The 72,089-nt window shown below is 44.3% G+C and overlaps 1 protein-coding gene across 1 annotated transcript; it reads right to left on the bottom strand.

Annotated features, from left to right (window-relative positions):
- Positions 1 to 25,694: 25,694 nt before the first annotated feature.
- On the bottom strand, positions 25,695 to 58,271 carry CHKA (choline kinase alpha). Its single transcript, XM_077287402.1, has 12 exons — positions 57,860 to 58,271; positions 50,370 to 50,478; positions 39,124 to 39,177; positions 37,328 to 37,441; positions 36,774 to 36,907; positions 35,740 to 35,844; positions 35,304 to 35,362; positions 33,236 to 33,323; positions 32,304 to 32,412; positions 31,517 to 31,623; positions 30,547 to 30,628; positions 25,695 to 28,922 (listed from the first exon to the last, which is right to left on the bottom strand). The coding sequence occupies exons 1-12, from the start codon at positions 58,117 to 58,119 to the stop codon at positions 28,863 to 28,865; spliced, it is 1,281 nt and encodes a 426-aa protein (XP_077143517.1). The 5' UTR covers positions 58,120 to 58,271; the 3' UTR covers positions 25,695 to 28,862.
- Between the last annotated feature and the right edge of the window lie 13,818 nt (positions 58,272 to 72,089).

The raw sequence follows: 72,089 nt of genomic DNA, 5'->3' as shown, positions 1-72,089 counted from the left end.
CAAGGAAGCGACTTGTCCCTGACCGTGAACATCCACAAGCGACGCGCTGCTTTTACATTTACCAGTTTCTGAAGAGGAGGCAAAAGAGCTAGAGGCTGAGTCTGCAATGTAAGCCAAAACTTGCTGTTGCTGCTCCGCCTTTAAAAGCGGTTTTCCTACTCCCAGAAAAGAGAGCGTTCGAGGCCTTGTGTAGCCTGACGACGAAACTGGCTCCACAGCTCCAGACTTAGGTGGAATATTTTTATCCCCACGACCACCTGATGCTCCACTACCACTACCATCATTACCAGCTGACAATGAACGCCGACGACGACCTCTTGCACCAGACTTCCTCATTGTTTTAAAATCTTAACCAAAGTAACTTTATTTGTTGCTGTCAAACAACTTACACGGTGAGCTATAACTTCAGTATGATTTCAATATCCCTTAACAGGTTGGTGAGACCACAAGGAAAATCAGGCACAATGTTACACACTCTGTTTTCTGTGGCACAAAATCACAGAGATGACACACACGCAGGACTGTCACTCAAGCACTAATGTCAATATTAATCTCCCACCTAATTTATTTATTTTTTTTTCTCAGGGAGACTTTAGAAACCAAATAATATTTAAAAAAAAAAAAAAAAAAAAGGCTTTCTATGGCCCACAATTAGAGAGAGAGAGGTGGCACACCCAGGAGTCAAGACTGGCGCACAAGCTGAAAGGGCAATATTACTCTCCCACTGTTTTTTTAAGTTTTTTTTTTATTATTTTCAGGGAGACTTTAGAAACCAAATAATATTAAAAAAAACAAAAAAATAAATAGCCTTTCTATGGCCCACTGAATGAGAGAGAGAGGTGGCACACCCAGGAGTCAAGACTGGCACACAAGCTGAAAGGGCAATATTACTCTCCCACTGTTTTTTTATGTATTTTTTGTTTTTTAAGGGAGACTTTAGAAACCCAATAATATTTTAAAAAATAAATAAATAGGCTTTCTATGGCCCACTGAATGAGAGGGAGAGAGGTGGCACACCCAGGAGTCAAGACTGGCACACAAGCTGAAAGGGCAATATTACTCTCCCACTGTTTTTTTATGTATTTTTTGTTTTTTAAGGGAGACTTTACAAACCCAATAATATTTAAAAAAAAAAAAAAAAAGGCTTTCTATGGCCCACAATTAGAGAGAGAGGTGGCACACCCAGGAGTCAAGACTGGCACACAAGCTGAAAGGGCAATATTACTCTCCCACTGTTTTTTTAAGTTTTTTTTTTTTTATTTTCAGGGAGACTTTAGAAACCAAATAATATTAAAAAAACCAAAAAAATAAATAGCCTTTCTATGGCCCACTGAATGAGAGAGAGAGGTGGCACACCCAGGAGTCAAGACTGGCACACAAGCTGAAAGGGCAATATTACTCTCCCACTGTTTTTTTATGTTTTTTTTTTTTTTTCAGGGAGACTTTAGAAACCAAATAATATTAAAAAAACCAAAAAAAATAAATAGCCTTTCTATGGCCCACTGAATGAGAGAGAGAGGTGGCACACCCAGGAGTCAAGACTGGCACACAAGCTGAAAGGGCAATATTACTCTCCCACTGTTTTTTTATGTATTTTTTGTTTTTTAAGGGAGACTTTAGAAACCCAATAATATTTTAAAAAAATAATAAATAGGCTTTCTATGGCCCACTGAATGAGAGGGAGAGAGGTGGCACACCCAGGAGTCAAGACTGGCACACAAGCTGAAAGGGCAATATTACTCTCCCACTGTTTTTTTATGTATTTTTTGTTTTTTAAGGGAGACTTTAGAAACCCAATAATATTTAAAAAAAAAAAAAAAAAAAGGCTTTCTATGGCCCACAATTAGAGAGAGAGGTGGCACACCCAGGAGTCAAGACTGGCACACAAGCTGAAAGGGCAATATTACTCTCCCACTGTTTTTTTATGTTTTTTTTTTTTTCAGGGAGACTTTAGAAACCAAATAATATTAAAAAAAACAAAAAAATAAATAGCCTTTCTATGGCCCACTGAATGAGAGAGAGAGGTGGCACACCCAGGAGTCAAGACTGGCACACAAGCTGAAAGGGCAATATTACTCTCCCACTGTTTTTTTATGTATTTTTTGTTTTTTAAGGGAGACTTTAGAAACCCAATAATATTTAAAAAAAAAAATAAATAGGCTTTCTATGGCCCACTGAATGAGAGGGAGAGAGGTGGCACACCCAGGAGTCAAGACTGGCACACAAGCTGAAAGGGCAATATTACTCTCCCACTGTTTTTTTATGTTTTTTTTTTTTTTTCAGGGAGACTTTAGAAACCAAATAATATTAAAAAAAACCAAAAAAATAAATAGCCTTTCTATGGCCCACTGAATGAGAGAGAGAGGTGGCACACCCAGGAGTCAAGACTGGCACACAAGCTGAAAGGGCAATATTACTCTCCCACTGTTTTTTTTATGTATTTTTTGTTTTTTAAGGGAGACTTTAGAAACCCAATAATATTTAAAAAAAAAATAAATAGGCTTTCTATGGCCCACTGAATGAGAGGGAGAGAGGTGGCACACCCAGGAGTCAAGACTGGCACACAAGCTGAAAGGGCAATATTACTCTCCCACTGTTTTTTTATGTACCGTATTTTCCGGCGTATAAGACGACTGGGCGTATAAGACGACCCCCCAACTTTACCAGTTAAAATATAAAATCTTCTTAAAAGTCGGGGGTCTTCTTATACACCCTATGTCGTCTTATAGGGCCGGTGAATATGTGCCTTTTGGGGGGGGGGGGGAGTGATCCTGATGCCGAGGGGGCGTCTCACAGGAAAGTGAGTATCCCCCATTACCTTATCGTAGTGGTGCAGCGTGGGGGTCTCAGTGCTGGGAGTGGCGGCGGCGGCTGCTGTGCTCTGGTGCGGCGGCTGCTGTGCTCTGGTGCGGCGGCTCCTCTTCTGTGTGGGGCCTCTGTGCTGTGCGGTGGCGGTGGCGGCGGCATATCTTTATCCAGTTGGGGCTCCTCCGGCATCTCCTTAGCCCTGGAGGCCCCGCCGCAACTCCATCGGTGCAATGCAGCGGCCATTTTCCCGGAGGCAGCTCAATAGGTGCGATGCGGTGGCCTCCGGGAAAATGGCCGCTGCTCAGATTCAGATCTCGTCCCGAAATCTCGGGACACGAGATCTGAATCTGAGCAGCGGCCATTTTCCCGGAGGCCACCACATTGCACCGATGGAGTTGCGGCGGGGCCTCCAGGGCTAAGGAGATGCCGGAGGAGCCCCAACTGGATAAAGATACGCCGCTGCCGCCGCCACCTCACAGCACAGAGGCCCCACACAGAAGAGGAGCCGCCGCATCAGAACACAGCAGCCGCCGCCGCTCCCAGCACTGACACCCCCACGCTGCACCGCTAGGATAAGGTAATGGGGATTACTCACTTTCCTGTGAGACGCCCCCTCGTCATCAGGATCACTCCCCCTCCCCACCCACCATATACACCGGCGTACACGACGATTCCCGGCGTATAAGACGACCCCCGACTTTTAAGAAGATTTTCGGGGGTTAAAAAGTCGTCTTATACGCCGGAAAATACGGGTATTTTTTGTTTTTTAAGGGAGACTTTAGAAACCCAATAATATTTAAAAAAAAAAAAAAAAAAAGGCTTTCTATGGCCCACTGAATGAGAGAGAGAGGTGGCACACCCAGGAGTCAAGACTGGCACACAAGCTGAAAGGGCAATATTACTCTCCCACTGTTTTTTTTTTTTTTTTTCAGGGAGACTTTAGAAACCAAATAATAAGAAAAAAAATAAATAAATAAATAGGCTTTCTATAGCCCACTGAATGAGAGATAGCACACACAGCAGTGGCACACAAGCCCTGACTGAGGCCAATATTTTTCTACCACTGATTGATGTAGTGTTTTTGTGTTGAGGTAGAATTTAGAACACAAATCACGGAAAAAAATAAATAGGCTTTCTATGGCCCACTCAGTGAGAGATGGCACACACAGGGATGGCACTGTAGCAGAAATGCCAATCTTAATCTCCCACAAAAAAAAAAAAAAACAGGGACTGTCCTACAATTACTATCTCCCTGCAGTAATCTAAGCCAGGTATGGCAGGCAGCAATAGGAGTGGACTGATGCACAAATTAAATAAAAAGTGTGGACAAACAAAAAAGATAGCTGTGCAGAAAGGAACAAGAGGATATGTGCTTTGAAAAAAGCAGTTGGTTTGCACAGTGGCGTACACACAGCAATACAGCTATCACGGAGCCTTCTAGGGCAGCCCAATGAGCTACAGCGCTGAGGAAAAAAAAAAAAATAGCTTCCACTGTTCCTGCACACCGAAGGTGGTGTTGGACAGTGGAAATCGCTGCAGCACAAGCGGTTTGGTGGTTAGTGGACCCTGCCTAACGCTCTCCCTGCTTCTGACGAAGCGGCAGCAACCTCTCCCTAAGCTCAGATCAGCAGCAGTAAGATGGCGGTCGGCGGGAACGCCCCTTTATAGCCCCTGTGACGCCGCAGACAGCAAGCCAATCACTGCAATGCCCTTCTCTAAGATGGTGGGGACCAGGACCTATGTCATCACGCTGCCCACACTCTGCGTTCACCTTCATTGGCTGAGAAATGGCGCTTTTCGCGTCATTGAAACGCGACTTTGGCGCGAAAGTCGCGTACCGCATGGCCGACAAGCACAGGGGTCGGATCGGGTTTCATGAGATGCCGACTTAGCCAAAAGTCGGCGACTTTTGAAAATGATCGACCCGTTTCGCTCAACCCTAATACTCTGTTTTACCAGATTTGTCAAAAAGTAAGAAAAATATTGGGTAGGCCTAGTCCGCCGTTAAATTTCTTTTTGTATAGAATGTCTGAAGCAACTCTGGCTCTTTTTCTGTTACAAATAAAAGAATTAACAGAAATTTGAATTTTATTGAGAAGAGAAGCAGGAAGGGCCAGAGGCAGTGCCCTAAATACATACAAAATCTTTGGGAGAATAAATGATTTGATTATTAAAATTTTCCCCACCCATGACAAACCTGAATTCCCATAGCTAGAGAGGTCTTTAGAGATAGTCTCTAAGATATGATTCAAATTAGTTTTAATAGCTGAGTGCATGTTTCCTGTAAAGAGAATCCCTAAATAAGTGACCTTTTTATCTTCCCATACAAAGTCAGCTAAATTTTTCAAAATACTAATTATTCGGTCCCTTAAGTGAAAGTGTAACACCTTCAATTTATTCCTGTTTATTTTAAAATATGAAATCTTAAAGAATGATTCCAAAGTCTTCAATAAAGCCCTTACTGAATTTATGGGGTCTGTTAGGGTCAAAAGCAGATAATCAGCGAACAAACTGATCTTGTAATGGCGCAGAGGGGTTTTAAAGCTAGAAATGAGAGTATCATTTCTAATTTTCTCTGCTAATGGTTCGATAGCTAAAGCGAATAATAAGGGAGATAAGGGACATCCTTGCCTTGTGCCATTACTGATAGGGAAGGTTTTAGAAAGGTGGTTGTTAATGTATATTTTCGCATTTGGATTTGAGTATAAGGCAAATAAATTTAACTAAATAGCAAAGCCACTAAAGACTCACAGTCTCCAAAAATTCAATTTAAACAGCAAAAAAAGGGCAGCAACACTTACCTGCCCAGATCTTGGAACAAATGCACTACAGGGTGCAGCAAGCCCATAAAGGAAGATGTTAGCAACACAGGTGCAAAATACCAGATCAACAGCCACTCTCCACCTACCCATTCCTGGAGGGGTGACTGCCCAGTATACAATTGCACAATGAAGGCCCAAATAGGGCGTTGTTCACACAAGGGTACTGCATAGTGTCTGGTCCACAGCCTATTAGTCACGCCCCTACTTTTTCATTAGGCGGGCTGGCCAGCACACTCTCAATGCATCCCAGTGTGAACACCCGTCACGTGAGACCGAACGTGTTTGGGCTTGGCTGCACCCCAAAAAATATAGTGCAAAAAATATATACAAAAATAGTGAGGTATTGGTTGATATTTTTGCCAAAATACATAAGCTCGTAACCCACGCCAAGGTTCCCCACACTTACGAGTTCTACACTAAACTAAATAGCAAAGCCACTAAAGACTCAAAGTCTCCAAAAATTTGATTGAAAAAGCAGAAAAAAAGGGCAGCAACACTTACCTGCCCAGAACAAATGCTCTACAGCAGTGTTTCTCAACTCCAGTCCTCAAGACCCCCACAATAGGTCATGTTTTCAGGATTTCCTTAGTATTGCACAGGTGATAAAATTAGCACTTGTGCAATACTAAGGAAATCCTGAAAACTTGACCTGTTGTGGGGTCTTGAGGACCAGAGTTGAGAAACACTGCTGTACAGGGTCTTCATTGTGCAATTGTATACTGGGCCGGAATGGGTTGGTGGAGAGTGGCTGTTGATCTGGTATTTTGCCCCTGTGTTGCTAACATCTTGCTTTATGGGCTGGCTGCACCCTGTAGTGCATTTGTTCCAAGATCTGGGCAGGTAAGTGTTGCTGCCCTTTTTTCTGCTGTTTAAATATAAGGCAAATATAATTGTTAATATTGTGTTGTTAAAGCCGAATCTAGTTAGGGTGATTTTACGATGATCCCAACTAACTCTATCAAAAGCCTTTTGGGCATCAAGCGTAATATTGATGGGGATTTTGAATAGTTAATCGTGTTAATAATATTGATTAGTCTTCTAGTGCCGTCCGAAGTCTGGCGACCTTCAATAAAACCAATTTGATCGTTGTTTATCAATTTTGTCTGCCAACATTTTTGAGTATATTTTAATATCGCTATTGATAAGCGAAGTGGGCCTATAATTCTGCACTTTTTCAATTTCATCTTTAGATTTCAGAATCATGATTATCGTTGCTTCTAGCATTTCTTTTGGGAAAAACCCACAAGAAGAAGCCTGATTAAAGATTTGCTCCAGATGGGGGGATAAAATTTGTGCATAGGCTCTATAATATTCATTTACAAATCCATCTGGGCCTGGTGATTTCAGTAATTTAAATTTTTGAATCGTGTCCACAATTTCATTTGAAGTGAAAGGTAGTGTTAGGGAATTCAAATCAGAAGGGTCAATTTTTGGTGGATTTAAGTCCTTTCAAAATATCACAATATCTGTGGGGTCAGGGTGGGTAATTGTTGGATCAGAACTTTTCAGCAAAAACCAAACACGTTACGAATCTGTAAGATATAAGATATAACTGGTATACATTTTTCCTTATAAAGATGAAAGTAAAGGTGACATTACTCTTTATCTTTATGAGTTTTCCCTTCGGATAGGGACCCAAGGACGTTTAACCCTTCATTAGGGTTATTCAAAGAGATGGTTGTTCCTTTATAGAGTACAAGTAGTATCGTTGGGAAACCCCACCTGTACTGGATTCCTCTCTCTCTTAGTTTAGAAGTTACCTCTCTAAAAGATTTACGGGTATCAACTGTGGTTTTTGAAAAATCCGCAAATATCTTTATGTGGCTAAAATTCAGGAAAAAGCCCTTTTCCTTTATAAAGTTTTGAATTCCCTCCTTAGTACTAAAACAATGAATACGAAGACAACAATTATATAGTAGATAGGTCAGGCTATTTGGACGCGGGAGCGTGTGAATTCTATCTATAACTAAGTTCAAGATTAGTTAAAGAGGGTATCGCTTTTTTGAAAATTGTTTTAGCCTAGTCCGGTAAATCCGATTGTGGAACGTTCTCAGGGATTCCACGAATTTTCAAATCCTTTCTCCTACTCCTATTCTCAAGGTCGACCAGTTTGGATTTTAAGTTATTAATTTCCATTTGTATTTCCATATTTTGCTTTTCAAGAGTATCCGTCTTATTTTTCACTACCCCGATTCTTTTTTCGTTATTTTCAAGTTTCTGGGTAATTCCCTGACAGACATTGTCAAACGAGTTTTGATATCTCTCAAACCCTAATCTAATTCGTTCGTCAATAAGATTAGTTATTTTAAGTAAAAAATCCTCTTTGCTATTTGTTCTTGGATTTTCAGAAAGATCAATATAGCTTGGGGAAATAGATTTATCATCATATTGTTGTGATGACGGATAATCTCTTTTACTACGATTTATAACTGGACTATTAGGAGATGTGTCCTCTGAAAAATCATCAGATTCAGAATCGTTCTGGCGATTAGTGCTATCTTTGACATTACTATCAGGAGTTCTCCTTTTGGCAGTTGCAGAAAGATCCATGTCTTGTACAAATGCCGTGTCCAGGGATGTAGAGGGCAGCTTTTTATCTCCTATTTCTGCTTGAGACGGATTATTATTAGTTTTAATTGTTTGAGGGGACGACTTTTTCTGTGGTTGTTTCATTGTATTAGATGAGGTCTCATCCCTTTTAAGAGGTGACCTCGATTTAATCGGGCTGATTAAGCTAGGTAAATCCTCTGTTGATTTAGAAAGACTATGGCAAGAGGAATATTTGCTTCTTTGAGAAGCCTTTTTGTTATTTTTAATTTCAGTTACGTTACAAGAAGTAGGAGCAGAATCCTGCAGTCTAGCGCCTCTTTGCTCCATTTTAACTATTTTAAAGTCACGGTCAACCGATTAAAGTTGAGAGTTATACAACTACTCAAATCCGAAGTAGTAAAAGAAAATTGCAAGAAAAATCACAAGATTACCCTGTGTTAATATTGCTGCTAATATAACCGATTTATCACGAACCCCTTTAAATTTCTATTTTAAGGGCTAACAGAAATTAGCCCCAAAATTTGTTCAGTAACTTTAAATTATTAAATCGTTACATAAATCGATGGTACTCCAATTACTTTTGTTAGTATAGATCCAAAATATAAAGGAAAACGCTCAGGATACCCCGTTTTAATAATGTTGCACATATAATTGACTTGTCAGCAATCCCTTTCAATTTCAATTTTAAGGGTTAAAAGGAATAGACAACAGGTTTGGTTCAATAACAATAAAACATGAAAACATTACACAACAGTAAGTTCAAATGGTGTTCCACAAGAAGATAAGTGTAATTAAACACAATTATGACTGACGTGGGTCACAGGTTATGTCATCCAAAATGTTGTGGTAGGGTTTACCAACCTATGAGAGTCAGGGTAGTTGCCAATGTTCTTGGGTCGATGTACTGGGATTCTTCACAGGAACACTCCTGCTGCAGCATAGAACTCCAAGCCGTGCACAGTCCTCAGCTACCGGCCTCACGATCTTCAATACAGCCAGTCACAGTCTGATGATGCCAAGTCTGCTGAGATCAACAGCCACGGCGCTCACCAGTTTATGTTCCTCAGCCCTGCACACCCTGCACGGGGTCTCCTGGGCAGAAGCAGAAAGCGGTAAGAAGATACCGTATATGGAGTCACCTTAGTTCACTGAGGATCCCCGCCGGTATCACCGCTTTTGCTGTGCCGCAGATCAGTGCTCGCCGGTCGGCGTCCGCCGCTTTGCACGGGGTTTCCCACACAGAGGCAGAAAGCGGTGAGAGGAATTCCTATGCGAGGCCGCACTCTTTTACCGGAGAGCCCCGCCGGCACTGCTAGATGTCAGTGTTATCTTCTTTAACACAGGAGTCACTACTCATTGGCCGGTGTCTCCCGCTCTGCACGGGGCTTCCAATGCAGAAGCAGAGAGCGGTGGCAGTAGTCCTTATATGGAACCGCGCTTCTCCGCTGATGATTCCCGCCGGTGCCGCTCCCGCCCCACGCTAAACAGTCATGGTCCCACAGTAGTTAATATTATACCCAGGCTCCAGCTGTTTACAGATGATAGTCCAGGCTTGTTGATCAGAGGAAACCCGGAAACAAGGCCCTGCCGACTTCAATGCTCAATATCTTCGGTTCTCTTTTTCCTAGAAGCCGACTCTTGGTCTTGAAATGCTCCTTGGTTATTAGTCCTTAATTTCATATCCAAAGGAAGGCGATTCTGAACCTCCAATATCGCTTTTGAGTCAGTCACTTTTAGGGCAGTCTTTTGGGAGCTCCTGCGTCCTTACATCACCAGAGCTCAGGCCACGCCCACCAGGAGTGCACATTGGCAAACCCTTTGCTATAGAGCTTGGTCGGATCACCGGATGCAGCTTATTTCTGTGCTTCTACGTTCCTACGATGCTGCAGAGGTAAAGTTACCTCTGCTAGTTTGCAGTTTGGTCTGACCATGCTGCTGGCCAAACTGTCAGTTTTCAGAAAGATCCCTGATAGTAGGATGCCAGTAGACAGAGAAGAAGCGCTCTCCAGAAGATAAGGATAACCCTGTAATAAAAAATCCCTTTTGTGTAATATTATATTACTATAACTTAATAGTAATTTTTATCCACAGCAGTGTCTTTATGCTGCCCATGGTTAGTATACAAGAAGCAACGCCATATTCTTCTGTCTTGGTTGGGCAGGCTTTGTAGAAGCATCCTTCTTGAAGGAGCATCCACGCAAAACGCGCGTCAAGGGGTTCCAGTGGAAGGACCTATACTCTATACCAGCTATTATGGGTGAGTTGTAGCTAACCTCTGGGATATGTGGGGCTTTTGGGGGCTTGCTCTATTAGGCAGCGTTTATGGCATTTACTCATAGCTCCTCTACCTTTACCTATTATGGTTTTATGGCCCCATGTGTACCCGTTTAATTGGGATTTGCTATTCTCATCCTTAGCTATTCTACTAGTGATACTTGTTGTTCCTCCTGCTGTGCCAGCAGGTTCCCTACACTTACTCCCCTCTTTTGTTTCAAACCTTATTATTTGGCTAGCATTTTTTGTATGTATATTTGACTTAAAAACCATTTTGGTTTTTATTTTACCTTTTCTGTGTTTTCTGTACTCCATGGTGTTTTGTGTTGTCATATTGTAGGAGTATTACACTAGCTCATGTATCTTTTTGCATATATGCATGTATTTAGGGAGCAAGGCTTTCGCCTTTCTCGGCCTTGGCATTTTCTTGTGCTTATTCTGATCTTGGATTTTGTAGAAGCAGTATTTGACCTTCTGGATTTCTTCTCTAGTGCGCTCCCTGTAAGTGCACACATAACACAAGATTGTCCAATTCTTCCCATTTATTACAGAGAAAGAAGCCATTGTGCGAGAATGAACAGAAGTCAAAGGCCTTCTGCCTGTCAGTACACAGTAAACAAGAAAAACTTTTCTTACATCTCGTAAGTAGTAGTACATTACAGAATGCGCTAAGATTGCATCCATTGCTTGGTCATTAGTTACGCACTGATGCTTCCTGGCATAAATACCAATAAATGGAATAATAATACATTTTCCTTCATTTGGCATGCTTCATTCCAACATTTCACAGATTTTGGAAGAAATCTGTAAAACATAGCCTTCATGATCTAAAGGGGGAAACTCCACCTTAATTCAGTAGCTGAGGACTAGCAGGTCCATGATATCCATTGTGTAGAGAGTTTGCTGAGGGCAGAGCTATAAGGGGTGTAAAGATAGCGGTCACACATGGCCTTGGTGCCTGGGGGAGACCCCTGTGCCACCAAAGACACTAGTATTATAAATGGCACATGGTAGGTGCTGGGCCTTGCTACAAATAATACACTGAGGCCTAAAGTCGCACCTCCAACTTCTGAAGCCCTTGCTGGATGTTTCCCCTTCAATGTTCTACGCACTTCTTTTGTTTTTTGTTTTTTTTAGACGCAATCAACCATCCCAAACAGGACAAATGTGATCTATATCTTAGCGTCTTGGGGAAAAAAAAACAGTAGTGCCCTAAAACACAACTATCATCTAGGGTATAATGCTTATAGCATCACGTTTGAGTCACAAGAACTCTTGGTGGCTTTCATCTTTGTGAAATTACGTCATTTCACTTGACACCAACCACAAAACTAAGCAAAAGTGGTACCGCATCGTGTGCTGTTCCGTGTAAGTTATGCTCTTTAGTTTCTATACTGTATGTTGTTTCCATGCTGTGTATATCTGCTCTTATATTTTACTCTGCTGTCACCTAATGGGCTTTTTCCATATGGCAGCTTGTTATTAATTAATTCTTGTGGGCATGTCTTCCACTTCCGGGTCAGGGGTCACATCTTCTCTTCCTCTGGCAGCCATTTCATTTTTAGTTACTTGCTGTTGTGAGAGGACATGCTTGTACCGGGCTTAGGAAGGCATCTGTCTTTGTACCTCTTGCTGATCACTCTTGCAGCCATACTTGGTGCTTCATCTTGCTATACCTTGTCTACACCTGCATTTCTGGAAAAAGTACTGTATTACCAATTATACGCTGTTTGTCCAGATTACCAAATAAACAACAAATTAGATGCTGTCCTTCACTTCTTTTTTTCCAAATAAACAAGTCTGGATTGCGCAATCCCTGGTGTGCATCATCTCTCCGGATGCTGAACAGCATTGGTCCTGTCTGCCCTGCATCGAGGAAACTGAAGGTACGAATCTCTCACAACCCCTATTAATCAACCACACCTTCATTCACCTCATGTGGGGACAGAACACATCGGATAACTTATCTCTGCCGTAGAACTTCTTTTAGCAAAATTGTTTGTTTCCCTTTAAGCCCTCAATTTTCAAGAATAGTAAAAACAAAAATTACTATAAAAAATAAATAAATTTAAAGATATTGTATAAAATACTTCATGGCATAAAAATAAATCAATATCTACAACAGAAGAGGTCACAACTTTAGAATACATTAAAATTCACTGCATCTTCTTACGTTTCCTCTTTGTATTCTCCCACGTCACTATCTTTTGTGTTTCCTCCTATTCCCAAGTGACAAGGTAATCAATGTCCACATTACTGCAGCTGGAGGAGATAAGCAGGGGTGGGGCTTGATAAGATCAGGGGTGTGGCTTCCTAAAGCATGAGCCCAGGAAATGTGTAATAATGGCAGCCTTGGAAAAAGATTTAGCTCCATAACTTATGCTGTAAAACATCAACAAACATATATTTGCCATTTTGCTCCTTCCATTTCTCAAGTAACTAATAGCTGCGTTCTCTACAGTCATTAGAATTATCATTAGATATTTGATTTATTGTATTTCTAGAGAGGTGCAACTTTCGGGCAAGTTGAGTTATGTTTTTCTGATCCACCTTATCACACTATAGAAAAAATCCGACCACTCTGAAAAAGACAAAAAAAAAAATCTGTAAATAATTAAAACAAAAACAAAGTTTTTTATTTTAGTACATGCAAATTCTCTTCAAACCCAAATGTAAAAAAAAAAAAATGTCGGGATGCTGTGTAAAATGTAAAGAAGACAAGAATGCAATGATTTGAAAATCTATGGCCAAATTCTATTCACAACAGAACATAGAACACAGATCAGAAGTTGAATGTTTGACATTCAAAAAAATAACCGATTTAGAACTTATGGCAGCAAGTGTTGAGCGATACCGTCCGATACTTGAAAGTATCGGTATCGGAAAGTATCGGCCGATACCGGCAAAGTATCGGATCCAATCCGATACCGATACCCGATACCAATACAAGTCAATGGGACTCAAGTATCGGACGGTATTCCTGATGGTTCCCAGGGTCTGAAGGAGAGGAAACTCTCCTTCAGGCCCTGGGAACCATATTAATGTGTAAAATAAAGAATTAAAATAAAAAATATCGCTATACTCACCTGTCCGACGCAGCCGGGACCTCAGCGAGGGAACCGGCAGCGTTGTTTGTTTAAAATTCGCGCTTTTACTTGGTTACGTGAAGTCCCGGCTTGTGATTGGTCAGGGCGGCCATGTTGCCGGGACGCGGACCAATCACAGCAAGCCGTGACGAAATTACGTCACGGCTTGCTGTGATTGGTCCGCGTCCCGGCAACATGGCCGCCATTAACCAATCACAAGCCGTGACGTCACGGGAGGCTGGACATGCGCGTATTTTGAAAAGCGCGCGTGTCCAGCCTCCAGTGACGTCCCGGCAACATGGCCGCCATTAACCAATCACAAGCCGTGACGTCACGGGAGGCTGGACATGCGCGTATTTTGAAAAGCGCGCGTGTCCAGCCTCCAGTGACGTCCCGGCAACATGGCCGCCATTAACCAATCACAAGCCGTGACGTCACGGGAGGCTGGACATGCGCGTATTTTGAAAAGCGCGCGTGTCCAGCCTCCAGTGACGTCCCGGCTTGTGATTGGTTAATGGCGGCCATGTTGCCGGGACGTCACTGGAGGCTGGACACGCGCGCTTTTCAAAATACGCGCATGTCCAGCCTCCCGTGACGTCACGGCTTGTGATTGGTTAATGGCGGCCATGTTGCCGGGACGTCACTGGAGGCTGGACACGCGCGCTTTTCAAAATACGCGCATGTCCAGCCTCCCGTGACGTCCCGGCTTGTGATTGGTTAATGGCGGCCATGTTGCCGGGACGTCACTGGAGGCTGGACACGCGCGCTTTTCAAAATACGCGCATGTCCAGCCTCCCGTGACGTCACGGCTTGTGATTGGTTAATGGCGGCCATGTTGCCGGGACGTCACTGGAGGCTGGACACGCGCGCTTTTCAAAATACGCGCATGTCCAGCCTCCCGTGACGTCACGGCTTGTGATTGGTTAATGGCGGCCATGTTGCCGGGACGTCACTGGAGGCTGGACACGCGCGCTTTTCAAAATACGCGCATGTCCAGCCTCCCGTGACGTCACGGCTTGTGATTGGTTAATGGCGGCCATGTTGCCGGGACGCGGACCAATCACAGCAAGCCGTGACGTAATTTCGTCACGGCTTGCTGTGATTGGTCCGCGTCCCGGCAACATGGCCGCCCTGACCAATCACAAGCCGGGACTTCACGTAACCAAGTAAAAGCGCGAAATTTAAACAAACAACGCTGCCGCTTCCCTCGCTGAGGTCCCGGCTGCGTCGGACAGGTGAGTATAGCGATATTTTTTATTTGAATTCTCTTTTTTACACATTATTACATTAATGTTGTTGCGATACCCGATACCCGATATCACAAAAATATCGGATCTCGGTATCGGAAATTCCGATACAGCAAGTATCGGCCGATACCCGATACTTGCAGTATCGGAATGCTCAACACTAGCAGCAACACATCTTAACGCCTTAATGCCCGTAGCTTTTTTGGTTTTGCATTTTTGTTTTTCGCTCCCCTCCTTCCCACAGCCATAACTTTTTTATTTTTCCGTCAATATGGCCATTTGAGGGCTCCTTTTTTGTGGGACGAGTTGTAATTTTGAACGACACTATTGGTATTACCATGTTGTGTACTAGAAAACGGGAAATAAATTCCAAGTGCGGTGAAATTGCAAAAAAAAAAAAAAAGTGCAATCCAACATATTTTTGTTTGGCTTTTTTGCTAGGTTCACTAAATGCTAAAACTGACCTGCCATTATTATTCTCCAGGTCATTATGAGTTAATAGACACCAACCAAACATGTGTAGGTTCTTTTTTATCAAAGTGGTAAAAAAATTTTCCAAACTTTAATAAAAAAAAAAAAAATTACGCAATTTTCCATTACCCGTAGCGACTCCATATTTCGTGATCTGGGGTTGGGGTGAGGGCTTATTTTTTGCGCTCCAAGCTGAGGTTTTTAATTATACTATTTTGGTGAAGATCCGTTCTTTTGATCGCCTGTTATTGCATTTTAATGCAATGTCGCGGCGACCAAAAAAAAGTAATTCTGGCGTTTTGACTTTTTTTCTCGCTACGCCGTTTAACGATCAGGTTAATCCTTTTTTTATTGATAGATCGGGCAATTCTGAACACGGCGATACAAAATATGTGCAGGTTTGATTTTTTTTATTGTTTTATTTTGAATGGGGCGAAAGGGGGGTGATTTAAACTTTAACATTTTTTTTCATTTTTTTCATATTTTAAAAACTTTTTTTTTAATTTTGGCATGCTTCAATAGCCTTCATGGGAGGCCAGAAGCTGCCACAACTTGATTGCCTCTGCTACTTAGAGGCGATGCTCAGATTACCCCTATGTAGTCGAATTTTCAACATTGCTGAGCGCCAACCACAAGGTGGCGCTCATAGCAATCTGGCATCAACAACCATAGAGGTCTGCAGGTGACCTCTGGTTATGTCGATGCAGCAATGACCCCGTATCAGCAAATAATGCGCATACTGCTACTACAGACAGAAAAGGGAAACACTGCCGGGCTTTTGAGTCCCCTAACGATTCACGGAGTGATGAAACGCATTGGAATGCACAGGGAAAGTATAGGGCTGTTTATGTTTAGGGCTGTTGAGGGTTAGATGTGTACTGCCCTTCTAAGGGTGGGAGTCTTGGGATTCAGGTTATGCTTGGCAGGCATGGTACTAAGGAACGTGCCTGTGACTGCGGAGTCCCTATGTGTAAGCTGGAAGGAGAATCTGGGCAGTGCTCAATTCCCACTCCTCCCCAGGTGACGCAGTAATCTGGGACGCCCAGCTGACCAAAGGGAAGAGTGGGGAAGGGGCAACAGGCCACACCCACAAGGGTTAAATTCAGGTGCCCGGGGTCAGTACCTTCCTCTTTCTCCCCAGCTGACCCCTAGCAGGACCGTAGTAGATGGCGGTCACCCCCTTTATCCATCAACATCGGAAGCAGGTTACCATCTACATCCCCCAGGGCCTCCAGCCATACGAGGGCCGGAGTTACACCATCTGCGGTAATCGCTCGGCCTCGGGTACACGACAAGCCTCTGATGTCATGTGCTCCATCCTCGGCCTGCAAGTCCTCTCTACGGCCTGCGTCTGACAGCAGTAAGTGTTTTAAACTCAGCGAGCACCACGCCATACACAACATAGGAGAGAGTGAACTAGCATCTACGATCATTAGGACAACACCTCAATCAGCCAGCCTTCATAAAGACGCATTTTTCTGCGGAATTAGCCCTCTAAGTGTACACGTAGACTTAGAGACAAAACAGAAAATATGGGATAACGATTACGTGGACATATGGTGGCTATTATCAGCAGACCAACGGACCGTAGATAAGGAAAGGAGGACAGGCGAACGGCTATACGATAGAAATAGACCAAAAATCGCACAAACGATGAACAATTGGCTTCAGGCCATTGCAGTCATAGGCTGCGTTATGGGCCAAAACATCCAGAACGCTGTTCTTAAAACTATTTATCTACCAGGACCTAGTCTATAGTTCATAAAAGTCCCACGGCAGTTCAGCATGGAGGCGGTACGAGGAAGAGTTCCGCAGGCGGCTGGCCATGGAACCCGATCTAGGCTGGGGCGTAAAAGCGACGGATGTATGGTTACGACTCATGCTATCCCAAAATCAGCCCCCCTTTTCCTCAATGGCCACTGATTAACCAGCTGCTGAAGGCCAAAATTCAGTGGTCGTACGGAGACCAGGGGCCTGCTTGCTGTTTAAAGGATACTGCTGCTTCCATGGGTCCTGTAAATAGAAGCACAACTGCTCAGCCTGCAGAGGTGGACACCCAGCAGCAAGGTGTACCCACCAAGTAAACAGCACCTACCAGGCATAACCCCGGTGAACGTTACCGCAATTGGCCCTTGGCTAAGCCTTTACCCCAATAAAGAAGAGGCACAACAGCTTCAAATCCGGCTTTTTTAGCGCCTTCTAATTTAGTTGAACTCCAACAACGGCAAATAATCTAAAATGGGCACGTGAATTCCCTGAGATTTTCAGTAAAAAAAATAAATAAAAAAAAAAAAAAATCAGAAGTGGTAGAACTAGGCAGGATGGCGGTCCATTTACATCTTTGCCATTCAGAAATTTCAGAATTTCACAGTTAGGCATTGTTCTAAAAAGAGAAAAGAGTACCTGGAAAATATCGACTAATACACCACCTATCATACCTTAAAGGCGATTCGGTTAACGACGCAATACCCCCAGAGGAAGCATCCGTAACATACGCTTCATTTGACAGTGCAGTCGAACTCATACGCACAGCTGGGCTCTGTGCCATGCTGGCAACTATTTGATCGCTTTTTATGCAATTGTTTTGAGGCAAGGTGAGAAAAACAGCTATTCTGGGAGTCTATTAATACAGAATTCATCGAGCAGGATAAACAGCACAGTGGTTTTATACTTCAAGTCTCTATGGACGTGGCTATACCTTATTTTATATTTTGTTATTTTTACAGGAATAAAGAACCTAATAATAAAGGGTGATTTAGGAGACTTTCTCTAATGTAGCTTTTTTGGGGGGCTTTTTATTTAGTCTCCCTGTGGTTCTTGAACATTTACTCATTTGATTGCTGGTATAACACCCTCCAACACCTCTGTATTGAGTGCACAATGGCGTCACATTCAGCCTCAGACCCTGCTGATAGCATCCTCCTCATACATTCTCATATGTTAGGGTACTTTCACACTAGCGTTTTTTGCAATACGTCGCAATGCGTCGTTTTGGCGAAAAAACGCATCCTGCAAAAGTGTTTGCAGGATGCGTTTTTCCCCATTGACTAACATTAGCGATGCATTTGCGACGCATTGACACACGTCGCAACAGTCGTGCGACGGTTGCATCGTGTTGTGGCGGACCGTCGGCTGCAAAAAACGTTCCATGTAACGTTTTTTGCTGCGTCGTATCTGCCCCCTCCTCCCCGGACCTCACAATGGGGCAGCGGATGCGCTGAAAATCTGCATCCGCTGCACCCGTTGTGCGGCGCAAACGCTAGCGTCGGTACGTCGGCCCGACGCACTGCGACGGGCCGAGTACGACGCTAGTGTGAAAGTAGCCTAAGGCACTGAACCACTAGCACTTTCTATTGACATATTCTATCTGCTACTGCTGTTTCCGCCCCTTTACCACATGTGACATTCACTGTTTTCTACCCGACCCTTGCTTCAATAATGACTTTTATTTCTATATATGCCATTGTATGTTTAAGATATTCTTTTGAGTTATGCTATGGGTCCCTTTCTGAAGATAATACCGCCATATAGATCACACAATACCGCCATACACTTCTCACACAATACCGCCATATACATCACACAATACCGTCAGATCACACAATACCGCCATATAGATAACACAATACTGTCATAGTTCTCACAATACCACCATATGCTTCTCACATAATACCATAGACATCACACAGTGCCGCCATATAGATCTCACATAATACCATCATAGTTCACATATCGCCAAACATCACACTTAATACTGCCATATACTTCTCACATACCACTATGTAGATCACACAATACCGCCATATAGATCACCCATAATGCTGCCATATACATCACACTACCGCCATATACTTCTCACATACCATCATATAGATCACCCATAAAGCCACCATATAGATCTCACATAATGCCGCCATATACTTCTCACATACCGCCATACAGTATAGATCACATACCGTCATATAGATCACACATACCGTCATATAGATCACACAATTCCGTCATATAGATCACACAATTCCGTCATATAGATCACACATAATACCGTCAAAAAGATCACACAATACCGTCATAAAGATCACACAATACCGTCATAAAGATCACACAATACCGTCATAAAGATCACACAATACCGTCATATAGATCACACAATACCGTCATATAGATCACACAATACCGTCATATAGATCACCCATAATGCCGCCATAAAGATCTCACATAATGCCGCCATATACTTTACATAATACTGCCATATAGATCACACATACCACCAAAAAGATTACACAATATCGTCATATAGATCACACACACACACACACACAATACCACCTTGTAGATCACACATAAAACCACCATAAAATTATCACATAATAGTGCCACATAGATCACACATGATCCCACAATATAGTTCTCATAATACCGTCATATAGTTTTTACATCATTCCACAATACTGAGCAAACATAATACCACCATATAGATCACATATAATACTGTCATATAGATCACACAATGACATAATACAGATCACACAATACTTGGCGGCATCATGTGTGATCTATATGGCAGCACTATGTAATAAATATATATGGCGGCATAATGTGTGGTCTTTATGGGAGTATTATGTGATAAGCCGGATTACTCACCGGTAATGCTCTTTTAGTGAGTCCATGACAGCACCCCACTGGAGAGAGAGGGATCCGCCCCGCAGGAACAGGAAACCTATTGAGAAATAAAAGGGGGCGGTCCGCCTCTCCTCCTCAGTTTTGATTTCAGAGTACCCGGAGGACCGCCAGTATTAGGCAAATATCATTCATTTCATTTTTCAAACTTATTTGCTTATGATTAAAAGGATTTTACTCAATAATATGTATTATATTAATCTAGGGAGGGATGTAAGAGGGTGCTGTCGTGGACTCACTAAAAGAGCATTACCGGTGAGTAATCCGGCTTTTTACTCTTCGCCACGACAGCACCCCACTGGAGATCTTTCAGAGACCATCACCTAGGGAGGGGACCACCGTGCTGAGGACAGTCCTGCCAAAGTCTAGGTCAGAAGTTGACGATAGGTCTAGCCTATAGTGGTTATAGAATGTAGAAGGATTTGACCAAGTTGCCGCCTTACATATAGTTTCAATCGGGACGTCTCCCCTCTCTGCCCAGGAGGATGCCATCGCTCTGGTAGAGTGTGCTGTTATGCCTTCCGGAGGGTTTTCTTTCCTCGCGGAATAAGCCAGTCTGATAGACTCTCTGATCCACCGGGATAAGGTGCTTTTTGTTACTCCATGACCCTTCTTGTGACCCTGGAAGGAAATAAACAGAGCCCTACTCTGTCGCCAGCTGCTGGTCCTTTCAATGTATTCTAACACTACTCTTTTAACGTCTAGAGTGTGATATTTCTGTTCTTCAGGAGTGGAGGGATTACTGAAGAAAGTGGGCAAGATTATTTCTTGTGATCTATGGAATTTTTTTGCTACTTTGGGAAGGTAGGAAGGGTCTGGTTTAAGAATTAACTTATCCTGAAAAGTCAACAAAAAAGGTGGATCTATAGAGAGTGCTTGGATGTCACTTATTCTCCTAGCTGAAGTCAGTGCTACCAAGAGGGCCGTTTTTAGTGATAGACATTTAATGGGTATTGAGTCTATTGGCTCGAAAGGAGAGGCAGTTAGAGCTTGTAAAACTAAATTTAAATCCCAGGGTGGAATCCTAGGTATGTTAACTGGATTTATTCTCTCGCAGGCTGTAATAAATCTGGATACCCATCTATCCCCCGCAATGTTATGGCCATAGAGGGCTCCTAATGCTGAAACATGAACTTTTAAGGTGTTTACAGTTAACCCTAGTTCTCTCCCTTTTTGAAGAAATTCCAGGATAGAATGTATCGGAATTTCTGATATGTTGGTAGATGTATGGAATTGTAAAAATTTCTTCCATACTCTCGTATAAATTTTCGTGGTGGAAGGTTTTCTGCTTTGGAGAAGTGTATCAATCAAACCCCCCGAGAATCCTCTCGATCTTAGCATCTGCCTCTCAAATTCCAGGCCGTCAGGTGGAGATTGTCCACCTGAGGGTGGAAAAACGGACCCTGGAAGAGAAGGTTGGGTGTTGAGGGGAGGACCCAAGGATCTGAGACCGACATGGTCTGTAGCCATGAGAACTATGGTCTCTTGGGCCAGAATGGAGCTATCAGAATAATTCTCGCTCCTTCTTCTCTGATTTTGCGTATGACTTGAGGTAGCAATATGATCGGAGGAAACGCGTACGCCAGACTGAACTACCAAGGGGCTTGGAGCGCGTCCAGAATGTCCGGATGATCCGCTGGAGATAAGGAGGCAAATCTCCGGACTTTTCTGTTTCTTCTTGTGGCGAAGAGATCTATCTGAGGACGGCCCCAAAGAGATATTATGTCCAGAAAAATTTGCTGGTTTAGGCACCACTCTCCTTGTCTCAAGGTGTGTCGACTTAAAAAGTCCGCCTGCTGATTGTTTGCTCCTCTTATGTGCAGTGCAGTAAGGGATGTTAGGTGACTTTCTGCTAGATTCAAGATTTCTGTAGCAGAAGACATCAGAGTCTCTGATCGCGTGCCTCCTTGCTTGTTTAGATACACCGTGGTGGTGTTGTCGGACAGGACTCTGACGTCTTTCCCCCGAAGCTGTGGAAGGAAATGATATAAGGCGTATTTTACAGCATTTCGTTCTTTAACATTAGAGGAGCTGCAGCTTTCCTCCATGTTCTATGACCCTTGACAATAATCATTCTCCATATGAGCGCCCCATCCATGAGGACTGGCGTCAGTGGTTATGGTATGAGATGGCATTATTACCCATGGAACCCCACTCATCAAATGGTTTGAGTCTAGCCACCACTCTAAGGAAGATAAAACCTCCTGAGATAAGGTTATTTTTGCATTTAGGTGACCACATAACCATCTATCCTCTTGTAAAATTTGATGTTGTAGCATTCGAGTATGGTGTTGAGCCCATCTCACTGCAGGTATTCAAGAGATAAGAGACCCTAATAACGACATAGCTTGTCTTAGGGATATCCGTGGATTATTTATTGCGGCTAGGACTTTGTGTCTGATCAGTAGAATCTTTACCTGTGGCAGGAGACACTTGAGATATGGAGTCTAAATGGAACCCCAAGAATGCCTGACGGGAAAGCGGAGTGAGTCTGGATTTGTCGGTATTGATTATCCAGCCCAGGTCCTGTAGAGAGGAAATTGCGTGAGCTAAACGATCAGTGCATTGAGTAACTGAATTTCCTATTACCAAAAAGTCATCCAGATAGGGCACAATCAAGGTTTCCTTCTGGCGAAGGTAGGCCATCACCTCTAGCATAATCTTGGTGAAGATCCTCGGCGCTGTTGAGAGGCCGAAGGGCAAGGCCACATATTGGAAATGACGAACCTCGTTGTTGATTTTTACTGCCACCCTGAGGAATTTTTGGTACCTGTCATGAATAGGGAGATGATAGTAAGCATCCTTTAGATCAATGCCCCCCCATCATACAGTTTGGGAAGAGGAGCTTTATGGTGGACCTAATGGATTCCATTTTAAATGTATAGTTTTCAATAAATGAATTGAGTTTTTTAAGGTTTATGATTGTCCTGAAAGAACCGTCGGGCTTAGAAATTAGGAATAGGGGAGAGTAGAATCCTCTACCCTCCTGCCCCACCGGAACTTGGACTAAGACCCGTTTTGATAATAGAGTTTGAATTTCAAGCTCTAGCGCCTGTTGCTGTATAGGCGAGCTGAGGGATGTTATAATATAAGACTCGTGGGGAACACGAGAGAATTTTAGTTTAATTCCATCTCGGATGATATTTAAAACCCACGAGCTAGATGTTATTTTTTTCCCATTGAGTGGCGAAAAACTTCAGTCTGCCCCCAACTGGTATATTCTCAGTATTTGTTGTCTTTTGGGGGGTTTGGTCTTCTAAACATGGTACCTCTCTGCTTGTCGTCCTTAGCGGTCCATGTTGTAGACCTATCCGTTTGCCTTCTTTTGCCAAACGGTCTCCTTTTAAAGGCTCTCCTATAAAAGGGAATAGAAGAGTCAGGAAAAGCTTTTTTCCTGTCTTTTGCTTTTTTTAGTAGGTCGTCTAGAGTTTTGCCAAAGAGGAACTCACCCTCACATGGGATGGCGCATATCTTAGATTTTGATTGCGCATCGCCTTTCCAGCTTTTCATCCACAATGCACGCCTTGCGTTGTTTACCAGACCTGCAGATCTTGCCGCTAACCGAAGGGAGTCCGCGGATGCGTCTGCCATAAAGGCTGCTGCGCCTCGTATCAAGGGGATAGCTGCCCGTAATTTTTCTCTTGAGATCTTATTCTCAATTTGTTGGTCCAATTGATCGATCCATATGAGCATCGATCTGGCTGTGCAAGTGCTTGCTACTGCCGGCTTAAATATTCCTGTAGTCGCCTCCCAGGATCTTTTTAGGGAGGACTCGGCTTTGCGATCCAGAGGGTCAGAGAAGTCCCGCATCTTCTACAGGTAAGGTTGACTGCTTCGAGGTAGAGGCTACGGCAGCGTCAACCTTAGGGACTTTAATCCATGTAAGAAGCTCCTCGTCACTAAACGGATATTTTTGTTTTGACGCTGAGGGTAGGAAGCTTCTCTGATCCTGCTTTTCCGACTCCCTTTTTATTAATGCTTTTACTGCTGGTATGACCGGAAAATATCTCCTTTTTCTCTGCCAAACCCGCAAACATTATGTCTTGCGTGGTTTGTGCTCCTTTTGTCTCCTCACACCCCATAGTGTCTCGTATTGATTTCACTAAGTTGTCCACACTTTCCCCCGGGAAACAAGAACGTCCCTCAATTTCAGACGATGATGATGATGGTGGGGAATCGTCTGAACATACAGCCTGGTCACTATCTGAATCAGACGAGGGTGTTGGTATTGTGGGTTTGGTTTTATGAGGTTTATCTTGGGACATAGCCCTCAACTCCTCCCTGATAATGGTCCGTAACGGACATTGCCGCTCCTTGTGTGGTTTCAGTTATGCAATCCTTGCAGAGTTTTTTGGGGTATGAGTCGGGTAGGGGCTGGCTACATAAGGCGCATTCCCTATGTTTTGTTTTTTGTCGCTTTTTAACCTGACCCGTGGTGCGCTGACGAGAGAAGGAGGAAGAGAGAGAGAGGGGAGATAGCATTAGCTTAATAGGTAGAGTTTAGTCACACTCACCCAGTGAAGCTGATAATACCGGATCAGAAGCCCGAGATCCTGTCCTGGATCTATCCACCGAGCCGCTCTTGTGACCGGTGTCTGAAGATCCTTTGCTGGGACGATCCTTGGCGGGGGGTACTTGGTCTCCTGTTACAGGGTCCATGGCACCTGGGGATGACATCTTGCATCGCCAAATAATGGTGCTCGTTTGATTTATATAGGGCGTTTTGAGCGTCCTCTTTTTTTTTTTTTTTTTCTACTTTTGCGGCATTGCGCATGCGCGAAGACCACGCCTCCCCCGCCGCTGGCCGCAGCCTGGATGCTCCGGAAGTCCAAAGCTATACTTCCGGGTAAATCATTGGTGGTGGTGGTCGGCGCATGCGCAGTCCGGGATTTTCCTCGCACTTACTTCCGGAACGCTGCCTCACCTGACCAGCGAGGATTCCGGCGCTTGCTTCCGCCACCCATTTTGGAAATGATGCCCGGCGGCCTCACCCGGACCAGGTCATCATCCGGGCTTCTTAGACCGAGGAGGGAGCCGTCAAACGGATCTCCCCCGACGCTGCCTCTGGACTGCAGCCCCTGCCGTTCTTAAAGATACCGCACAGGCGGCGTGCATGCCCAGGTATTTCTCTTCATAGTAATCCTGTCGTTCCCACAGGAACAGGAAACCTAAACTGAGGAGGAGACGCGGACCGCCCCCTTTTATTTCTCAATAGGTTTCCTGTTCCTGCGGGGCGGATCCCTCTCACTCCAGTGGGGTGCTGTCGTGGCGAAGAGTAAAAAATATATATGGCGGCATTATATGTGATCCATATGGCATTGTGCTGGTCTAGGGAGATCACAGATGTATGGTGGAAGGAGCAGGGTGACAGGAGCACAGTATTTCAGGAGAGCAGTGTACTGGTCTATGGGGGGGGAGTGTGCTCACACTCACAGGTAGTTAGCCTTTACTGGCTATTAAAATGGGGAACAAAAAAAAAAAAAAAAAAAATCCCTATAATTAATAGCCAGCAAATTCTATGCAGACAGCTGCGGGCTGACATTAATAGCCTAGGAAGGGGCCATGGATATTGCCCCCCCCCCCCCCCCAAGTTTAAAAACATCAGCTCTCAGCCGCCTATTAGATGCGCCTTTTCTGGCGCTTGCCTACACGCTCCTGAACAAGTGTTGAACTCCGAGGAGGGTTTGTAGACAGAATTTTGGAATAGAATACGCAATTATCTTGTTTGTTTATGAAAAAATAAAATTAACCCAAGATTTGTTAGCCATCAATATATTTTTAATATAAAAATACAGCTTTTACATTTCATGAACAATAAAAAGTGCGTTTCTTTACATTACACATACAGTGAATACCTAAAAATGAAACCTTTCTGCGTATCAGGAATTTTGTATATTGACAGTAGATAAAACATAGTCTGAGGCTCGTTTACACTGGCACCATGGCCATAGTCTCCATCACAGAGGAGGAAGGACGGAACATTTACCGTTCTCCAGTAGTGATGAGCGAACGTGCTCGAAAGATATGTTTGAGTCCCAGTATGTCTCACAGCTGTTTGACAGCCACAACACATGCAGGGATTGCCTGTTTATTAGGCTGTCGATCAGCGGCGAGTTATGCTGCCGTGGTGACAAACATTTTTTTGAGCTAGCCGAAGATAGTTTGGACTCGAGCATGCTCAGATAACACCTTATGTTTGCTCATCACTATTCTCCAGCTTAAGGAAGAAAAAAAACAAAAAAAACCACCCGGAGAATATGGACATGGATACATGTGTGTGAACAAACTCCAAAAAGAAACTTGGTACAGATTGTTTTAGTGAGTCACAGTATAATAATTCACATTAATGAAGGCGGCAAACATCACATACCTGCAGCACAAATACATGACGTCCGGTACACCTACCAGACCGAGCCAGCAGTGAAATGACTGCACGTTCCCGGCACAACAGCCCACGTCGCCCAACACCATGTTAGTGGGTAGACCAGGTATAATAATAACTGGCAGTTATAAGAGGTGGCAAAATTTATCCCTATGGCACGAGTGGAGTGATCAATTTAGCACATGATGAAATGTAGGTTCTTACTTTCGCCAACTCTTCATTGGCTTACTTTAATTTCCAACCTGGCGATGATAAATTTGGCACTCCTCTTTTTCTTGAGACTTTGGAAAACTTTTCTTTTTGGTGCAAATTCATACATTTGTCCAAAAATGTACTTGCAACGAAAAGAAGGCATCACTTTTGCCAAATTTCTGGCAAAACAGTAGCAAATGTGGGCTAATGTTTGGTCATTAGCTTTATGCAGAACTTAAAAGGAATCCGTTTTTACTATTTAAACTGAGAGCAGCATGATTTAGGGACCGAGACCCTGATTCCAGCAATGTGTCACTTACTGGGCTGCTTGCCGTCACTGCAGATTTAGTAGAGCTTCACTTGCTGAGCTCCGTATAACTCCGCCCACACCACCGATTGGCAGAAAGCTGCCAATCAGTGGTGGAGGTGTGGTTACAGTGAGCAGGAGGAGGACCAAGAGGCACGAGACACCTAGTCCTGTAGTGATAAACTCCCGCTGATAAAACACTGATTTTATTGAAACTGGAATCTGCTCTCCGATTACATAGCAAAAACCCGCTGACAGGTTCCCTTTAAAATCCCCGTGTACGGATCGGATTTTTATACTCCTAAGAAAACAAAGGAAGTTACACACATTGTTAAATTCAATTTACTACCTTAATATCAATACACAGTATTTCTGTAATTAGCTGCATCATTACAACCCCAGAGAGAGGTTCATTAAAAGAACTGACACTTAAAGAATCAAATAATTTACAGATTAAATTTAAACTTCACAGTTTATAGATAAAAAAACCCCAAAAACCTGACACTGTCTAACCATGTAATACTGACCGACATCAAGTCCTCCATTCATAATCATGCCCTGCCGAGTGCACGACCTGAGGCAGTGATGGTAGTAGGGGGCTGCATCCTGATATTTGGACTAGCTCGGACATCAAATCATTTATCTTCAGTTGCTCTTCCTTCTTTCAGCCTAAATTACTATATTAAAAAAGAAAAGCAAACCGACGGTAGACAGCTTGCCCGAATGTACACTTACAGGAGACTGAATAATTTTCTGATCTTACGTCATTATATTTTTGGGGGAAGAGGAACAAACGCAGCGATTCTGCCATTTCAATTCCCCCCCCCCATTTTGTCAGTTTACAGTATGAGAAAGATTTTATTAGTCCGGGCAACTTTACCTTTCTGGTTAGTCTTGAAAAGCCTATACCGTACACTAATACTACTCACTGTAAAATGAACCACATAAATGCTGCTGTCACAATCGGCCATGGCATCTAAGGGAGTGCGCACACAGCCTTTATGCAGAGTTTTTGGTGCAGAAACGCCATAGATTTTGATGGATTTCTGCTCCAAAAATTGCATGTGCACAATCCCCAAGTAGTAAAACTGTTGCGATCACATCTAGCTGTGTTTTACAGCCAGCAACCGGCGTGTGAGGTGGACGCTCTCCTGTTAGGTAATCCCTGCATGTGTTGCTGCTGTCTAACAGCCACAAGACATGCAGCCACGGGGACTCGAACATATTATTCGAGCACACTGAAGACTCGGTAAGCACCCGAGCATGCCCAGATAACACCTTATCCCAGCATGTTCACTCACTACTTGCAAGCCATCTGACTGCCCAATCTTCTGCACATAGCAGAATCTATTAAATGGAGCCCCCCGCAGCAGGAATGTGTGCGAGATACCCTACTAAAATGTAAAAAAAAAAAAAGTCATGATCAAGTTAATACAAGATATTTTAAACATTTACATTCACAATTTTAAAGCAGACTGAACACTTGTTCCACCATCATGAATTTCATGATAAAATTGCATTACGGTAAAAAAAAAAAAATTCCATTCAATTGTCAGCACAAGAGGCTGCTACAATGTAAACCGCAGGTCTCAGGACTCCGGCCTCACATCTTGGAGAACAGTCGGAGGAGAACTTCTTCGGGCAACATCTCTTCCTCCAGACTTCCCTCTTACACATCAATGTTGGGAATAATTTCTTAAGTAAAAAATAAGGAGGGCATGTCGAAATCCACCATGGCCAATCCTCCTTTCCGTGCAGTCTGGAAACACCCATACTAATTCTATAGAAGCTGGAACTGCCAACTTTGATGTGATTTTCAGACATTTCCCCCAATGTGATGAATTGATAGATTTCGTTCATGAAGATTAGACGGCCGCTCGATTGTTGCGCGATCCAGAAAATCTTCTCAAAATTATAGGTTTGGGAGACTAAAGTAAACGCCTGGCGCAGGATGGTTAGGAGAACATGGTATTATTAAAAAAAAGAGAACAAAGTACTAAAGCTGGGTGATTGTCCCATCTTCGTCTCATCTGGTCCCAGTTTTCACAGTCCTAATTTCTTCTTGTGGAGGAAATAGGCATCGAACCGCGCCATGGCATATTCCTTCACAAAAAACACACACAAAAAAAAAAAGTGTGAGAACAATGCATCGCTAATTTTATTATAATTATTATAATAAAATACATTTTCTAAAATAAATTATTTATTTTTAATTTTAGCATATGAATCCAGATCTATGGCCAAGATAAGATTTGGAGAAAATGAATGTTAGACTTTTAACGCCAATCCTTACGTTAAAACATTTTAAAAAGTCGATAGAGCTCCGGTGCGACTGTGCGTTTCCACGATCAGTATTTGAGATTAGGTTACTTGTGTTTTTATTGCATTGTTTATTTTGCAGTTTGTCTTTTTTTGTTATGCGTTTTTCCCAGGGCTGTGGTGTCAGAGTCGGAGCCCATTTTGGTGGAGTCGGAGGTTTGGCTTATGACTCCACAGCCCTGGTTTTTCCTACTCCCCATTCTGTTACAGACTATTGGTGTTTGGCCTCCCAAACCATGACCCCAGTGTAGACAAATCCTCTACAATGACTGCACCCGGACAAGTCCATTATTTTTACAAGTAGTAACTAGTGATGAGCAAACGTGCTGGGATACAGTCATCTGAGCATACTCTTGTACTAACAGTCTTCCGCGTACCCGTAAATTTTGTTCGAGTCCTCGCGGCTGCTTGTCTCTCGGCTGTCTAACAGCTACAACACATTCAGCCATGGGGACTGGAACATAATATACAAGCACGTGGAAGACACTGTTAGTACCTGGAGCATGCTCGCTCACTCATCACTAGTAGTAACCCATCATCCTCCGAAGGTTTATCCTACACTGATTACATAAGGAAAACTACACAACCCTTGTCGTTGCAGATAATGGCAAGCAAAGATATTTACTCAGCAAACATAACCTAGATCCATATTAATAGAGTATGGCGTAATGTGGGAGTACTGTTAAAATAACCTTCTCATTGATCTTTTTTCCTTGTTTTTGTTATTCTAATGCAAACTGCCCTTTTTACGCAATAGTGGCCAAATAATTAAAACAGTGATTTAAGGAAGCCGTCCAGCAGTTATTTTTCCATCGCTGACCTGACTGTCTCACTTTTGTAGGTCGAATGTACTTATCTCACCGACGTTCTGTCTCCATCATGATTGCCATATTTCATTGTTCTATGCTCGGCTATTAATTAATCTCATCATGCATCAACACTAAAGAGGAGATAGTTCCGGGCGGATCATGGTTCCAAAGCCTGCGTTAGCATCCCTTGTGGTCCACCTCCCACCCACTGACACCCTAGGTGCATCTTCCAATTTGTAGGAGCCAAGGACATCAGCAAGTAGGAGGTCCAGGGTCTTGCAAGTCGATTCACTAGATAAGCTAATAGCTTCTGTTAAAGACTAAAACATGAACACCTATATTTTAACTTCTATCACAAAAGCGGTGTAATCATTATCAGTACTTGTGATAGAAGTTTCTCGGCTTTTCCCAGTGGAGAACTTATGCAGTAGATTCTTTACAGTTTTTATTATCCTGAGATGGAGGACCCCTCTTCAGAGATCAATTCCCGGGAAGGGGAGTTATGTCAGGATGCAGCTGTCAATCACATTAAACACGACAGTAACGTTCATACAGTGGCCCGCTATATTACCATGCCCAATTCCAAAAATGATACTCACCATGTACCCAAATTCAATAGCAGAGATTTTTGCTTGAATAATAGACCAGAGACCCCAGAAGAAATGGGATGCAAGGGCAAACCTACAAAAAGACATTAACAGGGAATAAGAGGTATCATTCTATAGATCTGTATATGCCGTGTACACCCCGACAGAACATACTGCATTGGATTACTATGTGCGGGTATTCATGTGTAGGCAGAGGAGTCCTGCTAGGATTATACTGGATGCTCCTTTTCTTTAGAGGGGTTAAACCATAAATGTAATTTACCTTCTGATCACTACTCGGACCCCGACCAACCCCAAAAATGGGTTCAGTAGTGCCCTATTTGATTGAAGCAATGGTCCCGCATGCACATCACCATTCCATTCAGTCTACGGGACTGGCAGAGATCGCCAAGTATGGTGGTCCACTACTTTCAGCAATCCCATAGATGAAGCAGTCATGAGCGTGCAGCACCATCGCTCCAATCAAATGGGGCACTCAAGACCCCGTCTGCGGGACAGGTGATGACTCATTTTTTGCCCCTATAACACAGATTTTCCATGTGATAAATTACAGACCGACTATCCCAGAGATCTATTAAACCTGAAAGCGGCCACGACGCCCCTCGCTCTGGATGCAATGTTGACACATTACATAGGGAGCCCATTACGTTCAAAAGGGAACACATTTTTGCTGATTTTTCAGAGCAGAAACAATTTTTGAATTTTTTTCGAAAAATTGGGTGTGAACATGAGCCAAATACTCTGCTCGCAACATGGTTGCGCTGCCAAAAAAGTGTCAAAACTTGCTACAGCTGATAGCTGGAGGTACCAAAATAACCAAATTGCCCCAGGTTTGTGGGGCATCATTGGTACAAAAAACAACAAAATGTATTTATCCAGAATGAAAAACCCCTTTGAAGCGCTTAACCCACAGGATTTTACCAACTTTACAATTATTAAATGCACGTCAGGACAGCCTCACCTGTTGATCTCTATTAACATTTCGTTCTCCACTTTACTTCGCTCTTCATTGCTCAGGTTTTCAAAGCCGGGCTGAAACTCCGCTATGTAACTACATATAAAGTGAAGCTGGAAAACAAACAAGACAGATACAAGTCAACAGTCAGGATTCAGCTTCTCCTGATCAGACTGCTGCATCCTGGAGAAGTTAGGACACAGCACGACACAATTGGGCTACACTGCGGCCGATCTCCAAAGGTGACATCCAGAATTATTAAAGCAGCTTCGTACAATGAGTTGGAAAACACAAAATAACTAAGAAATTGCAAAGTCTGAGATAAAGGGAACCCACCACCCGTTTCATGCTGCCTAAACCATGGGGATCTTTTCCTTTGTAGTGTTCCCGTGTTTCAGAGAAAATATAGTTTACATATCCAGACAGGGACCATAACTGGAGATGTGACTAGTCTGGGGCCGCCCTCCTCTAGTTGATTGACAGGTCTCCCCCGTGTGTATGGAAGGAGTAACCTGGAGGAAGAAGTAGTCTATTGGGGCAACGCAAGGTTTATTTATGGTCTCTGCCTGGATCTTCAAACTGTTGGTGCGTTTCACAGAACCAACCCTGGCTGTAATCAGGCAGCAGGCTCAGATGTGCGCCGCCCATGGTTTTGGCAGCATCAATACATTGACTGGTTTCTTTTAACTATCAGAGGGAACCAGATTCTGCCTCCAATAATTATGGAACTGGAGAAGAAGAAAAAAACCCTTTAAAGTCAGTTAAACAGAAGCAAAAGCCATAAAACACCTACCTGCTGTTTCTTTGTGGGATACTTTGAGAAATTGGCTTTGAAGAATGGGAATTTCTCGTGGGTGTAATCGTACATCCATTCGCAAAAATGATTTCCGATGTCAAACCCCCTGAATGAATAGAAATAAGTTTAAAAAAATAAATAAATAAATAAAAAATAAAGCACAGATCAGATCTGCCACTAGGGTCATATCAATAAATCTAAAGCTCGGGGCTATGAACAGTAATAAAAGCGCTATGGCTGACAGCCGTGCAGAGCTGTAATCTGATCACCGCCGCCTGCGTCATCGCAGATCTTTGACACTAAGCAGCTTAAAGCCGAGTGCAGCTCCGACGTCATGGAAGAACTCAGTGCAGCAGAGCGACATCTAAACCCCAAACATACGGAGACTAATCGCCGTCCCGTCATGTCCCGCATCATTTACCCCAAAACCCCGGCGGCTCTGGTTAATTATCACAAGACCTCACGCTGTGAATACGGGAGCGCCGTTACGTCATACGGTTATTAACTCCTTCCCGACCAGGCCTGAAAGCCAAAATTATGTCCAATCATTTTCTTTTTTGCCCCTTTCAGCAGCCGCAACCTTTCATTAATTTGCTGACGTGACTATTAGCTTTGTTTTATCAATAAACAATAGGTCTTGTAGTAGAGCATTTCAGAGGGCTTGATAACAATTATTTTTTAAATTTAGGAGTGGAAAACCCCTTTACAACTTCTCTACTTTATATTGAAGAGTCAGAGTTTTTCATCAGTCCACAACATCAATGACTTTGTAATACTTGTACATTAGCAGTAGATCTATGGCGCAGAACAAAGTCAATCTACCACGACACCTTCTGGTAGTTACTGGGAAATATCGCAAGACGTCTTTTTTGCTTATTTTCTTTTCAGAGATGTGCGATTTTCTTTAGTAAATAAATATGTTCACATACCTGTAATTGTAACTGCTGTACTCAAAATCTATCAGCATCAGTTTCTGCTTTTCACAGTTCTCCCTTCCATCCAGCAATAGGACGTTTCCTGAAAATACAAGGAAAAACACACTGAAAAAAAAGTGTACCGAGGGACTGGTGGGCCGGAATAAGCGTCATTACACCATAACCCACAGCCCACTCATCTGCCTCCATAGTCCTGGCCACCACATGTAGGCAAATATTCCGATAGGAATTCTTTACCGTACAAGCAGAGCCAGACTAGGGATTCTTTACTGTACGAGCAGAGCCAGACTAGGGATTCTTTACCGTACAAGCAGAGCCAGACTAGGGATTCTTTACCGTACAAGCAGAGCCAGACTAGGGATTCTTTACCGTACAAGCAGAGCCAGGCTAGGGATTCTTTACTGTACAAGCAGAGCCAGGCTAGGGATTCTTTACTGTACAAGCAGAGCCAGACTAGGGATTCTTTACTGTACGAGCAGAGCCAGACTAGGGATTCTTTACCGTACAAGCAGAGCCAGACTAGGGATTCTTTACCGTACAAGCAGAGCCAGACTAGGGATTCTTTACCGTACAAGCAGAGCCAGACTAGGGATTCTTTACCGTACAAGCAGAGCCAGGCTAGGGATTCTTTACTGTACAAGCAGAGCCAGACTAGGGATTCTTTACCGTACAAGCAGAGCCAGACTAGGGATTCATTACCGTACAAGCAGAGCCAGACTAGGGATTCTTTACCGTACAAGCAGTAAGACTATTCTTTACTGTATGAGCAGTAATGGAACGCTCTGTTACATGATATTGTACTGGTCAATCCCTTAATGTTTAGACAGTGCCTGGATACCTTTTTTGATCGATATAATATCACAGCTTATGGGTTCTAGATTTTGTGATGCGGCGTTGATCCAGGGAACTAATTTGATTACCATATGTGGATTTGGGAAGGAATTTTTCCTCCAATATGAGGCAACTAGCATCTGCCACTAGATCAAGAGGAAAGTATGTTTAGTTATAATCACAGATGCAGATTTACTGTACAAGCTGCGAGACCCTTGATTCTTTACTGTACAAGCAGCAAGACCACAGAACTCTGCTACATGATGTGATAGTTCACAAAAAAAAAAAAAAAAAAAAATCAAGGATGGTCTGGATGCCTTTCTTGACAAATATATACAGGTTATGGTGAGTAGTAACCAGGATGGGAACCCAATGAATTACTGATCGCTGTGTGTAGAGTCGAGAAGGAATTTTTCACCCCATATGGGTAATTAGCATCTGCCTCGGTTTTTTTTTTTCCACTTCCTCTGGATCAACATGTTAGGGTATAGGTTTTATGCTATAGACTTGGTAGGTCACCCTTAAAACTATGATACCATGACAAGCATATGGGGGCCCCCCAGCTCTTTGGCATGTCAGTGGCTTTCTCTCCTTCCACTGAGATAAACATGCAAGCACAGCCAAGCTGAACAGGTATATTTGGGGTGGGGTGGGGGGAGTGTATGTGTATGGGGGGGGGAGTACGTGTATTGTCCAGATCTAGATTTCTCCATCTGTGGCTTTTACACTTGCCGTGTGTTTTGCGGGCCTTTTTGCTGTAATTTTCACGGTCTGCCGCAAAAAATTTCTCGGATCGCCGTTTTTCTGGTTTGGAATAGGTCCCATCTCGTGTCTCTGCAGCCTCCAGAGTGATAAACAGGAAGTACATTGAGTTTCATAATAAAACTATGGCGTTCCGCAAATACGGTCTTCGCGGTGTACCGCAAAATCAACACACTGGACAAGCTCCCATTTTTGCAGCTCCATTCATTTTCAATGGGGGCCGTATCCGTAGGCTGTGAAAAATATTGAGCAGGCTCGATATTTTTTCATGGCGGTAAATACGGCCCTTACGGCCTACGACACTGACGAATTTTTACGGCCCCATAGAAATCTATTGGGGGCTGCAAAAACGGGCCGATAAAACACGGCAAGTGTAAAAGAAGCCTAAAGCAGCAGAATCTGCATCTAATCAGCCCTGAATCCAGCTGAGAACTGAACGCAGAAGCAGAGATCCCACCGGCCGTCTTACCTTCCTGACAGTCGTTGTGACAAAATACAACAGGAGAAGGAGTCGCTTCCAGCAAAGCCCTGGAGAAGGGTAGAAAAAGACAATCTTGATTAACCTAGCATGCATTCACTTAAAGCTGCTGATTTTCCTTAAAGGTAACCTGTTGATGGTCTCTGTTCTGCAGGATCCTGCAGGAGGAGCGGGTCAGACAGATTTGTATTTTGTTGCAAAAGTTTCCAGAAAACTTGTATTTTATTTTTGAAGTCCCTTGTGGTTGTATAAGAGTCCAGTGGGCGGTCCTATTCAGGGATTGACAGTCTTCCCTGTACTGTGCCAAATAACTGTCAATCACTAGTAGGAACGCCCACTGGACCACTACATATAAACAGAGATCTCATTGAATAAAATACAAGATTTACTGAGTCCTTTCACTAACATTTACTTATGAAGAAAATACCTAAGACTAGCCATTTCTTTAGGAAGATTGTAGCTTAAAAACTTGTTCAGCTTCTTGGCATGGGATTCTCTCGTGAACTTAATCTTCAGGACCTGCTTCAAGTACCTAAAAGGGGAAAAATAAAAGTAAGAATATTTCTGCAGTACCCTAAACTAATGTCGTAGGCTTTGATCTTATAGTAAGCTCCAAGAACAACATTCAGTACAAGAACCTACTTCTAGATGAACATGCCCTGCAGCTGTCCCTCGACCTTCCCCCACCACAACACAAAATGCATTGACGAGCCCAGGAGAACGCTTACAGAATGACAATGACATCTGTTTCCTTGTGACGAATTTTAGGGGCTCTTCTGCCACCAGGAAAGTGCTGATTTAGTAGCAAACCTACATTTTTTCCCAACGCAGCCTAGAATAAGTAACTAAAGTCTATTTACACTTTCCAGAGAAGGGCTGAGAAGAAATTAATCTTCACCTTGGCTGATTGAGCACAGAGGACTGAGGCCACAGAAAGATCTTGTGCTCAGCCAGTAGAGGAGAAGATTTATTTCTTATGTCACAGCCCATCTCCAGTGTGTGTTTATGACACAGCTGCTCTGTCAGTTGAGACACAGGACTCGGGAGCAGCGTTTCTTCGGACTGCAGACCAGGGGCTATTCTAATATATTCTTTGAGAACCCCTGTAATGAGATTGTTCTGTACGCATAGGATAGTTTGTAAGTAAGCTATAGCTTAAACTCGTTGACTTTAGTCTAACATGTTGATCCAGAGGAAGGCAAACCCCATGGGGAAGACACTAACTGCTCCATATTAGAGGAAAAATTCCTTACCGACTCCACAAATGGCAATCAGACTAGTTCCCGTTCTTAACAGCTCCACCGAAAATACTACTTTTAATGCCAGCATGAAAGATTCAGCAATAAGCAAGCGCTTCGCTAGTTTATCAGGCCATCGCAGGCATTTTTACACAAGTTGATAATCGGCAAATTAGTTCTTCCAGACGCTCATTCCCAAAAAATTAAACGGGCTTTAACTTACTTCTCCATTGTTCCAAAAAGCCACTTGGGTTCCTTATTGAATGGCATGCTCATGCCGTGAAAACGAGCCATCTTCTCCGCTATCTCAGCAGATATATCAGGAAAACTCAACTCTTCAGTCTCTAGCTTTCGACTCTAAAAATCATAAAGTCAACAGGATTATTCTTTTTTTCCTCCTCATGCAACTAGGAAATGGAGAATACATTGCTTTAGGGGGAGTAATCAGGGTCCAAGTTATGGGTCAGATTTCAGGTCTTAAAAGGATTTATACAATGTTTTTAAAGAAAGAAAAAACAATGTGATCGTGATGGACAATGGAGATGACTAATTATACTTTACTTGTGTAGATTTCTAGTCTCCTGACTCTGAATAAGACAAGGAGGTGTGATCCAAAAGGAAATCATCTGACTGTATGGAAAGCAGAAACTGGGGCCAAGGAGCAGAAGTCTGGCATGTGATAAGCGAGTCACTGACAGGCAGCAGTGACAATTATCACATCCAGAATTACACATCATCACAAGCCAAAGAAGAACACGACCTCCTCACTGCACTCACCGGAATGAATTGCTCCAGTCGCCCCTGTGGAAAGATTCCAAACAATCTGGGGCCGAGAGACCTTTCTGCCAGGATGGCAAACATCACACTCTCCATTACCATGGCTGCAGCATCCTGATCGAAAAAAAATAAAATAATAAAATATAAGTTATAAAAAATATACTGTAATTGAAATATAATCTATTTTAATACAAATATAAAGTAATATAAAATATTATGTAATTAAAATCTAATATAATTAAATACAATTATAGGACCAGTCCTTTCAAAAAGGGTCAAATGGGTTATTGGACACCGCTGTTCAAGGTAGTCAATGTTGAAAGGAATCAGTGACCACCTAATCTGAGAGCAGCGTAATGTAAAGGCAGAGACCCAGATTCCAGCTGTCACTAGTCTGTTTGCTGTAGCTTTGATAAAAATCACTTTCATCAGCAGGAAATCATTAGAGGACTAGGCGACTCGTGCCATGTAGTCCTCCTTTGTGTAACCCCGCCCCCCATACTGATTGGAAGCTTCCTGCCTATGCATAGTGTAAACAGAAAGCTGCTAATCAGTAGTGTGGGCGGAGTTATACAGGGCTCAGAATTTACAGAACTGCCTAGATCTGCAGCAGATAAATTAGGGATTTGATCAAAACTGCAGCAAGCAGCCCAGTAAGTGATACATCACTGGACTCAGGGTCTCTGTCACTACATTATGCTGCTCTCAGATTGGAGAGAAAAAACCTGGTGACAGATTCCCTTTAAGTTACGGTAATCAACAGAAGCAGATTAATGATAGGAACTTGAGTGTAGAGAGAGAGTCCAAAGAAAAGTCCTCCCATACACAGAATCGTCGACTGAACCTACAGGTATCAGTCTAATATGTATGGGTGGCCCCCCTCCCCAAACAGATGTCAGATAAATAAGGATCCAGCATGTACGATTTCAGTACGATATATATATATATTTTTTTTACTTTTCAACATTTTAGTACTTTAGCAGCCCAAATATATATTTATATATTTTATGGAAAAAAACAAAACAAGTATTAGCCTTATTGTGTGAGACAGCGTATGTTTCCGTCGATAGAGCTGTATACAGGATTTTCTATTTTTTATGGACAGGTTATGGTTTTAGTGGCCATTTCTTGTGGGTGGCCAAGTAGCGTCTATAGATAATTGGATTACTTTTATAAGTGCGTATTAAGCATCTCGACTTGCAGTGATTTTCCAGTGTCGACACTTCATCACATACAACTTTTTTTTTAAAAAAAGCTACACCCGAACTATGACCTCTTCATAAGAAGTAAACAGAGCGGCAAGACGTGAGCTCGCATGTATACATTGTGCTAATGCGTCGGGCTGCTCACGCTTCATAAGGCAGGAAAGCCTGTAGGAAGGCATAAAACTAGAATATCACACCATGTCTGCTGTAGTGAACTATGAAATAAAGCGCCATTCACACCCGGATCGGTCCAGTCATTCGGAGCTGGAGTCCGTCAAGGAATGGATCAGGTATTAGGCTCCAATGACTGAGCAGAAAACCAAACGTGGAAAGGATGTGATCACCTCTTGCTCCTGCTTTGAAATTAACCCAATAACCAAACTAGCTGACCCGCCCCCAAAAAGAAAAAACTAATCTAATTTTTTCATTTGTTCGTATAACATAAGATAAGAAAAATTTGATTATGGTAAGAAAAATATGCAAATAACTAAAGTTTGCTCTTCGTATTATTTTGGGGCATACCCCATCCAAAAAGTCCTATGGCGCTGCGATGGTCAGTGTCTCTGAAGATCGTTCATTGCAAAAACTCACCTGGAAGAAATTCTCCCTTTGGGTCTCCTGATTCTCCCCTTTGTTACAAGACATCTGTTAAAGTACAATGAAGTCATTTAACGAACAAGAAATGGCAAGTAACTCGTCAATGCAAACAGGGCAGCGAGCGCAAAGTGTGTGTCTAAATATACGCCAATTTCAATTGTCAAACTACTATATCGACAAGTCTTCCTGGAAGTCTCCCCCAAAGTGAGCCCCCGCACAAAAGAGTGCAGCCTGTAACCTGCCCTACAGTATAAAAGTCAGCCATAACGGTAAAACTGACAAATTTTAATAAAGTGACGTCCCATGTGAAATCCAGAGACACCAATCCCAACATATATTATTGCTCTTTACATTTACATATACTGCTTTGTAGAAATTGAAAGGGAGACCAATCATGTTGAAGATAGTCTGATCTGCAGGCGGCATGTTATAGAGCAGGGGGAGCGGATCAGATTGAGAGACAAGTTTCAGTAACACTTGTATTTTATTCATTAAAATCCCCGGTGTTTGTATGCATAGGAGTCCAGCGGGCAGTCCTACTACTGATTGATAGTCAATCTCTGAGTAGGACCGCCCACTGGACTCCTTTTATTCATTGACATCTCTATTTGTAAGCTTACGAGTCCAGTGGGCGGTCCTACTCGTGACTGTCAATCATAAGTAGGGCCGCCCAATGGATTCATTCATTGACATACCTGTGAGTTCAGTGGGTGGTCCTACTCAGTGATTGTCAATTAGTAGGACCGCCCTCTTGACTCATGCTTACAAACAAGGACTTTAAAATACAAGTTACACTGAATATTTTCCCACAAACCTACAGTATATATCAATGTGCTCAGCTTCTCCTCTATACCGTGCTGTCCACTGATTGGACTCATGACTGGTTCCCTTTAATCTTTAAGAAGCTACTACAGTCAGCTGTCAGACATGACCAAACATACCTTTTTGTACAATATTCCTGTAGGGAAACACATGAAGGTAAAGGGTAACGGGCAACAGAGAGAACAACATTTCTTATACTGAACCCAGGAAGAAATGGCTAAAACCAACTCTAGGCATCAGATCAGAAAGCAGGCTCTTGGTGGTGTCCATCTCATACAGGAAGGAATAGTAAGGGAGATTAATATGGCAAAATTGGCAAAACTATTAATTCTGTTGGTGACTGAGCACAAGTCCTTGATCTTGGCTCAAACTGTAAAGTAACACTGGTTCAGGAGGGATAAATGGAGAACCAGATCACATTAATGGGAAATTGAGGAGTAAAGGCCATGGTAGGAGTGTGGGTCAACTCTTGGGTCATTCTAGGCAAAATAGATATTATGAGGACGGACCAGCTAGAAACCTGGTTTCTAAGCCTAGTTGGTATTTTATGGAGGCTTGTGCAGAACCAAAAATTAACTAAGCCAGGCTTGAATGGAGGCAGTCCTAACTCACTTCTTAGGGCTCCTTCGGACATCCATAAGGATCGGTCCGATGTCCGATCGCAATGCTTGGCCTGGACGGGCGTCTCCCGATCTGGAGCGTGAAGTTCAGGGTTGGGAGACATGGGCACTCCACATGCATTGGGATCAGAGTTCAGACCGATTATCAAGGTTGTTTGAAGGAGCCTGTAATTATTATTTTTTTTTTTAGGTCTTTCAAAGGTGGCCTGGTACTTATAGATATCAGGGATCCATGCAAGAGGATTATATATCAAAAGTCATTCTCCTGAACATGATAGATACTTTCTTGATTCTACGATGAAACTTCTCCAAAACACCACCGCTTTAGCAGTTTTGTTTAGTTTTCAATCTTTTCAAGGACTATTTTTGAAAAAGGAATCTGTCGCTAGGTTTATGCTGCCCGACATGGTTTTCGTCGTGTATCCAAATAGTGTAAATGCACTTTGAGTAATAATCAAAGGAGGACGCCGATAACCCAGCTAACGAGCAAGACGTCTGTTCGGCGGGTGAAAAAACATTGTTCTTGGTAGCACGTTGTCCTGCGTGTACACGACACGTGCTGCCGAGAACAGCAGTATGCTACGCACACAATACGATTGATTAATCATTCTGTGCACATCGGAAGTGAGGGGCCGGCCTGTCTGAACACTATTAAATGACCACCGATGGGCTCGCTGGTAGCCAATCGGCATTTGCCTAATAGGAGAGTTCGACCAGAAGAAATTACTGGGTCATAAAATCTCATTTTATTAGCCAAAAATTGGAGGCCCGGCATTGGTATTTAAGAGCACCTAATAAAACAAAGGGAATAGGCCATCAAGAGGCCAGTGGAGCCTGGAGCCCACCCAATATCAAGGGTGTGGGTGAACAAGCACACAATGGAAGAGACTCCAATTGTCACAGTTGTGGAATCGTGAGATACCGCCCTGACTCCTACTGTACTAAGACTCCCGACTCCGGAATTCAACTCCTTCATAAGTGGCCAGCAAAATTTAATTTACTGGAGTAAAATGATATCACTGGATCTCCGATTTTTGATAAATAGGGGCCTTAGATTGATCGAATGTAAAACATTTAGATTATGAAAAATGGAAAACTTTTCTAAATTTCTATCAAAGTTAATTATATGGTCAAAAAATAAATCTATATTCTATAATAATTTTAAGTTGAAGTCATGTCTGAGGAATAGAACTCCTCAGCCCTGCCCACTGCACCAGATGAAGGATTCTATGGCAGCGAAACCACATCATAAACCTGTTGACAGGTTCCTGTAAAAGCTGTTCGGAGGTGTTTCACCGTACTATAAAGTTTAGGATCGTATTTACCTTTTTGGTCACTTAGTAGGACTATATTTTTTTTATTTAATATTTTTTTCCTTTTTTTATTTTTTCAGATATCTATTACCACACATACCCATCATACAAGTTAAGGAATAGGACCTTTTTTTCAGTTGTGAGTTTGCACAAAAAAAAAAAGAAAACTTAAGTCCTGGATTAAAATTTGTAAAAAAATTAAATAAAAATCCAATTTAGGAGCCATTAACAGAATTGCCTGGTTAGTTCATTTTGGCCTCGAAGCACAGCTAGACCATAAAGCATATATAGAGAAACCATCTGATGCATGCATAATATAGCATTGCTTGGGAAATTTAAAAAAAGCTTAAAACATAATGTTCCGACTCTGAGGTTGCATACTATACCGTGGATCGTGTCTGTCACCTGGAAACCAGAGTGTGCAAGGCACGATGGCATGGGTACGCCTGCAGCAAAGAACACATGCACATACAACTAAAGAGGTATAACACCCTGCCCCAGCAATGATTAGTCTCCACCCGCAAAACCCACCCAACAAACACCTGGAAATAATGCCAGAAAACAAGGCTACACGTGGTCATTTTACAATTTTTATTTTTTTTCATTACACTGGCATTTAAAAATGCTAAATATATTGTGCCAATTTAGAACTTTAATAGAAAATTAGTATAATAAAGATACTATAATAATAATTTCCAAAACCTCAACTTAAACTGGAACCTAAATGGTGTTCAACATTTTATACCAAGCAATAAAAATTCTGATAGATCTGTATAAAAAAATATATATATTTTCATACTATCAAGAGTAAAGTTGAGCATTACCAGCCACTACAGTTTTCACCGTCCGATCTAGTCCGTAGCCTTTATACCCAGTTCCTTGTGTGAAAGAAAAATAGATATTTGCCCGGCATCTCAAATAGAAAAGGACATTATCATCCTTTTTTTATCACTAGTTGGCTGCCATACTTTTGTCAGAGAACAGGACGGCCATTTTTTTTTTTTTTTAATGGTGTTGATAGCCAAGAAGTATCGTTTCTCCTTGCGGAGATGGACATGCTAAGCATGGTGTTGAAAATAGTAAAACTTGTTAGGTAGACATTAAGCCAACAAACAAATAATTGAATGTGCATGGTTTACCAAAACAATTCGATATTCACCCAAATTATATGGCAAAAGAAACTTCAGCTTTAATTAAAATTAAAAAACAAAAAAACAAACACATATGGGCAGAGCATAGGATCGTGTTTTCAATGCTCTCGAATATTTACTCTAAAACTTGTATATCGAGTCGGCACGATGCATAATTCACCGAAGCATGACATCTGTGAAAATCAGCTGAATGCAGCGGCTAGAAAACACGAGAACTTTAATTTGAACTTTTTGAAATTCAAAATTTAAAAATATTCATCATAAGGTTTTGGAAAAAAAACAGTAACCTGATCTAGATCAGCATATCCTAACCGGTAGCTTGTGAGCAGCAGGAGACTTAAGCCGCTGGAGTTCAGTTCCCCAGATGTTGGCGGTTACATAAATCATTTGTATATGTATAGACACATTGTTAGGAACTAAGGACAACGTGGTCCTTGTCTGTTTAAATAAAGGACAGGCGCTTAATGCCTTCCCCCTCAGACGTTGGTTTAAATAAAGGACAGGCGCTTAATGCCTTCCCCCTCAGACGTTGGTTTAAATAAAGGACAGGCGCTTAATGCCTTCCCCCTCAGACATTGGTTTAAACAAAGGACAGGCGCTTAATGCCTTCCCCCTCAGACATTGGTTTAAATAAAGGACAGGCGCTTAATGCCTTCCCCCTCAGACATTGGTTTAAACAAAGGACAGGCGCTTAATGCCTTCCCCCTCAGACATTGGTTTAAACAAAGGACAGGCACTTAATGCCTTCCCCCTCAGATGTTGTATTTCCAAGCGGTTCAGTGTCCTCTCCTCCCACCTATTTGCTTTCCATAGCTCTACTCCTGTGCAGACAAAACTGTCAATCAAGAAAGAAAGGCAGAGACAAATGCGTAATTAGTAGGTGAATGTTGCACCAGAACAGCACAAAATGACTGTTCAAACCATTCACAGGGGCTAACAGACTCCCTTACAAAATATATCCAGGTGATCAGTCTTATTCTTGAGGAATCTGCCAATTATATGGTTTTGACTAATAGTTTTTTTTTCTTCTTTAAAGGGGTTGTCTGGTGGATATTAAAAAATAAAAATTTAAGAGATCAGACTGGTTAAAGTAAAAAATAAATAAATAAAGGCAGGGTCCTCTCCCTCTTTTATACATGAATATAACTTTTTTTTTTTTTTTATAAGTACAGCACCCTAGCATTATTGGTGCTATAATATATAAAAAAAATATTAACATTTTTATAATTTTTTTCTAATTATACTACAAAAAATTACATAAATACATTATATAAAATTATATTATAAAACAAACTAATTATTTTTTATAATAAAAATGCCTGCTCAGCCAATCAGTGGCCTCAGCCAAACGGGCGGTAATGCCTGCTCAGCCAGTGGTTGAGGCGGGTCATTGCTGTGACCTGTGATTGACCGAGAATGACCTGAGCAGCAAGTAGTATTACCTTATATCCTCTGAGAACTTTTAAAAATGGATTTTATTCACAGGTTAATATCTTTAAAAAAGTAGAGCGGTTCAACAACTGTCTCAATCTAGAAAAAGTTGGGAACGTCTGATCTAGATCATGACCAACCTTGGGTCACCCATCTAATGAATCATCGTTGGACATGTAGCCACCATTCACCTTCGTTGCACCAGCTTTTACAGCATGAATGACTCGTCCTCACGTTCTCTTAATGGCAGGGCAAACTTCAAAGTCAATTTCCGAGAACCCGCAAAGTCAATGACAGATTAGTGGGCAGGCATTCATTTCTACGACTGTCCCTGGGCGTGTTACTGAAGGGAATTATTCAAGTGCAGACGGCAGATTAATCCCAATACGAATTTTACTGACAGTATCAAAGTCCGGGCCACACGGCTCTCTTGGTTTGGACTTTGATTGTGACCGACTGGGAACCCAGCGGTAAATAGAGAAGCCGCCAATGTCAATAACCTTAAAAGCTTCTCACATCAAAAACAGACAGATTGACTCTAATGGGTTTACAAAGCCAAATGTGATTAATGAATCATTTATAAACCCAAGTCTAAATATTGCAGAATGTAATTGACTCATTTACTGACAATACACACCATTAATAGATTGCACAACTATGTACCCGCTAGGAGATAAAGGGCGGATGGATGATTCATGGGCATTTATAAACTCATCCACGTGTTCTTTGGTGGAACATCATCCTCCTCTATTGTAAAATAAAATTTCTTAAACTTACCAGTAAGAAACAAAGTCTTAGCAAAGGAGGGGTGTATGTAAAGGGGCATTTACCTCTAAACCATGTGGCATGACCAATTTACGGTCTCCAGCCATTTCTTCAGAATTAAAACTCCAACCATCAGCTGGAAACAATCTGAAAAGCAGACAATGATCACCTCTGCCAACGATTGCTAATCAAAAGATCGTCTGCCCATATGACAAAGGCAAATGCAGCTTTTTTTTGGTATTTAAGGGACCCTGGCATGAGATTCACTAGGCAGACGGAATCCAAGGTTTAGGTTTTATGCTGAACCATTAGTGTTTCAGAAAAAAAAACAAAAAAACAACATTTTGATAATGGGATTCAGATGACTAGTCCAAGAGGCTTCTCCCCACCCACTCTTCTAGAGTGACAGGTCTCTCCATAGGCATGTGCACACACAAAAACCTGCTCATCTAAAGGAGCATTGCAGGAAGAAGCCGCCCAAAAGTTTTGACTAGCCACGTTTCAGAGTAAAACCTAGAGCTCGTCTTCGGTTCAGCAAGATCCTCTCGTCAGGTTTCCTTTTAACTTCAACCTTCTAGAAATGTAGGAGGCCTCAGGATACAGAAAGCCTCTGATATGTCGTATGAGACCCCCTCACAATCTGCTAGAATTCGGCTGTCTAAAAGTGATCTGCGCGCGTTGGGGCAACATAGCTTGGATTAGTGGGGTTCTAACGCTGAACGCTAAAGAGACGCTGCAACCATTAAAGTAGAGTGCTAGCTGTTGGTCTTCGTGAGCTCTTTTTTTAGGCAGCCATTTCATACAATGGCCATCCATGCAAATTCTGCAGAAAGCAGAAGTGGCGCCATCAGAAGAACGAGACTCTTTACTACACCACTGCCCTTTTGTTATAGAGCTTGGCAGGGATTAGAGGCCCACTGAGCTTTGATCAAGCCACCAATGTCTAAATCCCTTTAATTAACCCTAGAATGCATACCTGGGGCCTCGCAGGCCTGCCAGGTTACTTGTTTTCTATTTTCTGTAAAAGTACTTTAGTTAGAATTTTGAAAATCTAGGTAATCCTCAGGTATATAGTTGTTAGTAATTTCCAGTTATTCATATATTTTTATGTTACAGACATTTCGGTATAACAACCTTTTTTTGGGACTACCCCATATTCACGCACCTGGGGCCTTTTAGGCCTGTACTAGGTTTACATGTGATACTCAGTCTTTTTGTCTGTATTGTTGCTGGGGAAGAACTTTTAGGACTCTGCTATTGCTGGGAAGAGTGTGGATTCTGCATTCCCTTTTTTCCAATATCCTTGATGTGTCAGCCCTCAATAGCTACATTGTTTATTGTCAAACTAATCCAGAATTCCATGCCAACAGGAAAGACAAGAGATGTCTATTTTTGACAGAACTTTGTTATGAACTTTTGATGCCTACTATGATGGAGAGAAGCAGCATGATATGCTTATCAAGGCAAATTACGGAGGCAATGATCCGATGTGGAATACGCTTTCTGGAACATCCAGAGCAAAGAGAAAAAAAAGAAAGCGCTGCTATATTTGTCCAGCAAAGAAGGAAAGAAAATCGGAGCGTTTCTGTTCTACTTGCGGACAAAATGTATGCAGGAAACATTCAGCCGAAAAAATAATATGCGAGAATTGTCGGGGGAATATGTAAAGTTACAAATAAATATTCCTGCACCAAGTTTGCTACAACCAAAAAATGTTTTCATAAAACAATTGCATATAGAATGCCTATATTTGGCGTGCCCGTTTACTTACTTTTTTTTGTTGTTTTAGGCACATAATTATGTTTTGAAATATACACTTAGGCTGTGTTCCCAGTAGCGCTGGGGTTCGCCAGAAGGGGATCCATAATGGATCTGACCTCCTGGTAACTCCAGGATTCCGCCAGCCTTAGCTGGGGTCACCAGGAGGTCAGATCCATTACGGATCCCCTCCTGGCAGACCCCAGCGCTAGTTGGAATGCATCCTTACCTTGCAATTGTAAAATAAATTTTGAAAAGTATTTTTATTTGAGTTATTCCGTGTTATTTGCACACAGGCCTAAAAGGCCCCAGGTGCGTGAATATGGGGTAGTCCCAAAAAAAGGTTGTTATACCGAAATGCCTATAACATAAAAATATATGAACAACTGGAAATTACTAACAACTATATACCTGAGGAATACCTAGAGTTTCAAAATTCTAACTAAAGTAATTTTACAGAAAATAGAAAACAAGTAACCTGGCAGGCCTGCAAGGCCCCAGGTATGCGTCCGCCAGCCTTAGCTGGGGTCACCAGGAGGTCAGATCCATTACGGAATCCCGTCCTGGCGGACCCCTGCGCTAGTTGGAATGCATCCTTAGGGTATGTGCACACGTCAGAAAAAAACGGAAATTTTCTGCAAGAAATTTGCATTTTTTTTAGCATTTTGCAAGCGTAATTAGCTTGCAGAATGCTAAAGTTTTCCAAGCGATCTGTAGCATCGCTTGGAAAACTGATTGACAGGTTGGTCACACTTGTCAAACATAGTGTTTGACAAGTGTGACCAACTTTTTACTATAGATGCTGCCTATGCAGCATCAATAGTAAAAGATAGAATGTTTAAAAATAATAAAAAAAAATAAAAAAAAAGGTTATACTCACCTGCAGACAGCCGATCTCCTCAGCGGCGTCCGTTCCTATAGATGGTGTGTGTGCAGTACCTTCGATGACATCATCGATGTCATCGCAGGTCCTTCACACATACCATCTATAGGAACGGAAGCGGCAGCATGCACCGCTGAGAGGCGGGAAGACTCCGGGGGCCATCGAAGGTGAGTATATGACTATATTTTAATTCTTTTTTTTTTTTACCAATTATATGGTGCCCAGTCCGTGGAGGAGAGTCTCCTCTCCTCCACCCTGGGTACCAACCGCACATGATCTGCTTACTTCCCGCATGGTGGGCACAGCCCCGTGCGGAAAGTAAGTAGATCAATGCACTCCTAGGTGTGCGGAATCCCCGCAATTCTGCAAATTTAATGAACATGTTGCTTTCTTTTCCGCGGTGCGATTTTTTCGCGGAAAAAAATGCAACATTTGCACAAGAAATGCGGAATACACTGAAAATAATGGGAGGCATATGTAAGCGTTTTTTTCGCGTTTTTTTAGCGAAAAAAACGCGAAAAATACTGAACGTGTGCACATGGCCTTACTTTGCAATAAACTTTGAAAAGTATTTTTATTTGAGTTATTCCATGATAATTGTAAACAGGCCTAAAAGGCCCCAGGTGCGTGAATGTGTAGATTTCTATGGGTATGCGTTCTAGGGTTAATTGATTGCCTAAAGGGCCAAGGCTTTTCCCATTCCCTTTGTTTTACATGAAGACTAATTTCCAAACATTCTTGTTTACTGATAAGTGTTGAGCAACCCTGGATGGTCCAGTGGGATGGAGTAGTGGATGGTTGGTGGATGGCCACCATGTCCCAACAAGGCTGCAACAGCAAGGAGGTGGAGGAGTCATATTTTGGGCCGGAATCATGGAGAAACAGCTGGTAGGGCCATTTAAGGATCTCGAAGGTGTGAAAATGACCTCTGCAAAGTATATAGAGTTTCTGACTGACAACTTTCCTCCATGGTATAAAAAGCAGAAATGTGCCTTCAGGAGCAAAATCATCTTCATGCTGACAATGCCCCATCTCATGCTGCAAAGAATACCTCTGAGTCATTGGCTGCTATGGGCATAAAAGGAGATAAACTCATGGTGTGGCCACCATCTTCCCCTGACCTCAACCCTATAGAGAAACTAGGGGTGACGGCTTATGCACGGTCCAGCGTGTACCACCCTCCCAACCATGGGTAAGAAGTTATGAAATTGACCACTGCTGCTCTTGCACTATTGCACTCGCACTTTATTCCTGGTACTGTAGTAACTATATAGGGACAAGAGCGGGCAGATGTCTAGATATTCGGGTTATACACCCGGTCTGTGACCTTTGTGAAATCTGTGTATGTGGTTTATTGGCAGGGTGAGGTTCAAGTTAAACAATAATAGACTAAATTCCTCACCAGTCTACAAGGGTGTTGTATGTGCATTGCCTGTGCATTTGGCCTTTTTTGTTCTTTTCCCCAGAAAGTACTGTTGTCCAATATTTCTACTATATAATGGGTTTCTTTGAGCCCAATTTATGCATTTTGTATATGTGTGAACTTAATAAAGGTTATATTTTGATTAAATCTAAAAAGGTTGTCACACTAGAATTATGCTTTGAGTATGGAGCTCCTTTTTCTCATGTAGGTTATATAGAGAACCTTTGGAGTATCAAACAAAAGATCTATGAGGGTGGGAGGCAGTTCACATCAAAACAGCAGCTCTGGGAGGCTATTCTGACTTCATGCAAAGAAATACAAGCAGAAACTCTCCAAAAACTCACAAGTTCAATGGATGAAAATTGTGAAGGTCACATCAAAGAAGGGTCCTATGTTAACATGTAACTTGGCCTGTTAGGATGTTTTGGCGTTAAATAGCTTTTTTGTTCAGTGAATGTGACCTCCTAATGCTGCAAATTCCACAAATGAGCATTTTCAGTTCTTTAAAACATATCAAATGTTTAGAAAGTCTACTGTGCCTAATAATTTGGAACAGTGCATTTTAAGTTTTTATTCATTTTGGAGATTATACTGTTGTCATTGGGAGGTTTATTCAATAAAATTCGATGTATAATCTAATGGGTGATTACTTTCATTAGACTGACTGTCATTTGCACCAACCATTTAGGAAAATCAGAGAAAAATGTCATTTGCATAATAATTTGGAACATAGTGTAGCTGGAAGTGCGTGACTTGCCAAGTGTAGGGATCATGCTGCATTGGATAAGGCATTGCCTATCCGGGGGGGGGGGGCAGAATTGGGGTCTGGATTTGCAGCACTGATGAACATAGCTTTGTCGGCTAATGAGAGATTTCTGGTAAAACGAGGTGCAATAATAAGATTACCGTTTGGTATGAAGACTGATCCTGCGCATAAGTATGTAGGAGTCGGAAAGAACACAAGTTGCAAATGTTTCACGTTTGCTCAATGTCCGTCTGGTGATGTTGGCAAAATAGACACCAATAGGATCAATTCACGACAAAATACACAACTTATCTGACGAGCTCACCCACCTGCAAGATGGCGCCGTATAACCGCAGAAGAACACTCCGGGGCTCATTGTCCACACAGATCACATCTTCCGGCAATGAGCAATGAAACAGCATGTTACTGAGGCCACCGCTAAAATGAAAAGGGGGCAATCTGGTTACACAAGGGTGTCGAATAATGACTTCCACTAAAGTTACTCGTACACATCTTTGTTCAACCAACCACTATTCATCCAATCCCTTATTCAGTCTATTTCGCCGAATGCTCATGTGTTGTCAGAGGGTAAAGTGGAGAACATAAGTGTGGAGGGTACAACATTCCAGGTCCTTCAAGAGGTCTCCATACCCATAAAACAGTCGGCCAGTTCCACCAATATTGGCACAATCAGCTGTACTTTGTCCAGTATGCGAGGGAGCCCTTAAAGGTGGTTGATCGGTCAGATATCGACGACATCTCATTCTCCGCTGCTGGATACTGCAGATCAGTGTCTTGTCAACAGCAGCTTATCTTCAGTCTCCAGCAGCGGCTGCAACCAAATAAATGAAGCTGCGAATAATAATATTAGCAAATACCTCCAATTAAAAATAATTTTTCTGATTAGCCATCTTTCCTCATGTGCAAGCATTGCAGGACCTTAGGTATCCATGGTAAAGACCGCTGATCTACTGCCAGTTAGCTGTATCTAGTGGTTGTAACCATGGATTCCTAAGGTCCTGCAATGTCTGCACCTAGCAAATCAGAAAAACTATACAACTTTTCTAATTCAGTATTTGCTATTATACCTATTATCTTTGGACAGAATCTTTGTTCTGCTATAAAAGTTCTATGAATAAACACAAGCAGATTAATGCTCATCTGTGCTTGAAGTAAATGGTGTAAAGACTTTAGATACCTATGAAAACGGCAAATGTCACCAAGGTCATAGCTACAAGAGTGACCTTGACCATTGAGAAGAATCAAACTACTGCTCACATCAATAAGTGACACGTGTGAACACTGACGTAACTTGGGAAAAGCTTTGAATCAAGCATTGTTGTCAAAACACCAAGCTGGCCCAGGAGCTGTGTAATTGCAGCCGTGTACATGTTTTACTTGGAAACACTGGAAGCAATTTAGAGAAAACACACTTTATAAAGCTGAACAAGGACTTTGTGCCCCAAAGGCCAGACCCTGCTGGATTCTTCCCACATCATATATAAGATTAATATACAGGCAAAGAGCGTTAAAATGCTGCCTGCCTTACTGGAAGAGCGGCTACAGGGAGAAAACTCATTTCTATCCTCCATGAAGTCGCTCGTTTCCATCATTGGGGTGTTGCAGGAACGGTTAGTGGCATCAGAGCAAGGTCTTCAGCGCAAGGGCTATACAACCTCAATTTCTACCTGTAGTGGCTGATTTAGTAATTAAACGTCTATTTATCTGCTAATTAAATCCATATCTGCAGGTAAAAAGCATTTTTGGCACCTGATCCCAGTAAAACCCAAGTAAAAAAAAAAAAAAAAAAAAAGGGAGCGGGTCCAGTTCCTATAGGGCGTTCTCATCCAGGGTTGAGACTACCATTTTATCCATTATTGTTCCTTGTCACAAATTGTTACATGTCCGTATGCTTTGCATTCAGGTCTAACCTGGGCGATATCTGAAATAACTGGAATGACTTGCTCCTGGAGACTTGTTACATACACTAGCCCTCTCCGATGAGTGCATGTTACAATACAGACCCCGAGTCAATAAGGCAGGGGAGATCTTCCTGTGCAAACACTGGGCCGGTGCCAGGATAGTAACTAAGTAATCAGCTCACCACGTGGGATTACTGAGAATTAGGACTCCTGACCTGTACAACTAGGGTGACTGTGACCCGGTCACCGGGATCTTTTGTAGCGTTGACCCTGAGTGTTTAGCAGTGGCCGAAATAAATCTGATTGTAAACACTAGTCAATGGTGGCTTTCACTAGCCAATCAATTCATGCTCTGTAAACGCAGTCTCCTGGAGCACAACTGAGGAGGACTCGACTCGCACCACAGGTCGGCTCTGCCCCCAACATTGAATGCAAACCGTGTTTGCTGAACATGTAATGTGTAACGTCCAGGGCCGGGCGACAAGGTCACTTCTGAAATCCTAAAGGAGAACTACATCGGGCAACTGCAAAAGGAAAGTTAGAAGAGGAACTCCAATAAAGGGAATTTTTTGCCCCCACGAGGAAATTAGGAACTGGTGCCTAGAAAGTGACGAATGGGACTTTCTGCAGCAGCGAGGCGGCCAAGGCTGTCACGGGCAGCTGAAGCAGTGAAAAATGGACAGCACACGGACCAATGTAATCAATGAGGAAGGGCAGACGAGGGATTTTTTTTTTTTTCACTGACCGATTCTGCAGGTTTACAAAAAACTACCGTACATTGCCGATATTGATGGATTCTGGTGAGTATGGAATCTATTGTTCGGGGGCATATTGATTCAGCACGTCCCATATCAGACTGACGACCGCTCTGTCTTCCGGAGATAAGCCACAGGCCGAGAATGTCTGAGGGCCACTCCCTGTAGAAAACAGGAGACCTAGACCAAGTGAGCACTCCTGTGTATGGTAGAGCCGGCCGAGATGGCTACTGGCCAAAATATAATAATTTTACTGATGGCCATCCAACATGTATTGGCAGGCTTTAGAGGGATTGTTCGGGACCAACATGGATAGCCTAACCTTAAGGTACCGTCACACTCAGCGACGCTGCGGCGATATAGACAACGAGCCGACCTAAACTAGATCGCTGGAGCGTCACTGTTTAGGTCGCTGTAGAGACGTCAAACACAGCAGCTCCAGAACGATGCAGGAGCGATCCAGTGACGTAACGGCGACTCACTTCTCGTTCTCGCTGGTTGTTAGCTCCATGTCAAACAGCCGGAGTGTACCGACTGGCTAGAAGGAGACGCTGCGACGCCCCTTATGCTCGTTGCTGGCGTCGTTGCTTTTGATGTCAAACATGACGATACACGCCGACCTGGCGACTAAATAAAGTTCTGGACTTCTAGCTCTGACCAGCGATGGCACAGCGGGAATCCAGATCGCTGCTGCGTGTCAAACAACGAGATCACTATCCAGGACGCTGCAACGTCACGGATTGTTGTCGTTCTCTTTGCAAAGTTGCCGAGTGTGACGGTACCTTTAGGATAGGTCATCAATGTCTGATCGGTGGGGGGTACGACACCCAAAGAGAATGAGTGGAGCGGAGAAGTGTGTTCAGTCACCACTTCAGACAGCAATATGCAGAGTCCCTACCTCAGGAGGATCCCGGAGGTCGGACCCCCAAACCTCACCAAGTTGTCTCCCATGCTACGGATAGGTGATGAAAAGATGATTCTCATCCCTACAAGTTATCCCTACAGATATTGGCAAAAACCCTCATCCGTCCTATGACTGGTACACGGCAGCAGACAGACCCCATTTACCATAATGGGATCTGTTTGCTTTCAGACTGGGAGACTAATGTTACCAGCTCACTGACCGTGCAACGGAGCCTCTGACAAGTGATCCTTGCTGTGCAGCCGACGCATCTGCAGGAGCCCTGTGATCTTCATGATCTAGATATGTGGCTGATCCCCCTCCATAGGACTGGCAGGTTTATAGCACAGTGATAATAGTAATGGTTCATTCAGTGGTTGGGAGCACAGATCAGGCGAAGTTTACACAGACTCCGAAAACAGCACAAAAAAAAATATAAAAAAGTGCAATTAGTCCCCAAGTTAACATTCCACCAGTCAGTGATTCCGGTCAGGTTATCTAAATCCTCTGTTGGGAGATAACTAGTGACAAGTTATCAAGACCGTGATTGAATCACCATAACCTTTGCTGCATAATAATAATAATAATAATTTTTATTTATATAGCGCCAACATATTCCGCAGCGCTTTACAACTTATAGAGGGGACTTGTACAGACAATAGACATTACAGCATAACAGAAATCACAGTTCAAAACAGATACCAGGAGGAATGAGGGCCCTGCTCGCAAGCTTACAAACTATGAGGAAAAGGGGAGACACGAGAGGTGGATGGTAACAATTGCTTTAGTTATGTGGACCAGCCATAGTGTAAGGCTCGGGTGTTCATGTAAAGCTGCATGAACCAGTTAACTGCCTAAGTATGTAGCAGTACAGACACAGAGGCTATTAACTGCATAAAGTGTATGAGAACACGATGCAAGGAACCTGATTATGTGTTTTGTTTTTTTTTTTCTATTTTTAATAGGCAACACAGGGATAGTTAGGTTAATGCGTTGAGGCGGTAGGCTAGTCTGAACAAATGCGTTTTTAGGGCACGCCTAAAACTGTGGGGATTGGGGATTAATCGTATTAACCTAGGTAGTGCATTCCAAAGAATCGGCGCAGCATGTGTAAAGTCTTGGAGACGGGAGTGGGAGGTTCTGATTATTGAGGATGCTAACCGGAGGTCATTGGTGGAGCGGAGGGCACGGGTAGGGTGGTAGACTGAGACCAGAGAGGAGATGTAGGGTGGTGCTGAGCCATGGAGTGCTTTGTGGATGAGGGTAGTAGTTTTGTACTGGATTCTGGAGCGGATGGGTAGCCAGTGTAATGACTGGCACAAGGTAGAGGCATCGGTGTAACGGTTGGTGAGGAATATGATCCTGGCAGCAGCATTCAGGACAGATTGGAGCGGGGAGAGTTTGGTAAGAGGGAGGCCGATTAGTAGAGAGTTACAATAGTCCAGACGGGAATGAATAAGAGAAACAGTAAGAGTTTTTGCAGAGTCGAAAGTAAGAAAAGGGCGAATTCTAGAACCTGTATCGTTGGACTCAACGCCAAAACTCTGCCCGTGAGCTGCACATTTACCATGTAAGGTCTCCATGACAGCACATTCCAGGTGCATTTAAACCAGTGGTGTCACAACCTGCCGGGCCGCACAGGATGACCGGACCCGCACAGGACGACCGGACCCACCAGGCCGCACAGGACAATGGCCTAATTGGCCTGTCTAAATATACCCCAAACCTCAGGTTGTGCACTGCAGAGCTTATCCTGCAAGTCTCAAAAATTGACTTCCTATTAACTCTTAATTGCCAGGCAGCTAAAACTCAGCCCACGGATCTGACAAATGTCCTATAGAAATTTAGCTATTAAGATAAAAGGCGAGCGTCAATGCGGACTGTTACTCCAATGTCTGATATTGTCAGTATAAGCCCCCTCTGAATTGTACAGTGCTGCTGAATATGTTGGTGCTATAAAAATAAAATTCTTCTTCACGTATCCCACTAAGGGTGAGAACTTGGTACTTTTCCATTACCTGGACACAGACATTAACAGCAGTCGCATTCAGATAGTGGAAAAGTACCGAAACTGCAACAATCCACCAGATAATAGTCTGCGTCACCGTCTGGATGTATCAGCGAGAGCGAAGCACCAGTCATCGGAATCCGGGAACTGTGATATATCGGCCATTAACCCTTTACATGAACACTGGAGCAGAACTAATAGCAAAAGCATCCAATGCTACAGGACCACCTAGAAGGCCGGACACAGAGCCGACGGCCATCACCGCAGCGATCCCTCGGCCGACACCTCCTGTGCCATCTATGAGAGCCACTGATGACGTTGCCCGACTGCTCATCTCCGGGAGAGCAATGATCGGCAGCTTGAAATCAGACCTGACACTCCCCACCATCAGTCGGCCGGCGTCCCCATACACAAAGAACCATCAGCCAAACCCGGTGATATCAGCAGGGTCAGCTGACATCAGTCTAATGTGTACAGGGACCAACAACTCGGTGCACACAATGTATTATTGCATTCAAAAACCGCATCTGGAAACAATACTTTTTATAGGAACTTTGTTTTTTCCAAACAGAGGACGAGTGGCACACGGCATCTCCGGAGGGGGCAGCGCCACAGTGGACAGCAACAGGTCTCCGGAGGGGGGCAGCGCTACACGGGCCAGCCACAGGTCTCCGGAGGGGGGGCAGCGCCACAGTGGACAGCCACAGGTCTCCGGAGGGGGGGCAGCGCTACATGGGCCAGCCACAGGTCTCCGGAGGGGGGGCAGCGCCACAGTGGACAGCCACAGGTCTCCGGAGGGGGGCAGCGCTACACGGGCCAGCCACAGGTCTCCGGAGGGGGGCAGCGCCACAGTGGACAGCCACAGGTCTCCGGAGGGGGGGCAGCGCTACACGGGCCAGCCGCAGTCTCCGGAGGGGGGCAGCCCCACAGTGGACAGCAACAGGTCTCCGGAGGGGGGGGGCAGCGCTACATGGGCCAGCCACAGGTCTCCGGAGGGGGGGCAGCGCCACAGTGGACAGCAACAGGTCTCCGGAGGGGGGGGGCAGCTCTACATGGGCCAGCCGCAGTCTCCGGAGGGGGGGCAGCGCCACAGTGGACAGCAACAGGTCTCTGGAGGGGGGGCAGCGCTACATGGGCCAGCCACAGGTCTCCGGAGGGGGGGCAGCGCCACAGTGGACAGCCGCAGTCTCCGGAGGGGGGGCAGCGCCACAGTGGACAGCAACAAGTCTCCGGAGGGGGGCAGCGCCACAGTGGACAGCAACAGGTCTCCGGAGGGGGGCAGCGCCACAGTGGACAGCCGCAGTCTCCGGAGGGGGGCAGCGCCACAGTGGACAGCCGCAGTCTCCGGAGGGGGGCAGCGCCACAGTGGACAGCCGCAGTCTCCGGAGGGGGGCAGCGCCACAGTGGACAGCCGCAGTCTCCGGAGGGGGGCAGCGCCACAGTGGACAGCAACAGGTCTCCGGAGGGGGGGGGCAGCGCTACACGGGCCAGCCACAGGTCTCCGGAGGGGGGGGCAGCGCCACAGTGGACAGCCACAGTCTCCGGAGGGGGCAGCGCCACAGTGGACAGCCGCAGTCTCCGGAGGGGGCAGCGCCACAGTGGACAGCCGCAGTCTCCGGAGGGGGCAGCGCCACAGTGGACAGCCGCAGTCTCCGGAGGGGGCAGCGCCACAGTGGACAGCCACAGGTCTCCGGAGGTGGGCAGCGCCACAGTGGACAGCCACAGGTCTCCGGAGGTGGGCAGCGCCACAGTGGACAGCCACAGGTCTCCGGAGGTGGGCAGTGCCACAGTGGACAGCCACAGGTCTCCGGAGGTGGGCAGCGCCACAGTGGACAGCCGCAGTCTCCGGAGGGGGCAGCGCCACAGTGGACAGCCACAGGTCTCCGGAGGTGGGCAGCGCCACAGTGGACAGCCACAGGTCTCCGGAGGTGGGCAGTGCCACAGTGGACAGCCACAGGTCTCCGGAGGGGGCAGCGCCACAGTGGACAGCCGCAGTCTCCGGAGGGGGCAGCGCCACAGTGGACAGCCGCAGTCTCCGGAGGGGGCAGTGCCACAGTGGACAGCCGCAGTCTCCGGAGGGGGCAGAGCCACAGTGGACAGCCGCAGTCTCCGGAGGGGGCAGTGCCACAGTGGACAGCCGCAGTCTCCGGAGGGGGCAGCCCTACACGGGGCAGTCAGTCGCAGTCTCCGCCGGGGGGCAGTAGTGTCCGCCGCCGGTCTCCGCGCCACCCACCGTATAACGCTGATCTGGAAGCGCTCCTCCTCCAGACGCCTCCACGCCCCGGGCAGGAACTCCTTGCACCAGCGGTAAGCCTTGCACCTGGTGCGGGGCTCGGGCTCGTCCTCCTTGGCCCGGCAGTTCTCGTCCTTGTCTCTGGTTTCCGCCACCACGGTCTCCGCCAGCCTCTGGTTTGTCACCAGCCCCCCGGCCGAGCTGAGCAATAGCCCCAGAGAGCTCGGCAGCTCCTCCGCGCAGGAGAATTTCGTCTTCATCCTGGTAGAAATATAAGAACAATACACAAATGTCCCCGAGAGACTGATAGAGAAGTGAGCGATAACGGCAGAGTGTGCACGGGCTCGGTCACGGTACAAAACGCTTTATAACGTGAACAACGGCACGGTCCTCTCTAGTATTCTATCAGTCACTCTGCGGACGGCTCCCTTATATAGACTCTGAGCGTGACGTCACAAAGCCGCCTCACTGGGCTCCTCCCACCATCGCGAGCTCGTGGTTGCCCTGGTGACACGTGTGGCCGCCGCAGGTATTACACCCCGAGACTTTTCAGTCGCAGCTGCAGTTTCTATGGTTACAGACACAAGTCTGCCCAGAAGCTGTGAGGCTACAGCCCAGACATCAGGGACCGGCACAGAAGCCTATTCAGTCAGTGCCACCACAGGAATAATGGGGTCCCTTACAGGGAACTTGTCAGGGTCCCTGACCTCTGCTATACGCACGACCCACCCCGGCCTGGTGATTCGTCTAAATAAATACAAGTTATCGACAAAAGTGGACAGGAGGGTCCCTAACCCCCCCCGCCCCCCGAAAGGACCAGATTTACTAGCAAAAGTCGAGTCTAAATTTCTGGGTTGTGGGGTCCCCACCTGCAGAGCGCGACCCCACATGCAGAACATGACCCCAATATGCAGAGATACTCCAGATACAGAGCGGTACCCCAACATGCAGAGTGATACCCCACATGCAGAGCTGGACCCCAAAATGCAGAGTGGGACCCCAACATGCGGAGCGGGACCCCCACGTGCAGAGTGATACCCCACATGCAGAGCTGGACCCCAAAATGCAGAGTGGGACCCCAACATGCAGAGCGGGACCCCCACGTGCAGAGTGATACCCCACATGCAGAGCTGGACCCCAAAATGCAGAGTGGGACCCCAACATGCAGAGCGGGACCCCCACGTGCAGAGTGATACCCCACATGCAGAGCTGGACCCCAAAATGCAGAGTGGGACCCCAACATGCAGAGCGGGACCCCCACGTGCAGAGTGATACCCCACATGGAGAGCTGGACCCAAACATGCAGAGCGGGACCCCCACATGAAGAGTGATACCCCACATGCATAGCGGGACCCCACATGCAGAGCTGGACCCCAACATGCAGAGCGGGACCCAAAACATGCAGAGCGATACCCCACATGCAGAGCGGGACCCCACATGCAGAGCTGGACCCCACATGCAGAGCGGGACCCCAACATGCACAGCAGGATCCTAACATGCAGAGTGATACCCCACATGCAGAGCTGGACCCCAAAATGCAGAGTGGGACCCCAACATGCAGAGCGGGACCCCCACGTGCAGAGTGATACCCCACATGGAGAGCTGGACCCAAACATGCAGAGCGGGACCCCCACATGAAGAGTGATACCCCACATGCATAGCGGGACCCCACATGCAGAGCTGGACCCCAACATGCAGAGCGGGACCCAAAACATGCAGAGTGATACCCCACATGCAGAGCGGGACCCCACATGCAGAGCTGGACCCCACATGCAGAGCGGGACCCCAACATGCACAGCAGGATCCTAACATGCAGAGTGATACCCCACATGCAGAGCCGGACCCCAACATGCAGAGCGGGACCCCACATGCAGAGCCGGACCCCACATGCAGAGCCGGACCCCACAACCCTCTGCCGCCGCTTTCACAGTGAAAGAGCCAGATCTTGCTCTTTCGTTGCAAAAGGGCCCTGGAGGGTTGTGGGGTCCGGCTCTGCATGTTGGGGTCCCGGTCTGCATGTGGGGTCTGGCTCTGCATGTGGGGTCCCGCTCTGCATGTGGGGTCTGGCTCTGCATGTGGGGTCTGGCTCTGCATGTGGGGTCCGGCTCTGCATGTGGGGTCTGGCTCTGCATGTGGGGTCCCGCTCTGCATGTGGCGTCCGGCTCTGCATGTGGGGTCCCGCTCTGCACGTAGGGACCCTACATCCCAGAAGTTCGGACGCAACCTTCGCTAGTAAATCGGATCCTCTCGAGTGTGTGTGGCGGGGGGGTGGGGGTTGGGTCAGGGATAAAAAAGGGTGGTCCAGATAAATAAAGTTATCACCTACCTGATGATTGGTAGTTTGCCCACCGCTGGAGCCCGCACTGGTCAGGGGCACATTTATCCCCTGCAGGTTGGGGCTGCAGTGCACATGCTCCCCCGCCGCTCCAGTCATCCTGTGAGGCGCTGCCGGAGGAGCATGTGCACTGCAGCCCCAACCTGCAGGGGATAAATGTGCCCCATTATTCCAATCAGTCCCAGTGGTCGGACCCCCACCGATCAACTAGTAATCATCTTTCCTGTGCTAATACCTCATTTCGACGATCCCTTTAAGCTCATCCTTTAATTTTTAGTTGTCCCATGAGAGAAAGGGAACAGAACAAAACACCATTTGCCGGAATTACATTTTTGTAAAATGAGGGCACCATGGTGGGAACCAAGTTTGCTCATCACTGTGAAGATTAAATTTAAAGGGGTTATCCCATCTCCCAAAGTATTTGCCATAAATGTCTGATACGTGCACAGGCCCCAAATACTCGGTGTCTGGAGTGGAGCGTGAGCTGTGTGTGCCCGCTCCGGGGGCCAGCAGTAGGATCAGGGTCTTTCGGGCACAGATATGCCATAAATGTATGAGATGGAAATACTCCTTAGAAAGGGAAAATTGATTTTTACATATATTAAAGGGGATGTCCACGACTGATCAACGCTTCTGATCAACGCTTCATACTTGCCTCCCGCTCCGGCGCCGTTCCTGCAGTGTTGGTGCTGTGTCTTCCGGCGGTCACATGACATCCCCTTAGTTTTCACGGTGTGTGCACATTACATACAGACACCTTAGGCTACGGTCACACTGGGCGTTTTTTCTGTGTTTTTTTTTTCTGCAGCAAAACGTGAGTGCTTGACCGGAAAGAAGCTGCGGCAGGTTTTGGTGCGTTTATTGCGACGGTTTTGCTGTGTTTTTTTCATGTGTCTTCTCCATTCAATTCAATGGGTGAAAAAAGCTGAAAAAAAACGCTGAAAAAAGTGACGTGCTCCATGTCCAAGAAACCAAGCAAAGCACAAAATACTGATGACAAAATATAAAAACAATGTGTGCGCGTGAGATTTCTGAAATCTCAGAGACATAGCTGGTACTGTAAAATGCAGCTGAAAATTAGCATAAAAAAAACGGCCAATGTGAACTTAGTCTTAGTGAAGATGTGGATCGGGCACGTCTGATTTCAGACTGTCCATCACTTTGTTCTCCCAGAGATAAGGCAGAGACGTCTGTCTGCAGCGTTCTCGTAGACAAACACACAAGCGCTCCTGGGTACGGGAGAGATGGCTGCCAGCTGAAACATCATCCTGCCGGCTGCTCGCTTATGTGTATGGGGGCTTTGCTGACAGTTATGATCCATGGACTCAGGAGAAAGGGGAAGCATCTGGTGCGTTATCGGCGACCCTCCCCCACCAGTCCACCTGTCCGGACTGTCACATCGGCTGTGCTCACATACTGATAATTCTGCTTCATGTCACCTGTCTTATCTATTGCCTTCTTTCTGAGCTGTGTTGTATATAAATATGTGATTCTTCAGAATTCCTTTTAGTCTATGCCTGATGAAGAGACCTGAGTAGTCTCGAAAGCTTGCAATTTGTTACCATCTTTTCAGTTAGCCATTAAAAGGCATCAACCACTGAGGACTCTCAATTCTAAATATTCTGTATACTGAGTGTAATCCTCAGTATCTGTATTATTCTCTATATATACACTACACAGTACCACTCATCCCTGCATCGGCTCCAGGTTTTCGAGGGCCCCGGGCAAAAGAATCTCGGTGCTTCCCTTTAACACATATCACGATTCATGATGCACAGATACAGCAAAGAAATATAGCTGTAGTACAATGCCAAAGATTTCACTTCTTACACCATGAGTGTTATCTATTGTAAATTTACAATAGCTCAGAAACCGGCGAATCCTCGCCGCACATAGTGCGTGACCTGCTCCATAGAAAATAATCAGCCACATATTTTGCTCCATGCAGTATAATAAGCCCCATATATTGCTTCATACAGTATAATGTGCCCCATATATTGCTTCATATAGTATAATGAGCCCCATATATTGCTTCATACAGTATATTGAGCCCAATATATTGCTCCATACAGTATAATGAGCCCCATATATTGCTTCATACAGTATAATGAACCCCTTAAATTGCTCCATACAGAATAGTGGATCTCATATAATGCTCCATACAGAATAATGGACTCCATATAATGCTCTATACAGATTAATGGGCCCCAGAAAATGTTCCATATAGAATAATGGGCCTCGTATAATGCTCTATACAGTATAATGGGCCCCAAATATTGCTCCATACAGAATGGACCCCATGTATTGCTCCATATAGAATGGGCCCCAAAGACTGCATCATATATAATAATGGGCCCCGTATATTGCTCCATACAAAATGGGCCCCATATAATGCTCCATACATAAAAAAAATCACTCCCCTCTCCTTGCTGGCCGCAGGTCCTGTCTCCTCTGTGACTTCTGCCTATCTGCACTGCTCAGGACAGAGGGTGTGCTGTAGTGACATCATCACGCCCTCTGTCTTGAGATGTCACAAGACGTGGAAGAGACCGAACCGGTGTTCACCGGGGAATGAGGAAAGGTAAGTATTGCGGATAGTTTAAAGCATGGGGGGATCCATAGCGCGCCGGTGTCCCCGATGGCGAGTGAGCACCCCATCCTATTTGCTCAGGGCCCCGACACTTGCCCGGGTACCCCGGGTGGTGACGCCAGCCCTGACTCTTCCTGTCCTGTATAGCGTGTGTAATTCTGAGTATCCACTCTTATCAGGTACGGACTGGGGCTGAAATTCAGCCTTGGCATTTGAAATCACACAGGCCCATGTTGTCCCCGTCCCCATGAACCAGATGGGGATATATTACTAATATTACCCTGGATGGAGGAAAGGAAGATTTTCTACAAGACCAATATTTCTAATGATTCCCTTGGCCTGCTGGGATAAGTGATGGAGTCAGCGACTTTGTGCTCTGTCACAACTCTTAACAGTATGGGTGTCTTGAGAACACTGATTCTGTTAACAACTTAGCAGACAAAGCAGCCCATGACCAGACAGGCCCTTATGGCATTTGCCAGAATTGCCAGATGGCCAGTCCGGCCCTGACTCTTATTTATGTCTTACGGGGTGTTATCTTTATCTTGGGTGGGGGGGTTAGGGGGCGTAGCAAATATCCCCCCAAAATTGGGGCCATCTGTTTTGGTCCAGTTGGCCAGAAAATATTGAACCGTAGGTTGGCATCCCTGAATGTATCTGTACATGTACATACTGTGTAGGTACACACAGATACATAAGCACAAATTTACACAGAGATATCCGGTACATAAGCATATATACATACACGTAGATAAACACCTACAGATACACGTGGTGTACAAATTACACACAGACATTATTACTGATGACTATCAGTCTCACCCTCCACAGCAGGAATTTCGACACAGACTACTAGTGTAAAATCAAAGTCCAAGAACTGACCATGCCACGCATCTGTAACCTTCCTAAGCCTGCCAAAAATCTGAAGCTTAAAAAACGCTTAGAAACAGCCAAAAATCGGACTTTATTGCTGTATTCAATGGAATCTCCTGATTTCGAAGAAATGCTGACGTCATGTTGCAGCTGCCCATACACATTTTGGCAGCATCAGCCATGATATAAATCAGGGGTCTCAAACTCGGCTGGGTTTATTGTCCGCACATAGTAAAATTGAATTTGGGGGGCCGCATTCTTTGCAAGGCAAAGTGACTTATTTAGTGATACCGTTTTTTTATACACCTTTTGATCTTTTTTTGCGTGTTTATTTTATTTTTTTTAATTGGCATTCAACACATGGCACAGTTTTATAGTTTGGTTCGTTATGGATGTGGTGATAACAAATTTACACCTTTTTTTGGTTATTTAAGTTCATATAGTGGCTTGCAAAAGTATTCACCCCTCCTTGGCATTTTTTTGTGTTTTACTAAAGGTACCGTCACACTAAGCGACGCTGCAGCGATATCGACAACGATGCCGATCGCTGCAGCGTCGCTGTGTGGTCGCTGGAGAGCTGTCACACAGACAGCTCTCCAGCGACCAACGATGCCGAAGTCCCCGGGTAACCAGGGTAAACATCGGGTTACTAAGCGCAGGGCCGCGCTTAGTAACCCGATGTTTACCCTGGTTACCATTGTAAATGTAAAAAAAAAACAGTACATACTCACCTTCTGATGTCCGTCAGGTCCCTGGCCGTCTGCTTCCCGCACTGACTGTGAGCTCCGGCCGGCCGTAAAGCACAGCACAGCGGTGACGTCACCGCTGTGCTCTGCTTTTACTTTACGGCCCGCCGGCGCTCACAGTCAGTGCGGGAAGCAGACGGCCAGGGACCTGACGGACATCAGAAGGTGAGTATGTACTGTTTTTTTTTTACATTTACAATGGTAACCAGGGTAAATATCGGGTTACTAAGCGCGGCCCTGCGCTTAGTAACCCGATATTTACCCTGGTTACCATTGTAAAACATTGCTGGCATCGTTGCTTTTGCTGTCAAACACGACGATACACGCCGATCTGACGACCAAATAAAGCTCTGGACTTTCAGCAACGACCAGAGATATCACAGCAGGATCCAGATCGCTGCTGCGTGTCAAACACAACGATATCGCTATCCAGGACGCTGCAACGTCACGAATCGCTATCGTTATCGTTGCAAAGTCGTTTAGTGTGAAGGTACCTTAACTCTCAACCTGGAATTTCACAGGTTTTTTTTTAGCGTTTGCAACAGTTCATGTAAAGAATACGCCTACAACTGTGAGCATTTGGTTTTCTATTTATTGTGAAGCAAACAAATAGGACAAAATGAATGAAAACTTCAGTGTGCATAACTATTCCCCCCCACCTAAAGTCAGTACTTTGTAGAACCTCCTCTTGCAGCAAGTACAGCTGCCAGTCGCTTTGGATACGTCTCTATGAGATTTCCACATCTTACCACTGGGATTTTTGCCCATTCTTAAAGGCAAAACTGCTCCAGCTCCTTCAAGTTAGGTGGATTCCTCCGGTGAACAGCAATCTTCAAGTCTGACAACAGATTCTCAATCGGATTAAGGTCTGGGTTTTGATAAGGGCACTCCAAAACATTTACATTTTTCCCTTTAAGCCACTCAAGTGTTGCTTTAGCAGCATGCTTTGGGTCATTGTCTTGTTGGAAGGTTAAGGGTACCGTCTCACAGTGGCACTTTGGTCGCTACGATGGCACGATCCGTGATGCTCCAGCGTCGTAGACTGCGGTCACACTTCGCAATGCACGGCGCTGGAGCGATAATTTCATGACGTATTTGCGATGTAGAAGTCGTACGGGACAGTCGTACGGGCATGTCACACAGGAGGTGCTCTTACAATTCAGAGCACATTTTGCATAATCTATGCGTGACGTTGTTCACGAGGGGCGTGTTGTGCTGCTAGCTAACTACACCTGTAATGTGCTGATTGACCGTTGGTTACTGTGCGCTCATTGGTTGGAAAGAAAAGAATACAGCGCTCGAGAGCCGCGGTTTTATCGGCCGGGAACAATAGTACCACGTCTGTCGAATGAGCGCACAGTATTGTACCGCCCAATCAGCACACAGGAGGTGGAGAATTTGGCGCTCCTACTTATCAAGCTCCTCCACCCATTACATCGTATACAATATCGTGCACACCTTTGTTACACGATGCGATCATGCCGCCACAGCGGGACACTTGACGACGAAAGAAAGTTTCAAACGATCTGCTACGACGTACGATTCTCAGCGGGGTCCCTGATCGCAGTAGCGTGTCAGACACAGCGAGATAGTAAGTATATCGCTGGAACATCACGGATCGTGCCGTCGTAGCGACCAAAGTGCCACTGTGAGACGGTACCCTAACCTCTGTCCCAGTCTCAAATCACTGACAAACTGAAACAGGTTTTGCTCAAGAATATCCCTTCTTATAGTAATGTCCCATCCTGGTCCCCTTTTTATAGTAATGCCCCATCCTGGTCTTGATCTTATAGTAATGTCCCATCCTGGTCCCCTTTTTATAGTAATGTCTCATCCTGGTCCCCTTCTTATAGTAATGCCCCATCCTGGTCCCCTTCTTATAGTAATGCCCCATCCTGGTCCCCTTCTTATAGTAATGCCCCATCCTGGTCCCCTTCTTATAGTAATGCCCCATCCTGGTCTTGATCTTATAGTAATGTCCCATCCTGGTCCCATTCTTATAGTAATGCCCCATCCTGGTCCCATTCTTATAGTAATGCCCCATCCTGGTCCCCTTCTTATAGTAATGCCCCATCCTGGTCCCTTTCTTATAGTAATGCCCCATCCTGGTCTTGATCTTATAGTAATCCCCCATCTTGGTCTTGATCTTATAGTAATGCCCCATCCTGGTCCCCTTCTTATAGTAATGCCCCATTCTGGTCCCCTTCTTATAGTAATGCCCCATCCTGGTCTTGATCTTATAGTAATGCCCCATCCTGGTCTTGATCTTATAGTGATGCCCCATCCTGGTCTTGATCTTATAGTAATCCCCCATCCTGGTCTTGATCTTATAGTAATCCCCCATCCTGGTCTTGATCTTATAGTAATGCCCCATCCTGGTCCCCTTCTTATAGTAATGCCCCATTCTGGTCCCCTTCTTATAGTAATGCCCCATCCTGGTCTTGATCTTATAGTAATGCCCCATCCTGGTCTTGATCTTATAGTAATGCCCCATCCTGGTCTTGATCTTATAATAATGCCCCATTCTGGTCCCCTTTTTATAATAATGCCCCATTCTGGTCCCCTTTTTATAATAATGCCCCATTTTGGTCTTGATCTTATAGTAATGCCCCATCCTGGTCCCCTTCTTATAGTAATGCCCCATCCTGGTCCCCTTGTTATAGTAATGCCCCATCCTGGTCTTGATCTTATAGTAATGCCCCATCCTGGTCCCCTTCTTATAGTAATGCCCCATCCTGGTCCCTTTCTTATAGTAATGCCCCATCCTGGTCTTGATCTTATAGTAATGCCCCATCCTGGTCTTGATCTTATAGTAATGCCCCATCCTGGTCTTGATCTTATAGTGATGCCCCATCCTGGTCTTGATCTTATAGTAATCCCCCATCCTGGTCTTGATCTTATAGTAATGCCCCATCCTGGTCCCCTTCTTATAGTAATGCCCCATTCTGGTCCCCTTCTTATAGTAATGCCCCATCCTGGTCTTGATCTTATAGTAATGCCCCATCCTGGTCTTGATCTTATAGTAATGCCCCATCCTGGTCTTGATCTTATAATAATGCCCCATTCTGGTCCCCTTTTTATAATGATGCCCCATTCTGGTCCCCTTTTTATAATAATGCCCCATTTTGGTCTTGATCTTATAGTAATGCCCCATCCTGGTCCCCTTCTTATAGTAATGCCCCATCCTGGTCTTGATCTTATAGTAATGCCCCATCCTGGTCTTGATCTTATAGTAATGCCCCATCCTGGTCTTGATCTTATAGTAATGCCCCATCCTGGTCTTGATCTTATAGTAATGCCCCATCCTGGTCTTGATCTTATAGTAATGCCCCATCCTGGTCTTGATCTTATAGTAATGCCCCATCCTGGTCTTGATCTTATAATAATGCCCCATTCTGGTCCCCTTTTTATAATAATGCCCCATTCTGGTCCCCTTTTTATAATAATGCCCCATTTTGGTCTTGATCTTATAGTAATGCCCCATCCTGGTCCCCTTCTTATAGTAGTGCCCCATCCTGGTCTTGATCTTATAGTAACGCCCCATCCTGGTCTTGATCTTATAGTAATGCCCCATCCTGGTCTTGATCTTATAGTAATGCCCCATCCTGGTCTTGATCTTATAGTAATGCCCCATCCTGGTCCCCTTCTTATAGTAATGCCCCATCCTGGTCTTGATCTTATAGTAATGCCCCATCCTGGTCTTGATCTTATAGTAATGCCCCATCCTGGTCTTGATCTTATAGTAATGCCCCATCCTGGTCTTGATCTTATAGTAATGCCCCATCCTGGTCTTGATCTTATAGTAATGCCCCATCCTGGTCTTGATCTTATAGTAATGCCCCATCCTGGTCTTGATCTTATAATAATGCCCCATTCTGGTCCCCTTTTTATAATAATGCCCCATTCTGGTCCCCTTTTTATAATAATGCCCCATTTTGGTCTTGATCTTATAGTAATGCCCCATCCTGGTCCCCTTCTTATAGTAGTGCCCCATCCTGGTCTTGATCTTATAGTAACGCCCCATCCTGGTCTTGATCTTATAGTAATGCCCCATCCTGGTCTTGATCTTATAGTAATGCCCCATCCTGGTCTTGATCTTATAGTAATGCCCCATCCTGGTCTTGATCTTATAGTAATGCCCCATCCTGGTCTTGATCTTATAGTAATGCCCCATCCTGGTCTTGATCTTATAGTAATGCCCCATCCTGGTCCCCTTCTTATAGTAATGCCCCATTCTGGTCCCCTTCTTATAGTAATCCCCCATCCTGGTCTTGATCTTATAGTAATGCCCCATCCTGGTCCCCTTCTTATAGTAATGCCCCATTCTGGTCCCCTTCTTATAGTAATGCCCCATCCTGGTCTTGATCTTATAGTAATGCCCCATCCTGGTCTTGATCTTATAGTAATGCCCCATCCTGGTCTTGATCTTATAATAATGCCCCATTCTGGTCCCCTTTTTATAATAATGCCCCATTCTGGTCCCCTTTTTATAATAATGCCCCATTTTGGTCTTGATCTTATAGTAATGCCCCATCCTGGTCCCCTTCTTATAGTAATGCCCCATCCTGGTCCCCTTGTTATAGTAATGCCCCATCCTGGTCTTGATCTTATAGTAATGCCCCATCCTGGTCCCCTTCTTATAGTAATGCCCCATCCTGGTCTTGATCTTATAGTAATGCCCCATCCTGGTCTTGATCTTATAATAATGCCCCATTCTGGTCCCCTTTTTATAATGATGCCCCATTCTGGTCCCCTTTTTATAATAATGCCCCATTTTGGTCTTGATCTTATAGTAATGCCCCATCCTGGTCCCCTTCTTATAGTAATGCCCCATCCTGGTCTTGATCTTATAGTAATGCCCCATCCTGGTCTTGATCTTATAGTAATGCCCCATCCTGGTCTTGATCTTATAGTAATGCCCCATCCTGGTCTTGATCTTATAGTAATGCCCCATCCTGGTCTTGATCTTATAGTAATGCCCCATCCTGGTCTTGATCTTATAGTAATGCCCCATCCTGGTCTTGATCTTATAGTAATGCCCCATCCTGGTCTTGATCTTATAATAATGCCCCATTCTGGTCCCCTTTTTATAATAATGCCCCATTCTGGTCCCCTTTTTATAATAATGCCCCATTTTGGTCTTGATCTTATAGCAATGCCCCATCCCAGTTCCCATATTGTAGTAATGTCCCCCATTGTGCCGTTGTTCACATACACATAAAAGAAAAAAAAAAAAAAAAGATTCTTATCACCTGTCCTCCATTCCCTTGGCGTCCTTTCTGCACACGCGGCCCACAAGCACTGTAGACCTTTTGACGATCACGTCTTGGTCCAGGGGACGCCAACGTTAGCACTTTCAAGCTCCCTGAACAGCAATTCCAGTGACAGCTGCTGGCCAGTCAGAGGGCAACAGCTGACATCAGCATTCAGAGGCCCAGGGCTGTGGAGTCGGTAAGCCAAACCTCCGACTCCTCAATTTCCATGACACCTACTTCACCAAAATGGGCTCCGACTCCATGACTCCGATTCCACAGCCCTGCAGAGGCCAACAGCTGACGTCGGCATTTAGTGGCCAACAGCTGACATTGGTGTGTCGCTGCATGGACATCATAAGCTGCCACGCCGGCAAGCCTATGGCAGCTACTGGCCTCTGACTGATTGGCGGCTGGCATTGGTATTGCCGTGCATATTCAACATTTAACTGAAATAAAGCGCCAACATCGGCAGCGAACGTCAAGGGATCTACTACATGAAGCAGCCTCAGGGGCCGCATGTTTGAGACCCCTGATGTAAGTGAATGTCTGATGTAAGAAGGATTTGGTATACTGGATTTTAGCATGACCAAGCCAATCCTTTATTTTCCCAGGAGGTAAACAATTTGCCTTTTCTTAGCATGCATACACGTCCAATCTAAGTGTACATGTATGTACTGTGAGCAAAGGCTGGCATTGTTCTTGCTTTTATAGGACGATGCGCTGCCGAGAACGATAATCTTGCACGTTCTCGATAATCGTGCAATGTAAATGCACCTTATTTCTAACAATTCAGTATAGCGAAAAACAATTTTTGCCCAAATGCTTCCCCAAGTATTCAGTGTTCATGTTTTTGGTTAAATCCGCTATACGGTTGAAAATATATTATTTAGGATTCTTTGGGGGCTTGTCATGATGACATGTTTTTCTTTGGGTAGTAATGTCCATCTCTTTATATAGTGATATTCACAAGTTAATTATCTACCACTTACTTTTGTTTCTCCGTGCTGCTCCGGAAATCCTAGTTCACTTCCTCTTTGAGACTCCGTGTCAGCAATCTCATATATAAGTTTTCTGAAATTTAGCATAATATAAAAAGTTCCAGTTACTAATAATATCGCTAACAACCTAAGTATGAAAAAAGGAAGTATGCTTGCCATGCTGGTAGGCTGCACATTGAAATGCATTTGGACCATAAATTCAGGAATACAGAACTAAGTTTTAGTTTTGTTATACAGACACTAAATAAAAATATTTTAAAGGCAATCTGTCAGGATGATCAACCCACCTAAACCGTCTATATGGGTATATAGGTCATAGGAAGCTGAATAAAATGACACCTTAATATCGGCGATCCGATGTCTTACTCCAGAGAAATCCAAATTTTCCTTAATATGTAAATGAAATGTTAAGATCTATGGGCCGGACATAGATCTCCCCGAGAATTTGCCTCCAGAGCTTATTATAAATGAAAGGGAGAGTTACCAGTGTGAGACGTGTAGATCACGAGAGCAGTCATTACGTGTCTCACACTGGTAACACCCCCTTACATTTACCATAATCTCTGAAGGCAGACTCTCAGGGAGATCTATGTCCGGCTTGCCTGCCACGCAAAACAACAAGCCCTCACACAACTCAATCAACGGAAAAACAAAATTGTTATTGGTCTCGGAAAATGATGACACAAAACAATATTTTCCGATCCTCAGCCTATCCACGTAGGAGAGACGGGACGAAGGTTGTGTGGCTACTAGCCTCTGTTGCTCTACTGGGCAAGACCTGTTAATTAACTAGAGTGGTGGAGGGAGAAGCTGGATCATCACACTATGTTTTTTTTCTGAAACACCGGAGCATTTTAGAGAAAAACATTCCTGGCGGCAATCATGCCAGACTGCTGATGGTTTGGCCAGTACTGTTTTGCTAACAAAGTTGTGGCTGTTCTGTATGACCATATTACAGAAAACATGGGACAACTAGATTTTTTTTCCTCTTCCTAGTTTCATAAAAACATCTACAACATTAAGTAATGATAACCAATATTTATTTTTCATGGCCCATTATCTCAGTCTAGGGATAAATGCCAGTATTAATGTGTCTCAGTGGCAAGGGTATGGTTATGTATCACTAACAGCGTCATTTATATTTTTACCACTTCACACTCTAGAAACATTCCCATGTACTCATAGTAGTGCCATGTCACTAAGTGATCGGTGCCTGCAGGTTGTATCACTCACAGGACACTATTTGATCCCACTGGCATCCTAGGTCTGTGTTTTGCCTCTTGGACTAATTAGGGCATGTGTCCACATGCTCCAGCTTTATATAGTATTGGTTAACTCTTTATTTGTTGTGTTCAGTTGCTTTGCAGACCATTGTCTGCTTGTGATGACACAGCGTCAATCTGGCCATTGATACGGGGGTGAATTATTCTTAA

This window comes from Ranitomeya variabilis, chromosome 2 (genome assembly GCF_051348905.1).
Source record: "Ranitomeya variabilis isolate aRanVar5 chromosome 2, aRanVar5.hap1, whole genome shotgun sequence".
In the NCBI taxonomy this organism is placed as follows: Eukaryota; Metazoa; Chordata; class Amphibia; order Anura; family Dendrobatidae; genus Ranitomeya; species Ranitomeya variabilis.
The sequence above is the reverse complement of the archived record's forward strand: the minus strand, read 5'-3'. Positions and strand labels throughout refer to the sequence as shown.

Coding starts and splice junctions, on each gene's coding strand:
- CHKA (XM_077287402.1), bottom strand. CDS start 58,119: ATGAAGACGAAATTCTCCTGCGCGGAGGAGCTGCCGAGCTCTCTGGGG. Junction 32,413..33,235: donor TACAGCAGTTACAATTACAG/GTATGTGAACAT, acceptor CTATTCATTCAG/GGGGTTTGACATCGGAAATC. Junction 31,624..32,303: donor ATCCCACAAAGAAACAGCAG/GTAGGTGTTTTA, acceptor TTTGTTTTCCAG/CTTCACTTTATATGTAGTTA.